This window comes from Schistocerca nitens, chromosome 3, assembly GCF_023898315.1.
Source record: "Schistocerca nitens isolate TAMUIC-IGC-003100 chromosome 3, iqSchNite1.1, whole genome shotgun sequence".
In the NCBI taxonomy this organism is placed as follows: domain Eukaryota; kingdom Metazoa; phylum Arthropoda; class Insecta; order Orthoptera; family Acrididae; genus Schistocerca; species Schistocerca nitens.
Window position 1 is genome coordinate 847,814,086 of NC_064616.1, and position 72,089 is coordinate 847,886,174.

Sequence of the window (72,089 nt, forward strand, 5' to 3'; positions counted from 1 at the left end):
TTCATTTATTAATAATTTTTATATTTAAAAATAATTTTTCAGTAGTAAATGAATAGGTAATTCCAACTTAGTGTAAAATCTTCCATGCTTAGAAAAAGATTAACTGTTCCAATATATGATAATTGTACTAATGTTTTTTAGTTGGTTTTCATTCCACGTTTTTAATACCAATTATTACATCAAAAGATAATAAGCTTTATTGTGATTGAGAAACAATAGAATATCCTGTGTGTCAATATAGTTTAAAAAGTTTATAAATTTGAAGAAAACCCAATATACACATTAATGCAGGTGATATTTATACAGAATTGTTATTGTAAGCGATGTAAAATTGTATATGGATATAGTAGATAGTATTGGAAGCTAATGAAAAAGCTATAGCTAAAGATGTTCCTAAAATTATTCCTTTTCAATTGATAAATATAAATTTTAATCTTGCTGATGGAATGTATGTAAAACACATTGATCATTTTCATAAGGAAACTAATATTATTGCTTCATTTAAACATAATGTAGAATTTGGTGGACCAATAATTTATAAACTAAATTATCCTGTAAATGTTCCTATTTTTAATACAATTCAAGATTAAGAAGTTATTATAACTGATGAATATAATAATTTAATTGACTTTAATGGTGCTAGTGTAACAGTTATTTTAAAAATATCATAATAAGTTTTTCCCTTTAAGAAATAAATCATTGCTAAAACAATCATGAATATAATTGAAAGTTATTAGTTTTGATAATTTGTTGTTAATGAAAACACTAAAAATAATTTAAATTTTCCTAACAAAGATATAGAAATTGAAATAAATATTGGTGATGGTTGGTTTCATCCAGGTCATGCACAATTATAGAATGAGTTTTAATATTATTGGAAATGATGGTACAGATTATCCCACTTACAATGGAAAATCAAATAAAAATTTTTTTGATAATTAAGTAACTAAATTGTTTGACTTTATAAAATTAAAAAACAAATAAAAATCATCTTGAACTGAAAATCCTTTTATTTCATCTACAGTATTACTACATTTAACTTCATCGATTACTGACAAAAGAAGACATATTTTTAATACCGGAAAAGTTATTTGGTATAAAAGAAGTACTTTATCCATTATCATTACTTTGTGGATTTTTTAAAGATTATAAAGAAATTATGTAAACTGAAGTTTTTAAATGTAGTTCATTTTCTGGAAGTGCAATTTTATGTTTGTTTGATAAAAATGATGCTATTGTTGAAATAAATGATACTCTTCCTAATGAAGGTGAAAGTATTATAGAATCAATGGAAATTCGAGTACTAGTTATTAAATATGAACCAAATTATGACTTGAACAATATGAAAATATTTTTAAAAATCCTACAATTCCTATTTTTTTAACTCCAAACAGAAGAAATTGCTGGATTACCTGGTAAAAATAGTTTTGAACTAGATACAACAAATTACTATAATTCTATAGAATTTGAAATGCCATATTTTGTTTTTGTTACACTTCAAACAAATCGAAAAAATAATCAATTAGTTGATTCATCATTATTTGATCATGTTAAACTACAGAATATATATATTGAAAAATATAAAAATGACGTTTTTCCTCAAGAAATGTGGAATATTAATCCACCAAATAATTTTCTAAAAGTGTATGATGCATTTTTAGATTTTAAAAGAATTACTTTAGTAAATCAGATATTGATATTAATCCATTTAGTTTTATAACTAATTATCCAATTTATGGAATCAATATGCCACATAAAAAGATGTTATAACTACACAAAAAACAAATATGAAACTTTGTTCAACTTTTAATGATTTAATTCCAAATGGTAACTTGCTTATATAATTCTGTATTTTAAAAAGAATCTCACTTATGATGCACAATATAGATTACTTACTGAAAATTTTTAATTATTAACATTTGCTTCTAAATAAATGAATGAAAAACTTTAAAAAATTATAAAATTGTTAACTTCTTGCTTATATAAATTTCTGAAACATTTTAAGAAAGATAGAAAAAATGAAAACTTATAGTAATCGGCTTGTTTCACAGTCATCCTTCCAATATTGAATTTTTTTCATAATGGTGTGGTGATGAGTGAAGGGACGTGAGTGTGATAAAGGATAGGGGAGGAGGAGGAATTGGTTATTTACCACGCTGGAGGCCCCAATTTTGTTCTTTCTTCAGTTATGTCTTACAATTTCAGTCATTGCACTTATACACCTTTTTTTGTAGTTTACCACTGCACTATTAGTCCGAATGTCGTGTTTTCTACTACAAATGTTGGGGGCATCTAGGTGTGCTAATGTGACTCCGTTGTAAATATGTTCTAATTTTAATTTTCTCTGCATTTTTACGTACTTTACATCAGATCTACAAAATTTTTTTAATTTTTTTCTTAAAACTCTCGAAAGAATTAAACTTTTAAAAGTTTTTTAAACGATTCTTTTAGTATATTATGATATCTATTACATGGGATCCTTTCCTTCTTATGTATTTCAACCGGGGATGCTGTTTGAATGCAGTGAGTCTGGATCAGACAATAAAGAAACAAATAACAGCTATTTTGCAGTTCATTTAATTTTCATTCATTGATATAAAGTAAACTGTCCATGAATTTATAGTGACAGGCGCATCTGCAATGGTTACTCACCAAAATCAAGTACAGCACTGCAATGGTGAGAGGCAAGGGGGCTCACCAATATCCAGGATCCTGATAGGAATGAAAAGCATTTAGATCCACGTCATCATTCCAGGATCACCCTGAACATAGTTTCTAACTGTATGTTGAAATGGCTAACCATATTGTACTCTACTGTCAAATTTCCAACACTGAAGTAAATTTCGAACTCAAATATCAACTGGTAGAACACTAAAGATCAAATTTTCATCATAAATGTAACGGTTCTTAATTGTAAAAGCAGGCAAACTAAATATTTGTCGATTACAGCGTTGTCTACAAAGAATATGGAAAACAATGGTATGAGTAAATCATCCATATTTTTTGGCATACGATTTGAGTATATAAGGAATGGGCGTGGCAGTTCCCATTTGAAAATACAAACTTGACACAGAACAGGTGGTTAGGAGGTGGCTTGTCGTTTTCCAGATATTTCGTCGTCTCATGTGAAAACCAACACCTGTATTAAGAGGTACATTGTCTCGAACAGCTCTTCTCTGATTTTCTTAAGATTCAGATAGACACAGGCTATGTGTATAAGTGCAGATATTTCTGGTGACGACTCAGAACAATGTACTTCATTTGCAGAGTATTAATTTTAGTTATCATAAGTGATTTGTTGTGTAGTACCTCCAAATAAGCATGGCACAAGCAAGTCATTAATGTTTATTTTATCCTGGGCAGCAGGTCAGATATTGAAGTGTGGACACATGACACATAATGGAGAGTCTATACTGACTGATGTAGTCCACTTTGGAGCACAGTTATGACTGAGCAGAAAACATCAGATAGTAAATTATGTGAAGTGTTTGTAGGAAGAGTGTTAGACGCAGAGAAAAAAAAACTAACGCACTGAAATTGGTACATACTAAGGTAAAAGTGAAAAAGAAAATGGGCATTGTAGACAAAACAGCAGAAAAGTCGGACCATTTGGCAACAGCAGCAAATAGCAGGGCCAGGGCTTGACGTCAGAGAGAAGACGCGGATCATTGATTCAGTAAATGCGAGATATTCGACGCTCATTCTGTATGTGATAAGGGTTACTTACTATATGACACCGATTATGGGCATGACTGAACGTTCAAACCGCAAAGACAGCACCTGGATGCCAATAAATATGTGGCACAGAGGCTCCAAAAGTCTAACAATGTGCTTGTAATGGCTCACTATCTATTATTCAGGTTAGTTAAGAACGGAAGACTAATTTTACCAACACCTTATTTATTTTCTAAAGCCGTTCATATTCGTCTTTTGTAACCTGAAATTATAACTTCGCACCTTTTGGAACACATGTTAGTCACAAAATTACCTTACCTTGTTGTCAAATAAGTAACACAACGTTTCTGGATCACCTAATTGTCAGAAAATGATAACTGTTGTCTATTAACTCTGTTACGGACTACTAGAAATGCCCACAGTTAAAAGCTTTCAGAGAAGTTTAAGCTCAGATGTTCGCATCCCGAACAGTGACTTAAGGGTAATTAGTGGGTTATAAGCTCAGTATATTTCGTTGAACACAAACCAGATTTCGTGGTAAAGAACGAAAACAATGAAACTCGTGATTCGCTGTATCTACCAATCGCTGGCCGATTTAAGCAAAATATTGTATCACAATGCTGGATTATATACCAACGAATCTCATCCGTCAAATGTGCTGAAATACACACATAAAAAATGTTTTGCATCACCTCGGTTACGAGAGTTCCGAACCTGTACAGAAAATTGGAATAGAGATCAACATAAACATAATTTCCGCCCTTTTTATTGCTTATGGAAACCACACATAGGATGTTGCATGATCATACAGCGAGACCTTCAGAGGTGGTGGTCCAGGCTGCCGTACACACCGGTAGCTCTAATACCCAGTAGTATGTCCTCTTGCACTGATGCTCGCCTGTATTCTTCGTGGCATACTATCCAAAAGTTCATCAAAGCAAAGTTGGTCCACATTGTCCCACTCCACAACAACGAATCGGCGTAGATCCCTCAGAGTGGTTGGTGGGTCACGTCTTCCATAAAAAGCCGTTTTCAATCTATCATAGCCATGCTCGATAGTGTTTATGTTTGGAGAACACGCTGGCCACTCAAGTAGAGCGATGTCGTTATCCTGAAGGAAGTCATACACAAGATGTGCACGATGGGGGTTCGAATTGTCGCCCATGAAGAGGAATGCCTCGCCAATATGCTGCCGATATGGTTGTACTATCGGTTGGAGAATGGCATTCAAGTATCTTACAGCCGTTACGGCGCCTTGCATGACCACCAGCGACGTACTTCGGCCCCAAATAATGCCACCCCAAAACAGCAGGCAACCTCCACCCTGCTGCACTCGCTGGACAGTGTCTCTAAGGCGTTCAGCCTGACTGGGTTGCCTCCAACCAAGTCTCCGACGATTGTACGGTTGAAGGCATATGCGACGCTCATTGCTGAAGGGAGCGTGAAGCCAATCCTGACTGGTCCATTCGGCATGTTGTTGGTTCTATCTGTACCGCGCTGCATGGTGTCGTGGTTGCAAAGATGGACCTCGCCATGAACGTCTGGAGTGAAGTTGCGCATCATGCAGCCTACTGCACACAGTTTGAGTCGTAACACGTCGTCCTGTGGCTGCACGAAAAGCGTTATTCAACATGGGGGTTCGAATTGTCGCCCATGAAGACGAATGCCTCGCCAATATGCTGCCGACATGTTTGCACTATCGGTCGGAGGATGGCATTCAAGTATCTTACAGCCGTTACGGCGCCTTGCATGACCACCAGCGACGTACTTCGGCCCCAAATAATGCCACCCCAAAACAGCAGGGAACCTCCAATCCATAATCCGTAAATAGGAGTCATACGGTGCAGTAGTAGCCCTTGGGCGGCTTGAACGTGTCATGTCATCGACAGTTCCCGTCTCTCTGTATCTCCTCCATGGCCGAACAACATCGCTTTGGATCACTCCGGGACGCCTGGACACTTCCCTTGTTGTGAGCCCTTCCTGGCACAAAGTAACAATGCGGACGCGATCGACCGCGGTATTGACCGACTAGGCATGGATGAACTACAGACAACACGAGCCGTGTACCTCCTTCCTGGTGGAATGACTGGAACTGATCGGCTGTCTGACCCCCTCCGTCTAGTAAGCGCTGCTCATGCATGGTTGTTTACATCTTTGGATGGGTTTAATGACATCTCTGAACAGTCAAAGTGTGTGTCTGTGATACAATACGCACAGTCAACGTCAATCTTCAGGAGTGCTGGGAAGCTGGGTGATGCAAAACTTTTTTTGATGTTTGTATTACTTCGCTTTCCAGTACCATCTTTATGTACGATTCAGTACAATTTAGACGCTATGGAATGCAGTTCCACAGACTTTTCTATGACAAAAATTTCTCCAATTTCTTCACGGGATTTACAATATTATTCAGGTTTCCATCATACACGGATTATGTCTTGTACGCAAATTCTGGAGCACTGCGAGTCGTGTGGATGACCCTGCGATTATTTATAAACAAATTAACAATAGACCAACCGCTCGTAAAAGGAACAGTGACGAGGGGAAGACGAGGAAGACGAAGACGATGTGGGCTGCCATCTGGAGATGGACAATTTTGGCAGCAGTGGAGGTAGTCGTGAGAGTCCTTTGAATAACAGCAGAACTTTAATTGATAGCAAAAAACATAATAAACATAGACAAAGAAACGAATACTCCACTGTATGTCATTATTCATGCCCTGAATTCAGTTCAAACTGTTGATATCTGATTAACTGTAAACTGCCCGTGGTGCTGATTGTGGATGGATCACTCTAACTGAGGTGTTTTAAAAGCTGTTTATTACTTATGTCGGACATTCCATATTGAATTGATGTTGCTTTCTCTTTTGCCATGCTGATGATGTCGAAAGCGTTTAAAATTTTTTTTTATTACACGGCCTCACCCCAACGTAAGCCTACCTTCAACGGCATGGGCTTCAACAAACATGTACCGTATGCTGATGAGCTGACTTACCATCTATGCGACATATCTGACACAATCATGAGTTTTTATGTCTCCAGCATTCACACGACAGCTATTAAGCGGTAGCAGCTTCTACTGTTTAAAGCTATACAAATTCACCTTGTAACACCAGTACATTCTGTATAAGTTCTCAGATAAATTTGTACACTTGTGTACCTGCATAGTCAGGATCCTTCGTTTTGCAAACATGTAATAATTATGTTAATTATTTTAGCGTTTTAAGAAGTTATATTGTAACTGAACATCTGGTTTTATATGTAATACTCTGTGAATGTAATAATTTGTAAAAACTCTGTATATTTTACTGGTCCACAAGTAGGAAAGCTAAATGTGAAACCTGTAGTAAACCCCGTCGCTACAGAAATAGTTTGGCAGGACTGGAAAAAGTGAACTTCTAGCGCAAGTCGCTTGATTCCTTTGTGACGAGTGACATTTTCTGACTGTGATACAGAGTGGTCAGCGGCAGCCTTAGTCAGCTGTTGTGATTAATTTGGATGTATAAGTCAAGGCAAGAAGAGCTTGCGGGCATCTAAATTAATCTCGGACGGAAAGTAAAGTGGGATACCGACCATGTTATCGTTATTTCCCATGTTTTGTTATATTTACGATGCCAAGAAGAGTTATCAGGGCGTGGCTAACATCAAGAACCATGGTTGCTTTGCCGTCAATTTGATAACCACTCTATTTTGCCACAAGCGCTACCACCTTCAGCAGAACTGTTATCTAAATATGTACATCTAATGGATCAGGTATTATGTAATGAATAATAACTTTTTGTGGAACTTCTAACTTACGTGTGCCCACCCGTGATTATCTCCAGTCACATTCCTACACAGGGTCCTTTCCAAGTGAATTAATTCTGAGTATCCTGTTTTTATTGAATAGGCAATTTTGGCATTAAAACATTTTGCAGTTTTTATTAACTTTGTGGAGTACGAAGTTTGGTTAGTTTTCTGAACAGTAGTAAATGATTTGCTCCACATAATTTTTCATATTAAAGCTTCCTAAATCGTGTTCATGCTGTTGCCAGTCAGACTTTGTTAGTAGATTCATATGCCCCTCTGCACTTGTTCATTATACTGCATAGTAGTTTTACCATTGGCAAGTGTTATTGTGAGACAGTGTGTTGCTGCATTTATTGGCCATTCCATGTTATGCATATGGGTTAGCTAACGTGTTGCTTGCTGGTTTTATTGTGATTTCCTTCCCCTGCCCCCTATGGCAGGGGAGCGCTGTCAGTGGCACAATCCGCCGCTCTTCGGCCGAGTGAAATGTCAACTAAAACAAGAATAAAATGCTACATATATAAGGTGATAAAAAAGGGGAACATAAAACAGAGTAAGGGGAGATAATGGAGGTAAAAATACACAGAAAGGGAGACGTTCATGGGGGGACAGATAAAAATGTCACCATAAAGTTAAAAAAACAGTCAGCAATTCTTAAAACACAAAGAAGACACTGAATACACATGCACAGGTTAAAAGTGGCCACAGTATTAAAAACACTCCAGAACAACACATTTAAAACCCACTTGGAGCACACATGGTGAAGTATAAAACTGCCGGGTGGGACCTGCCAAGGGAGAGGTCGGAGAGGATTGAAAAGGACGGGAGAGCTAGGGGCAGCAGGGGAGGCGGCACGATGAAGAGAGTAGGGGTGTCAGCAGGTACACGAAGAGGCAGGAAACTGGTGGGGCAGAAGAGGAAGAGGGAAGACAAGGCAGGAGGGAGTGCAGAGACACTGAAAGGGAGCACAAGAGGGGGGAGAGTAGGAGGGGGAAGCCGCTCAGGAGAAGGGAGGGGGAAGAGAGGGAGCCCTGAGGAGGAGGTAGGAAGATGGGGTTAGAGTTGGTAGGAAGGGTAGATGTCAGGGCAAAGCTCATCATTCGGGAGGGGTAGATGGTGGAAGTTGCATTGGGAAAGGAGGTGGAGGGTGTGGAGATGGAGAGAGGGTGGGACACAGCGGTAAAGGCGCGACAATGGTTTGAGGGTGGAGAGGAAGGGAGACACCAGGGGGTGAGGGGGATCAAGGCGGCCGACAATATATAGTGTGCTGATGTGTTCAAGGAGAAGAAGATGGTGGGGGAAGGGGATGAGGTCATAGAGGATGCACGTGGGGGACAGAAGGCGGATGCGGAAGGTGAGGTGGAGCACATGGCGTTCGAGGATTTGGAGGGCTTTATAGAATGAGGCTGGCATAACACAGGATGGAGCGGATCAAGGAATTGTAGGTGTGAAGGTTGGTGGAAGGATGGTGGATGGATGCAGACCCCACATCCGGCCGGACAGGAGTTTCAGGAGGCAGAGTCTGTTGTGAGCTTTGTTTTGATTGATAAGGAGATGGAGAGTCCAGGTGAGGTGGCGGTCGAGGGTGAGGCTAAGGTATTTGAGGGTAGGAGTGAGGTGGATAGGATGGTCATAAATGGTGAGGCAGAAATCATGGAGACAGAAGGAGCGGGTGGTGCGGCCTATGATAATCGCCTGGGTCTTGGATGGGTTGAAACGGAGGAACCACTGGTTGCACCAAGTGGTGAATTGGTCAAGGTGGGTTTGGAGGGTACGTTGGGACCAGTAAAGGGTAGGATAAAGTGCTAGGAAGGCGGTGTCATCAGAAAACTGGAGGAGATGATCAGGTGGGGGAGGTTTGGGCATATCAGCAGTGTACAGGAGATAGATGAGATGGGAAAGGACAGAGCCTTGGGGCAGGACAGCAGAGGGATAGAAAGTACGGGAGTTGGAATTGTGGATACTCCCATAGGAGGGACGATGGGAGAGGAAGGTAGCAACGAGATGGACAAACTAGATGGGGAGAGCATAGGTCTGGAGTTTGAAGAGGAGCCTGGGATGCCAGACATGGTCATAGGCGTTCTGGAGATCAAGGGAAACAAAAATAGCGGAGCAACGGTAGTTAAGTTGGAAGGAAAGAAGATTGGTAAGGTTAAGGAGCTGGTTGTCAGCAGAGAAGGAAGGCCGGAAGGAGGTGGTACCAGTTAAGATGGCAGTGAATACGGTGAGAGAAGATGGCCTCAAAGACCTTACTGAACACGGAGGTGAGGCAGATGGGTCAAGGACGGTGGGAACAGGGAGTAATCAAAATGGGGATTGTCAGGAATGGAGAAGACCTTGGAGAGGTGGGAAGCAAAATGGTGAGCCTTACTGAGGTTGTCGGGGAAGAGTCAATCATCATGGAGGATTGGGTAATGCGGGGTGGGATGGCTACCAGTAAGGCAGTGGAAGGCTAACCAGTACTTGGAGGAGTTGACAGGGAGGGTGGAGTTGAGGTGTGTGAATGTCTGGCGCCAGTCCCGGCGTTTCTTTGCTTTAAGGAGGTTCCGGATGTGTCGCTGTAATTGCCAGTGGCAGGTGAGTGTATCCCGGTCACGGGTGCGGAGGAAGGATCGGTATAGCCTGCGGGATTCATGCAGAAGGACGGCCTGTGGAGGAAGCATAGGGCAGAGAGTGTGGATGAGTTGGGTAGGGACATGAGCCTCCACAGCGTCAGTGATGGTCTTCTGAAGGAAGGAAGAGGCATGGGTGACGTCAGCAGGGTGGTGAAAGGTGAGGGGGTGGCGTTTGACCTGTAAAGCAATGGAATCCCGGTAGGCATTCCAATGGACAGACTTTGGAGAGGCAGCTGGGCAGGTGGCTGCAGGGGTGAGACAGGCAGAGGCGATGGTGAGAAGGACAGGGAGATGGTAAGTACCAATGGGATCAAGGACGTCAATGGCGATGCGACCAAGGAGGTTGGGGCGAGCAAGTATAACATTGAGGGTGGAGTTACTTTCAGGGCGGGTGTGCTGTGGGAGAGGAACAAGGTCACCATGGAGGATGGCAAGGAACTGATGCCACCGCTGAAGGGTGGCAGGGTCACGGCTGTGGATGTTGAGGTCAGCGGCGATCACATAGGTGGAGAAGGTACGGTCAACATGGGAAATGAAGTCAAAGGGGATAGGAGCTGTGGGGCAGATATAGATAGTGGCACAGGTGACGGTGAAGGAGGGAAAAAAGAGGCTGAGAAGAAGGTGTTCAGTCAGGTCATTGAGGAAGGGTTGTGGCCAGAGAGGGAGATGCTTGAGGTGGCCTATAGCGACACCCCCTTGGGCTAGTGGAAGGGGATTGTCGGTGTGGTGAAGGAGATAGGGGAGGTGCGGACATTATGGTGGGGTTGGAGGAAGGTTTCATTAAGGATGAAGGAGTCAACCTGGTGCTGGGATAGGGTATGAATGAAGAGGTATTTGTTTGCAGAGAGGGAGCGAATGTTAAGGTAGAGGAGACGATACTGTTGGCGTGCCAGGAGGTTGGAGGTGGGAAAGATGCGGGAACGGGAGAGAGGGACTTAAACGAGGGTGTCGAGGCGGGGTAAAGTATGCCTGGTTGTGGGAGTAGGTGGCATAGGTGTTTAAGTGGAAAACAGAGCGGGCGGCAAGGGAAACCTGCTGGAGTGTGTGGGGGCGCTGGAAGGTGTGGATGTTCTGCAGGACAATGGTGAGAAACCGGATGATGTCTTCTGCTGTAAGGGAAGGGCGGAGGGAATTGTTAGGGTGCATGGGCAGGTCGATGGGGCGGACGGGGACAGTGAGCTCAGGGTTGGTGGGAGGGGTTTTTGCTTTGCATTTGGAGGAAAAGGTGGGGTGAGTTTCGTTGCAGGTGTTGCAGGAAGGGGGGGATCTTGCTGGGGCAAGTTACTGTATAATATTGAGAGTAACTGAGGTAGAAGTGTATCAAGTGAGGTTAGTATTCTTAGGTGAAGTTTATTTTCGCTTTGCCATAAAATTTGTTACCGTGTTACTTAATTAGGCTGGCGACCCCCTATACAAGGTGGTCCATTGATCATGACCAGGCCAAATGTCTCACGAAATAAGCGTCAAACGAAAAAACTACAAAGAACGAAACTTGTCTAGCTTGAAGGGGGAAACCAGATGGCGCTATGGTTGGCCCGCTAGATGGCGTGCAGCCACAGGTCAAACAGATATCAACTGCGTTTTTTTTTAAATAGGAACCCCCATTTTTTATTACATATTCGTGTAGAATGTACAGAAATGTGAATGTTCTAGTTGGACCACTTATTTCGCTTTGTGACAAATGGCGCTGTAATAGTCACAAACATATGGGGGACAATTTTAGACGAACAGTTGGTAACAGGTAGGTTTCTTAAATTAAAATACAGAACGTAGGGTACGTTTGAACATTTTATTTCGGTTGTTCCAATGTGATACATCGATCACGATCAGGCTAAACCCTTCACAGAAGGTTAACATTATCGGCGATTGCCAATTTGGTAAGGACCGGTAATGTTACAACCTGAAGGATGACTATGGGAAAGGAAGTTGACTGTGAATTCGGAATTTTGGATTAAAATCAACCTGCTACGGTCGCAGGTTCGAATCCTGCCTCGGGCATCGATGTGTGTGATGTCCTTAGGTTAGTTAGGTTGAAGTAGTTCTAAGTTCTAGGGGACTTATGACCACAGATGTTGAGTCCCATAGTGCTCAGAGCCATTTGAACCATTTTAAATCAACCCATGTGATGGATGCAACCTCGGACCCAATAAATGCATGGTATTCAGGACAAACCAACAGCATCCTGACATACGTTACATACTTTTATGCTGTAGCTATTTCCAGTAAACATGATTCTTTTTTTCTTTTGCTTAAGAATCCGACGTTGGACACATGGATGTTACGACAGTTCAACATCGGACAAAATTTGAACTAGCGTCCTCTGTCTTCCGAGCTTCGTTCCATCTGCAATTCAAGCAAGTTTATTAAGAAGTCGTTGATAAATTTTAATTCAGAGACAAACATAGGAACGCACAGACGATTATAAACTCAAGAAAAGATCGTCCATGTCATGGGTGGGACTGGAACCCACGATCCCTGAAAAAGCGTCTCTGTGTTGACGAACGCGGACTCCACATGCTGGAGCCACACAGGTTTGCTGGCAGACTTAAACCGGCATGTCTGTCACCACTGCCGCTACTTTTGATAGCACATGTTTAGGCGTCAGCATAAGAGCGGCAAGCAAAAGTAACATCGCCGGTAATCAGTTTCAGTGGCTCAGTGGCTCAGTGGGAGCATTCAGTTCGAGATAGAGTCGTCGCTTTTAGTAATTCTGGCAGGAGGTATGACATGCCACCCACAACCACAAAGTGATGGTCGAAGATAATGTTGAAAAAAAAAAATAAAAAACGCGGCACTACCAGCGGAGTCCAGGGCTCAGGCAGGAAGAGACAGAGCACACAGCAGGAGGACACAGAACTTGTGCGTAAGAGCCGACAACTTCCCTTCCTAAACGCGAAACAGTTACGGCTAGAGACCAACTTTCCCGCCTCTAGTGACACAGTTCACTGAAGGCTGAAGGAAGCTGGACTGCAGCACGCAGATCCGCTGTAAAAAAATAACTCATCGAGGAAAATGTGTTACACCGACTGGCATTCGCAGAGTTCCATTTGAATGAGGCCTGGGAGAGCATAATTTTCACAGATCAGAAAGCGTTTTCCACGACAACGACGGCATGAGAATAATAAACCGCGAAGAATATGCAGCAACGACAAGAGGAAATGGCTCGCCAACGGTTTCTTGTTGGGTTTTGATTTCTGTGAAAGGCGCAGGAATACTTCATTGAATTGAGGGAATCCTTGATAGCAGGCAATGCGCCTGCATATTGAACAACGTGATGTTGTCTTCGATGCGAATGCTATATAGAGAACTGGAAGCATTCTATTTTCTTTACTTGTTTTTCTGTTCAGTTTCCTGTTAGCGAGAGCCAGTGGAAGTTCACTTGGTGACGGAAAAATGTTGAACACGAGATAAGAAAATATGAGTTAATTTACCACTATGTTACCCATTTAATTGAAATAAATTTCTTTTAATTGTAGGTTTTTAATATTATATTACCTTTACTTGCTCTCTGCCTACATATGTAATAAGGAATAAATCAAGAGGGCCTTTTTAAGGCTATTTTTCATTGTTTTAAATTCATGTATCTCTTTCCCTCTATTACTACCCGCTGGATCCCCATAAAATATGTAAAACATTGAGTGTGTGTGTGTGTGTGTGTGTGTGTGTGAGAGAGAGAGAGAGAGAGAGAGAGAGAGAGAATGGGAGGGGAGCTCATAACATCCATGGAGTCACATGACAGAGTGACTTTTTTCAGTAGCGTACAGCTGTTTAGGATCTATGGACGTTGGACGTGCTACGTCTCGAGTCCGTAAGGACTGAAAGGAGTCTTTGTGTTCCTGCGCCGAAGAGTACGGTTTCATCAGTGATTTCCGACGTCCGATGGCTTCTTTTGATTAAGTGCAGAGGTGTGAGACATTACAGTAGTAGCTACCCGTAGTGATAGCTAGTAGGCAGTTTTGTAGTTCACGGTAGAGACGTGTAATGTAGAGACTTAGAAGAATCTGGTGTATTAAAAAACAAGAAACCGCCAAATGGCGGGTCATGGCCCATCGAACATAGGCCGATGTGAGGTGGAGGTTACACCATTAAGTTAAGTAACAGTTTAGACTTTGTACATATGTACTGTTTGTGTTTTCCTTTTTTTCGTTTATAAATGTATAGCTATGGTGTTCTTTTAATCATTGACAAAGGTCTTCTTAGGCACTTCTGGGTTTTATTGTTCTGAAGAAGGTGTAGTTATCTACGCCGAAACCTAGGTAAACACTAGGTGCTTTTTTCGCAATCGAGGCGGGTTTACAGTTTTTTAATATATTAACCAACGATTGCTGACGCGGTGCGATGTTGAAGGTTCTTAGAAGCTGGTGTTCCTAATCGAAGGCAGCTAATCGTGAAAGTCACTAGCTGTTGATGGCTTCTTAAAGGAGAAAACGATTTATATTGATTTAGTGAGAACTGATGTGCTTGATTTACTGTGACTGATTTTTCTTGCTTTCTTGCTTTGAACATTGGTCTAAAGAACTTTTATTTTCTCAGAGTTTTGATGACGTAGAAGTATACTCAGATTTAATTGGAGACCGGTAGCGATGTATGTTTCCAGTTCAATATTAGGAATTTGGAACTTAACACAATGTAAACCGGATGTTACAGAGATATTAGTAGTATATACGTTGTAACCTATTAATCCTCGTCTCGTGGGTCAAGGCGAGACTGGTGAATTTTGTCTAAACTGTTTCTGTAACAATCAAATGTTGGAAGCTGATCAAGGTCCGTGAGATGCGAGAGTAAAGCATTTACGACGCTTACTGTGGGTTTGTTCGTCACTTGGGGACAAATAGATATAGCAGATATAACAAACGCAATTAACTTCCTTTGGTGTCCTAACGTTTATTTTGTTCCACTCTCACGTCATCCTACACTATTGATTTAGGGGTTTTAGACTTCTTAATGACTCTTTCAGTTTCCTCCTTGGCGATTCCGACAGTGGGATTGCTTTTATCGATATTTATTTGTTATTACCTTAAGTCATATTAACGAGATCCACAATTTCCGTTAAGCAAGAGCTGAAGAGCAATGGTATGAGACAGGCTGGTGTTCCGAGGACCTATCTCGAAGGCATCATTTTACCTTTACAATAGCCTCCTAGCGTTTTGACTGGTTAAAGACACGTCGCGTACTGTAAGAAACAATTTCGCTTATCTACCGTTAAGCAGGTCACCTACATCTCTCCCTCAGAGGTTTTAGCTGAAACAGGGGATGATATTTACATAACAAGACATCAGATAACGCCGAGGAACGTAATTCACGGGCCATCAACACGCTGGAGTTCTAGGTGGGTCGATCGTCAAAACTATTGTCCATCGGTTCCATGACAAGGTTTCAGTAGGCTACTGACGAAATTAAGTGTTTGAACTATTTATTAAATTGTGCAATGCCACTCTGTATTTAATCAAATCAAGTATTCACAAAAAATTTAAAATTTTTGCCTAAACAGAAAAACGCCGGTATTGATTCAGGCATTTAATATGTTTTTCACTTTCAGATCTGAAAGGTACTGAGTCAATGTTATGAGAAGCCTTACGATGCAGAAGTTTTCTTAAGATACCTTTCCCTGAAAATTTAAAGAAGAGAAAAAGTGCTAATGAAGTATAGTAGTCCACTGGTCAGCTGGCACCCATTGTCTCAGTTGGCAGTCACATTACCACTGACATAGCGAGTCACTGCTGTGCTCTCTGCTCTGTCATTGTCATAGTGACGGCTTATATAGATACTTTGCGACGTAAAAGTCGAGACTAGCTGTATTTTCTCCGTACAACGAACTTCGTGGATTCATAAATTAGATAACCCGATGTCCCACCTGAGATGAAAATCACTCACATTATTAAATGAAAACGAAATAAAACATGAAGTGAATTTAGGAGGATAATTCTGTGCGACTCCAGGAAGTAACGTGACGATGATGGAGCTGCCAAACATGTTACGCGATGGTGCCAAGTATACTAGCCACAGGAATAACACGTTTGCACGGTCGGTGGTTTCCATGAGCGGACTTAGACATGAGGAGTATAGCTCGTACTGCAAAATGACTTTTACCCTCATTTCTATAACTAGGATTAGGGACTAGAGCGTAGATACTAATAACACTCAGATGCATCAACTGCAAGCTCTAAATCATAAAACTATTGGTTTTTTCCTTTCTTAAGCGTACTGCAAACTGAAAAACACATTCACTTTTTAGGGCGTCTACAGTGGTTGTAGTGCAGGCATTATGCGTACTGAAAAGTCGTATGATCTTTATACACTTAAAAAGGGTATGTCTGGAGAACTCTTTCAAAGCCACTACCCGGAAATAGAGGATCACAAGTGAGAAGTCAGCAACAGAGCATTGATAGCAAAACGTGGACATCCACAGAGAAATTCCGTAAACTACAACTACTACAAACTTTCAAATCATTCAAGTGATGCCGTTACCGAGAAGGCACACTGCAGAGGCGTACATAAATGAAAGCAGAGAACGTAAAATAAACCCAGTACGCTGACAATATAGTCTTTAATATGTCATTCTGAAGTAAAACTGCCAATCAGCCTATAATAATCAGAACAACGAAAAGCAGCTTCACCCTAATAATGATTACAAAACAATCATTGCTGATGCTTGTTCATAAAAGCTAAAATCTTCAAATGAATAAGCTGTTCAGTTTTCACCACACTTATAACAGGAAGAGAGACGGAAACAGCAATAAGAGATTCGCCTATCAGAGAAAGGGGCACAGCTGCAAAGCAGTGCCTTGCAGCCAGTGCATTTCTTTCTTAATGTATTTCCTGATGGTTCCATATTAACGACTTCTCTAGGCCATCACGTTATGTATATGAGACTCGTGGAGCAGTAATTGCTAGACCAGGCTACTGCGTTGTGTGGGAAATTGCAAAATAAGGTCGCGCTCGCTGTTTGATCTGAATCGTTACAGCATTCAACATATCCGAGAACCGTCATTAAGCCCGTACATAAATGCATAACTGTAATAACGCCATCAAGGTAGCTTTTAAGCATATGTACTTTCGGCAGATATTAGGGCTCACCTTGTCTTTTTTAATTGAAAAAACTGGGCATGCAACTAGTGCAAAACCAGAACGTCCAATAGACATAAAAGCTAGCGACCTCCCAGGTGACATCATCGTTTACAAACATGAGAAAGCCATTGGGAAATCGAAAACATGAAACAGAAACATTCTTCGCTTATCCCGTCTATCATCCTACAATGTCATCCGAAATTACAGCAAAACACAAAAGGTGGTCAAACAAAATAATGTTAATTTCCCAGTTTAACGACCTCATAAAGAAAATCAACTCCCATCGATAGTTATTTGCTCTATCGGTCTCCATTTAACTCCGAACTAGAATACTGAAATGTAATCGAAACTCGAAGAAAAGAAAAATTCTCTGGACGAATGTTCAAAGCAAGAAAACAAGAAAAACCAGACAGTCACAGGAAATCAAGCATATCAGTTCTCAAGGAAACAATATAGTTCATTCTCCTTTTAAGAAACCGCAGACTGCTAGTGGTTTTCAGGGTGTGCTGACCTCGATTGACAACGTCAGGTTCTTCTAAGACTGTATTTTCCACGTCTCTACTTTGAACTGCAAAACTAACAACTAGCCATCACGTCTGGGAGCTACTGCAGTGATGTCTCACACCTCTGCAATTAATCAAAACAAGCTATCAGGAGACGGAAATTGTTGATGAACCTCTTTGCCTGGGTACATGGACATAAGGCTCTTTTCAGTCCTTCCGTACTCGACATGTAGCTTGTCCAATCTCCATAGATCCCAAATAGCTATCTGGAGAAAATTATATGTTCCTGAAATTACTCACTGTATCCTCCGACTCTCTGAACGTTAAGAGTGCCCCCACCCCCCTCTCTCCCACTTTCTCTCTCTCTCTCTCTCTGTGTGTGTTTGTGTGTGTGTGTGTGTGTGTGTTTGTGTGTGTGTGTGTGAGAGAGAGAGGAGAGAGGCAGAGAGAGAGAGAGAGAGAGAGAGAGACAGACATCAGACAGAGAGAGAGAGAGAGAGAGAGAGAGATACATAGACAGAGAGAGAGATAATTAGAAAGATAGAGAGACAGAGAGAGAGAGAGAGAGAGAGAGGGAGGGAGACTGACAGACAGACAAAGAGGGAGGGAGAGAGAGACAGAGGTACACAGAGAGAGAAAGAGGGAGGGAGAGAGAGATAGAGAGAGAGAGAGAGAGAGAGAGAGAGAGGGAGAGGAACTTATAGGTTAATCAATATTAGAAGAAATGTTTCACGTATTTTTGGAAGGATCCATCGGGTGACAATAGAGGGAAGAAAGTGATGAATTTGAAATAACGAAAAATAGCCTTAAAAAGGCCCTCTTGATTTATTCCTTTATTACGTACGAATGCGGTCTTACGTACAGGTGAATGATCTTCCCGTGGCGTGAATTTTCCTTCACTATATAGTATTTGCAGTGAATGCACCATCACGTTCTTCAATATGCAGGCGTACTGCCTGTTATCAAGGATTCCCACAGTACAATGGAGCATTCCTGCTCCTCTCGCAGAAATCCAATCCCAGCAGGAAACTGATAGCCAGGCACTTCTGCATATTCTTTGCGATGTCTTGTCCCTCGTGGCCGGTAAACAACTCTTGGGGCACCGTTGTCGTGAAAAATTCTTTCTGATTTGTGAAAATTATGTCTTCCCACGACGCATTCAGATGGAGCACTGCGAATGCCAGCCGGTAAAACACATTTTCCTTGCTGAGTTCGTCTTTTACAGTGGATCTGCGTGCGTGCAGTGCAGCTTTCTTCTGCCTTTGCCGAACTGTGTCACTGGAGCCGGGAGAGAGATTGTCTCTAGCCGCAACCGATTCGAGTTTTGGAAGGGAAACTGTCGACTCTTACGGACAAGCTATGTGTCCTACTGCTGTGTGCTTTGTCTCTTCCTGCCTGAGCCGGGAATTCTGCTGGTAGTGCCGTTTTCAACATTATCTTCCACCATATCTTTGTGGTTGTGGGTGGCACGTCATACCTCCTGCCAGAATCGCTAATCGAAAACTTGTCTTCTTCAGTCAAAGCGACGTCTTTATCTCGAATTGAACGCTCTCATTGGGGCCATTGCAACTGCCTGCCCTCAATGTTATTTCCGCTTGCTGCTCTTATGCTGACGCCTGGGGAAGAAGTTAACATGCTGCCGTCAAAAGGAGCGGCAGTGATGGTAGACTTGCCGCTTAAGTCTCCCAGTAAACCTTTGTGGCTCTAACATCTGGAGGCCGCGTAGACCAAGAGAGAGATGCATTTTCAAGGTTCGAATCCCACTCATGACATGGACGATTTTATCTTGGGTTTATGTTCCTCTATGCGTTCCTGTGTTTGTCCGTGAATTAATGAACAAATAATAGATAAATGTACTGTAAAGTTGCTGCCAATAGTTAGCGTCTATAGCATACATGTATCTAAGTCTAACACAGTACACATTAAAAGTCTCACCGAACGACCTTCGGCTGCAGATGAAACTAAGGCAAAAGGACGCAGGACGCTCGTTCACATGTGGTCCAATTTTGAACTATTGAAACATGCAAGCGCCCATTGCCGAGTTCTTAAGAAAAAGGAAAAAGAAACACGTGTAATGGAAACAGCTGCAGCAGACGTATATGTAATATATGTCAGGCTGTTGTTGGTTCGTTCTGAATACCATGTATTTATTGGGTCCAGAGATTGAGTCTAGTGATCCACTTCTGTCGTCCTGAGGTTCCATCTATCACATGGGTTGAAATTAGATGCACAGTTCCCAATATAAAGGCAACTTCTATTCGCATAGCCATCCTTCTGGTGAATTTCAAAATGGTTCAAATGGCTCTGAGCACTATGGGACTCAACATCTGTGGTCATAAGTCCCCTAGAACTTAGAACTACTTAAACCTAACTAACCTAAGGACATCACAAACATCCATTCCCGAGGCAGGATTCGAACCTGCGAACGTAGCAGTCGCGCGGTTCCTGACTGAGCGCCTAGAACCGCTAGACCACCGCGGCCGGCTCTGGTGAATTTGTACAGCTTTAACAATACACGTTACTTCTGCTTGATAGTCGTCGTGTGAATGCAGAAGGCCTAAATTCTCATGAATGGGCCAGATTTGTGACAAGCGTAGCTGGTAAATCAATTCATCTGCATACTATAGATGTTTGCTGAATCCTACGCAGATGAAGCTAAGCTTGCATTGAGTACAGGTAGTGTGGTCAAAGTAAGTGTCTTTAAAGGCCTTCGACATCATCAGTACGACAAAAGAGATAAATCAATATCGGATCAACTACTATGTCTGAGATAAGTAATAAACACCGTTTACAGCATCTCAGTTACAGTCATCCATCCACAATCGAGACAACGAGCATATTATACTTAATCAGAGGTCAACGGTTCGAGCTGAACCTAGCGCATGAATAATGACATCTAGTGGAATATTCCTTTGTTTATCTGTGCTTATTATGTTTGTTACCTGTAACTAGAGTTCCTCTATTGTTCAAAGGATTCTCACGACTTCTAGCACTGTTGCCATGATGGTCCATCAGAAGGCTGCAGCTCACATCAACATCGTCTGATTCATTTTCCCCTTCTCATTGTTTCTTTTTGGGGCAGTTGGTCTGTTGTTAATTTGTTTGTAAATAATCGCAGGGCCATCCACACGAAATGCAGTGGCCCATGACTTGCGATCAAGACGTAATCCGTATATGATAAAAACCTGAATAATGCTGTAAAAGCCGTGAAGAAATTGGGGAGTTTTTATGACATAGAAAAGTTTGTGGAACTTGGTTTCACAGCGTCAACAATGTAATCCAGCATTGTGATACAACATTTTGCTTATGTAGGCTAGCGACTGGAAGATACAGCGAATCACAAGTTTCACTGCTGTCATTCCTTACCTCGACGTTTGGTTTGCGTGCAACGAACTATAGCGAGATAAAACCCATTAACGGCACTTGTGTCACCACTCGAGATGCTAAAGTTTGAATTTAAACTTTTCTGAAAGCCTTTCATTGTCGGCATACCTTTTATCTAGTAGTCAGTAACAGACTTAATAGAGTCTAGTTAATATTTTCTTACAATTAGATGATACAGTAACGTTTCTTTAGTAATTTGATAATATTGTCCATTCATTAGAGCTTTAATGGTTGTATGTAGGCACACAAATACTCATTACATCCATACTCTTTCGCTCTTGGTCGAAGCATTCTGTCGTGAATTTATTGGGAAATTGTAACCACTGCTTTCAACAGTTAGTGATGGTAAGTATTAGGTGTAGCTGTACTAATATGTAACATTTCCTACGCTGAATTGGTAATGGTTTCATGTACCGTCCTATCTTTTAAGAATAACTCTGTTTATGTTGCTTTTGTGGTCGGATATTTTCTCTACCACAAGACTTTACATTTATGGTGACTTTAACTACTTGAACAAAACTATTTGAATTATAGCAAAGCCGATATGCAGTAAGGGAAGCTATTTCGTTTCTCTCACATTCGATTTCATAATATGGCTACATATTATCAGTAATGTCTTTCTTTCAAGTAAATTCGCACAAACAATAAAAAAATGGAAACATCTAGATTCTAACGCTGCACCTTCAGATTATCAGTCCACCCTTCTATTAACCTTTTTCCAAAGGAATCTTCCTGGCGCCCGGTGGGAGGGGTTAGGGCAAAGTGTGCAGGGCTCGCAACCCGAGGCCTGGCCACCAAGACTCGTTCCCTCCTCCCAGGAACCAAGGAAAACGTAGGGAACGTGGAGTAAAGCTAGAAAGAACATCAATGATTTATTACTTTATTCAGTGGGTTTTCCTTGTTTAAAAATATTATTAATACCAGGGAGAATAGTAGGAAACTGAAGTCGCGACGAGCAGGGAGCATCAAGTAGCGAGACTCGGCGAGACATCTTCGCATACCTTTTCGGAGAAGAACATTCAGATGACCAGAGAACAACATATTCTAAGAGTCGAAAAGGCGTGGATCAACTCCTCATTGCAGTGACATCCCTACTTTGGGGTGGGTTAAGAAAGACACTACAAAGGAAATTGGAGAAAAATTGTCTATATTTGGGCTGTGGAGAACTCCACAACGACGTTCATTAAGGAAGGGCCAAAAATTCAGGACATTATTTTCGCCGTCATCGAACAAGCAATGAGCTGAGCATCCACAATTCCACTTCATGTGGCTCGTCTTTATTTTTGGGGAGTATCCTGAGTCCAGAAAGAGGAGGAGATGAAGAAGCAACTGATGAGTCGTCATATGGGTAATTAATTCCAGGATTCATCGCACCAAGAACCAGATATTTATCGCTGATCCGCACACCAGATTATGCATGTCCGTGTCTAGAACATTACAAGCGCCACACAATGGGGTGTCTGCAAGGTGAATGCCATGAGGGCGTCACCGACATACTTGCGCCCCACTGACCGTAAAATACCATTCATACTGGATGTCAGTGGCAAGATAAGAAGCATACACGATCGCCAGACGGAATGGCTGTCGACGTGGGAATGCTTCCCTTCAACCACATTCGGTGGCATGTGCTGCTGACGAACCCCATATATCGCCTTCGTGGATGTCAAGCGCATTGGCAGTATCGCAGTACAGACGTAGCTCAGATCGAGGAAGAAACTGCGGAAGTTTGTTGGGTTGTTTTGGGGGAAAAGACCAAACTGCGAGGTCATCGGTCTCATCGGTTTAGGGAAGGACGGGGAAGGAAGTCGGCCGTGCCCTTGCAAAGGAACCATCCCGGCATTTGCTGCGGAAGTAAAAGAAAGGCTGTGCGACGTCCGAAAGCTGGATAGGGGTTAACAGGGAGTGTGGTGCAAGGGCCTCCAGCAACAGGCTGGTAAGCACGTAGGAAAACGGTGCCACAGCACCATCTGACAGCTGACGAGAAAGGGCTATCTCTCTGTCAGCGGCATGATACTAGATAGACTAAACCGCCCCTGCACCACGGGAGGGTGGGGGTCTCGTACCTTATCTTAAACCGCAAGCCATGGTAAACATAAGAGCCCAATGCCGCTGGCATGTGGTGGGCCATGGCCGGAGGAATATGAAGTGTCTATGCCATGTGCGAGATACGTGACACCAAATATACATCTACATATTGTGTCCATTGCAGAAGAGAGAGGGCTCGTAAACGATGATCTAGGAGTCCTGCTCATACTTGGGACAGTAGGTGCTGGCGGTTGAGGGCAGTCCTATACCACAAATCGCTTGCGAAATCGAGTCCTAAGCATCGGATAGTTTCAGCTACACGAAGTGGAGCAGCACTGGCTGCATGAGGCCCTGGACGTGTATCTTTGGCACTCGATTTGCGGACGTTAAGGCAGCTACCAGAAGCTTCACTGTGGGTGGTAACCGATACCAGTGACGTCTTGATCTCAGCACCACGATGAAGAACGATGATGAGATCGTCCACATAAGCGGCGGAGCTAAATACACGGCCGTCAAGAGACGGCCAGGACAGGTGTTTATGGAGGTTGCAGAGCAACGGTTCCATGGCGAAAGCATACAGTGGTGCAGAGAGCGGGCAGCCTCCTCGCACTGAACGGCGGATCAAGATGGGAGGGGTGAGACAGCCACTGTAGAGTACACAGGACGGAGTTCCACGTAGGAGACACATTACGACGTCGACTGTATTATCAGGGTATCCCATACTGAGGAGCGCGCTTTACAGTCACGTGCTTGGCTGAAGTCAAGAGCTGCCAAAAGTCCAGGCACACGACTAGCGTGAACAAGAACGATTATTTCCCGAAATTGACACAGGGCTGTGTGGATGTTATTGGCACATCCCAAACCAGATACCGGTCCGTCCGTTTAAGCCGAGCAGCCCACAGACGGGTAAAGATCTTCGTGTCACTGTTGAACAAAGTCAAGGGTCACTAATCGCATATCTGTGATGTACACAAAGGCTTGTGATTGGGAATTGTGAAACCGTCGAAGAAACCGTCTGGGATCTGTCCGAGAGGTGACATAAAGTCCCGACAAATTTCCGTCGACACCGACGAAATGTCCGATAAAATTCTAGTGGGAGGCTATCAGAGCCAGGCGACTTGCTCATAGAACCCGCCCGCGTAGCATTATGGACTTGCATTCCCAGGAATCGAGCCGAAGTAGAGTCGGGTGATGACTATAATGTTGTCAGGGTAGTTGACGCTGTTCATATTACAGCATATCATAATTTGCATGGAGGACAGACCTTATATCGCGTTGGGTGTCTAAGTGCCGCCCATCATCAGTCGTAAGAACATTAATCAAAGTCCTGTGACTGTGGTGCCATTCCGCTATCGCATGGTACACAGACGGTAGCTCCTGCGCTAACCGTCATGCATGCATGCTCTGGCAATAGCACCTTCAAGGTGACGTCGAGAGAGGGATGTGAGTTGTGCCTTGGCACGATTCATAGTCGCCTGACGCTATGGCGAATACAAAATCACTGTACATTCACGGAGAATAGTGAAATAGAACTCCTAGATTCGTCGCCGCTACGCTGTGACCTCCCTTCCATAACCAATCAAGGCTTTTCGGAGGGCAGACTTTGCAAAGAGAACCCACCATAACAAGACAGACTGATATGCATCACGGCGCTGACAACAAGCTCTCCACGTGATCACGATGGGCTGCCAGCAGTTAGGCGATTTAAGTTGGATTGTGTTTAGTTTCCACGGTGCCTGGCCGCGCCACACCGTTTGGCGGCACAGATTGATGGCACAGGTATATGTGTCATGGGCAGAGAACGCAACAAGCCAGACTTCAGCAGCCTATACCCCAGCAACAATGTCGTGGAAGATGAAGACGATCGAGCGACTGGAAGAATGGCTAGTGAAATGCGCAAAACCCTGGACGATCACTATGAACATACTCCCAAGAGACCACTAGGTTAAGGTGCTGGAGAATTACCGCTAGTGCCTCGCACAGAGAGTAGTTTGGGAATTTGTCTTCAGGCGCCTGTGTGAAGCTGAAGTCGCCTCCCATGATCATTGCATGTGCTGACCCAGGAAGAGAGGTGAGACTACCCCAGAGAAAAAACAGGAGCATTTGCGGTGGTGACTTGAATCAGATGGCGTACAGAGGTTGATGATCCTGACGCTGCTGAACATGAGAGTCATATCTCTGCCATCAAGGAGATATGCAACTGTATGAGCGAGGATACCGTCATGTAGGATGATCACCACACTACTAGCAATAGGAGAAGCATGCAAGACGTGTCACATAAAGCCATGGGCAGCACAAAAGATTGCAACATGCACTTCCTGAAGGAGGGCAACGTCAAAATCCGCAGCATACAGCATTTCATGGAGTAAAGCTAGTTCGTGGCATGCGCGAATGTTATTGTCATTGACTGTGACTATGCGACAAGTTTTAAAAGCTACCATCGCCAGGAGTACAGGCGATACAAATATGGTGGAAGCATGGGGAGGTCCCTGTTAGGCCCTCATGGAAGGCCACATCACTGTGATGCGGAGGGAGCCGACCCCACCAAGGGGGCTCCATCGCTCTGTACATTTCCAAAACGTCCATAGCAGCGACGTCGTCCCCCCAGGAGACAAACATCTAACAGGGCTGGTTCAGTGGAACACTATCAAAAGCGCGCCCACAGGTAGCGTCAGACACAGAAAGGGAAGCAACCGCATCAGACGCAGGTGGGGAGAGGTAGGTGCCTGTAGATGGTAGTTGACTGAAGACGGAGGCGGGGGGAGACGTCACGGTGTCCGGTGCCATTATCATGACGCCGCACAACGTCGACGCACAGCTCTTCATTTATGCATACAGTACTACTGAGGATCGAAAAATGAATTCCGAGAACATCTTGCGGCGGGAAGCGCATTGCGTCCCGTGTAAAACATTCTACTTCATACGCCTGAGTCGTTCATGGTCCAATGGAAAAGTTAATTTGGCCTGGTGGTAGGTAAACGCTATGATAGTGAATGAAGTCGGACTCAGACAAGCAACTACACAGAAGTAAACAAAGACGCACTCTCTCGCAAGCAGCACAACAGGCGAGACGCAAACAAGGCGTACTTGCCTCACCACGGCCGAAGCCACGAGGAACAGATGTCAGAGTAGTCTCTTTGTACTTGACTTCATATGTTCGAAGAACCTAATTTTATGGCTTTAATCATCGTTCCAAAACGTGCGAAGCTATAATTTCAAGTTGTGAGCGTCTTCAGAAAAAAAAAAAACAGTTGGCACAATTGGTCTTCCATTCTTAATTAGCCTAAATAGTAGATAGTGAACCCTTATAAGCACATTCATAGACGTTTTATTGCCTCTCTACAGCATATTTATTGGTATCCAGGTGCTGTTGCTGCGATTCGAACATTCAGTCAGTTCATAATTGGTGTTGGAAAGTAAGCAATCCTTATCACATCGGGCATAGGTGAATACAGAGTGTTCATAAAATGTCTCGCATTTACAGAATCAACAGCCCACTTCGTCTGCCGGCCGAAGTGGCCGCGCGGTTCTGGCGCTGCAGTCTGGAACCGCGAGACCGCTACGGTCGCGGGTTCGAATCCTGCCTCGGGCATGGATGTGTGTGTTGTCCTTAGGTTAGTTAGGTTTAACTAGTTCTAAGTTCTAGGGGACTAATGACCTCAGCAGTTGAGTCCCATAGTGCTCAGAGCCACTTCGTCTCTCTGACTTCACACCTGGGCCTATTTTATGCTGCTGTTATCAAATGGTCCGATTTTTCTGCCATTTTGTCTACAGTGGCCAGTTGTTAGTTGTTGAATGTACCAATGATCACAATATCTGTACCTATACCAATAAAAACCTGTGTATAGTGTGGTTAAAAACGCTCTGAAAAGACTGGAAGGGGTTGCAGGGTAGACTGTGCTGAGAAATGATTGTTGCGCCATTTCCTAGATAAGAAATGAAATAGGAGTAATCGCTAATGTCGATTTGCAGTAGGATTTTGGAACACATACTGTGTTCGAACATTATGAGTTACCTCGAAGAAAACGATTTGTTGACAAGCAGCCCCCACGGGTTCAGAAAACATCGTTCTTGTGAAACACCACCACTAGCTTTTTATTCTTACGAAGTAATGAGTGCTGTCGAGAGGGGATATCAAATTGACTCCATAGTTTTAAGTTCGCAGAAGTCTTTTGACACTGTTTCTCAAAGCGACATTTAATCAAATTGTGTATCTGCAAAGTATAGTCTCAATTGTGCGACTGGATTCGTGGTTTCCTGTCAGAAAGATTATCGAGTAAAACAGAAGTAATATCTGGCGTTGCCCAACGAAGTGTTATAGACTCTTTGCTGTTCCTGCTCTACACAAACGATTTAGGAGACAATCTGAGAGGCCCTCTTAGACTGTTTACAGATACTACTGTCATTTACCGTCTTGTAAAGTCATCAAATGATCAAAATCAATTGCAAAATCATTTAGGGTAGATCACTGTATTGTGCAAAAAGTGGCAATGGACTCTAAATAATGAAAAGTGTGAAGTTATCCACATGAGTACGAAAAGGAATCCGCTAAATTTCGGTTACACGATAAATCACACGAATCTAAAAGCTATAAATTCGACTAAATACTTAGGAGTTGAAATTATGAATAACTTAAATTTAAGCGATCACTTAGATAATATTGAGAGGAAAATAAACCGAAGACTGTGATTTATTGGCAGAAAATGCAACAGTTCTACTAAAGAAACATTGCGCTTCTCCGTCCTCTTGTGAAGTATTGCCGCGCGGTGTGGGATTTGCATCTGATAGGATTGATGGGGGATATACAAAAAGTTAAATAACGGGCAGCACATTTTGTATTACCGCGAAATAGGGGAGTGATTGGCATGGATATGATACACAAGTTGTGGTAGCAGTCAATAAAGCAAAGGCGTTTTTCGTGGCGGCAGAACCTTCTCATGAAATTTCATTCACCATATTTCTCCCCTGAGTGTGAAAAAATTTTGTTATTGCCCACCTGCTTAGGGAGAAATGATTATCATTCATCATAATAAAATAAGAGAAATCAGAGCTCACACGGAAATATTTACGTCTTCATTTTTCTCGCGCGCTGTTCAAGAGTGGAACGGTAGAGATGCAGCTTGACGGTGGTTCGATAAACCTTCTGCCATGCACTTCATTTTGAATTTCAGAGTACTCACGTAGATGTAGATTGGTTGCAAAGAGAAGAGGGAGCGGGTATAAAGTACGCAGGTGGTCTGTGTGTAAATTATGTTAGTTGACAGCCTTTTTACACCATAAATAATATCTTCGACTTTCGAGAGAAGGTTACATAATTTTTGCTACATACCTGGCGCCATATTTACACATCATTTAAAAATTGCATCTGATTTGTTGGAAAAAGTAGGGGGAGGGGGTATAAAGAACACAGTTCGTCTATTTTATCATTTTGGATTTTTAATATTTCACTATGGTGGGTTGGAGGCATGGGGAGAGGAGCTTTTAATTTTCTAATTAACACAGTTGGGGCCGCGCCGGGTAGCCGTGCGGTCTGAGGCGTCTGGTCACGGTTCGCGCGGCTCCCCTCGTCGGAAGTTCGAGTGCTCCCTCGGGCATGGGTGTGTGTGTTGTCCTTAGCGTAAGTTAGTTTAAGTTTGATTAAGTAATGTGTAAGCATAGGGACCGATGACCTCAGCAGTTAGGTCCCATAGTCCTTACCACAAATTTCCATTTCCTTCCCCTTTCTTGGATTTGTATCCTGTAGTTGTGCTGCCCTGTCACTCTGGTGATCGCCTCTCTGAATGATTTAATAATTCATCTATTCGATTTCTCAAGACACAATTGATAACCCTGGGTGTTGTCTGGCCTCAAACATCCTACTGGTATAATAGTCTGTGGTGCACTTACCTTCACTTGATCCCAGTTATTAGTGCTCTCCTGGACAGTTCACTCTGCCCTAGCAACTCCCGTTATTTTAGACTTGTTACACTGAAATGAAAAAGGTTTATCATCTATCTGGACTGATTTAAACGTGACGTTCACATTCTCAGTGATCTCCCTAAGTTTGGACTTAGCCCCACTAAATGATTTATTTACTAATACAAGAGGACCCTTTGCACTGATGCCTTTGACATATGAACTATTAGCTGAAGTAGTCTTGCATAAATACAATGTTATACACAGTCTCAAAACTATTGCTGTTTTTGCTTCCCTGAACTATGTGTTGATGCTGTAGTTCTGTTGGCTTCTCTTGTAGTTCCTTCTATAAGTATTGCTACCTCTGCTGGGCTCTCATACAACTTCTCTGGTCTGCTGGACAAGTTCACCACTTTTCCCTGGTTCCGGGTGTCCTCCTACTTCTTTAGAATGCCTCTATACAGCACACCCAACACAGCAGACACCAGAAATTATATATCGCGTTGTGGCGCAACAAAGATGTTGCCTATAGGATACCATCAGGACAATGACGACAATGTGGGCTGAGGTCTGCGAAAGTACCATTAATGTGGTGGAGGTGAAAAAGTCTCCTATGGTGCTTAGCACATGTGATTCTGGAATGGAGAGGAGAAATTGTTAGTCTCGCAGGAAGTGAATAAATGTGCAAACAATTAAGGATTCAATTTAAGAACTATTTATTTGTCAGCAGTTCAACATTATACAGGGAGGTGTCGTACACTGGCTTCATATCTTTCCAAAGCATTGAGTACACCCTACCACTCCATATGTTAGTCCTTTCCAACAACTCCTGTTTCCTGCGTTGTACTTTTCGATATCAGAGACATCTACATCTATATTTATAATCCGTTCCTGTTCCAGTCGCGTATGGTTCGCGGGAAGTACGACTGCCGGAAAGCCTCCGTGTGCGCTCGAATCTTTCTAATTTTACATTCGTTATCTCCTCGGGAGAGGGGGTAGCAATATATTCGATACCTCATCCAGAAACGCACCCTCTCGAAACCTGGACAGCAAGCTACACCGCGATGCAGAGCGCCTCTCTTGCAGAGTCTGCCTCTTGTTTGCTAAACATCTCCATAACGCTATCACGCTTACCAAATAACCCTGTGACGAAACGCGCCGCTCTTCCTTGGATCTTCTCTAACTCCTGTGTCAACCCGACCTGGTACGGATCCCACACTGATGAGCAATACTCAAGTATAGGTCGGACGAGTGTTTTGTAAGCCACCTCCTTTGTTGATGGCTCAAATGGCTCTGAGCACTATGGGACTTAACTTCTGAGGTCATCAGTCCCCTAGAACTTAGAACTACTTAAACCTAACTAACCTAAGGACATCACACACACCCATGCCCTGCGACCGTAGCGATCGCGCGGTTCCAAACTGTAACGCCTAGAATCGCTCGGCGACACCGGCCGGCCTTTATTGATGGACTACATTTTCTAAGGACTGTCCCAATGAATCTCAACCTGGCACCCGCCTTACCAACAATTAATTTCATATGATCATTCCACTTCAAATCGTTCCGTACGCATACTCCCAGATATTTTACGGAAGTAACTGCTACCAGTGTTTGTTCCGCTATCATATAATTCGTCTTGCAACTCATTCAGACAATGCACAATAAAATACTTTAGCCACAATGGAAGGTACGTCCCAGGCAACACTTATTTTTTCCTGTAATATAACACACAGAAAATACTGAATTGTACTTGGTGCAACTGTACGCATTTATTCACAACAGAAGATAAATGTGAATAGATTATATAATTTCAGAGCAGTTCTTGTTGTTTGCCATTCAACTGACGAGTGATCTGCTAGACTGTCACACGTCTATCCTTTGTTATAATCCGCATCAATCGTTAGCAAACATTGTCGCCAACACAGTTTTGTCTATTTGACGCTAGCGGCGGCGTTCTGAGTCGAATCGAGGCACACGTGATTCAATCATGACTGGGCGGCAAGTGAAAATTTCAATACCTGCGTGATTTCGGATTGTCCCATGCTTAGGCTGCAAATGATCTGATCACAACCAAATCTACATTTACGTCTACATATACACACCGCAAGCCACCATAGGGTGCATGGCGGAGGGTACCTAGTACCGCTACTAGTAATTCCCCTTCCTTTCCAACTCACAAATGGAATGAAAGAAAAACGACTGTCTTTACGCCTCTGTACGAACCCTAACTTCTATTATTTTGTCTTCGTGCTCCTTAAGCGAAATGTACATTGGCGGTAGTATAATCATTCTACAGTCAGTCGCAAATGTCGATTCTCAAAACGTTCTCAGTACTGTTTTGCGGAAAGAGCGTCCTTTTTCCTCCAGGGAGTCCCATTTGAGTTCACCAAGCATTTCCGTAATACTCCTGTGTTGATCGGACCTACTGGTGACAAATGTGGTAGCACACGTCTGAACTGCTTTGATGTCGTCCTTTAACCCAACCTGGTAGGGATCCAAAACACTCGAGTGGTACTCAAGAATGGGTGGCACAAATATTGTATACGCAGTCTGCGTTATGACTGAGATGCACTTTCCTAGAATCATCCAACTATACCGAAGCCGACCCTCCGCCTTACCTACTAGTGACCTTACGAGCTCGTTCCATTTGGTATTGCGTTGCAACATTGCTCCAAGGTTTTTAATCAGCGTGACTGTGTCAAGCAGCACACCACTAGTACTGTTTTCGAAAATTATCCTATACTTTTTCCTGCTCATCTACATTAAAGTATTTTTTTTTTTTACATTTAGAGCAAGCTGCCATTCATCACACCAAATAGGAAATCTGTACTCTTTTACAGTCACTCAACAACAACAACACTTTCCTGTACGCGACGACAACATTTAACAATACGGCAAGCAGTCGCAGATTACCGCTCATCCTATCTGTCAGCTCGCTTATGCATATAAAGCGCGAGAGTGCTGGGCACTGCTGACGATATCCTTCTCTCTCATAAGCACTCGCCGTACATGAAACGTACTGGGATCTATTACTTAAGAAGTCTTCAAGCCAGTCACATACACTATGTGATCAAAAGTATCCGGACACCTGGCTGAAAATGACTTACAAGTTCGTGGCGCCCTCCATCGGTAATGCTGGAATTCAATATTGTGTTGATCCACCATTAGCCTTTATGACGTCTTCCACTCTCGCAGGCATACGTTCAATTAGGTGCTGGAAGGTTTCTTGGGGAATGGCAGCCCATTCTTCACGGAGTGCTGCACTGAGGAGAGGTATCGATGTCGGTCTGTCGGTCAGTGAGACCTGGAACGTAGTCGGCGTTCTAAAACATCCCAAAGGTGTTCTGTAGGATTCAGGTCAAGTCTCTAATGCAGGACAGTCCATTACAGGGATGTTATTGTCGTGTAACCACTCCGCCATAGGTCGTGCACTATGTACAGGTGCTCGATCGTTTTGAAAGACGCAATCGCCATCCCCGAATTCTCTTCACCAGTAGAAAGGAAGAAGGCGCTTAAAACATCAATTTAGGTCTGTGCTCTGATAGTGTAACGCAAAAAAACAAGGGGTGCAAGCCCCTTCCATAAAAAAACACGACCACACCATAACACCACCGCCTCAGAATTTTACTGTTGGCACTACACACGCTAGCAGATGACGTTCACCGGGATTTCGCCATACCCAAACCCTGCCATCGGATAGCCACGTTGTGTACAGTGATTAATCACTCAGTACAACGTTTTTACACTCTTCAATCGTCCATTGTTTACGCTCCTTACATCAAGCGAGGCGTCGTTTGGCATTTACCGGCATGATGTGTGACTTATGAGCAGCCGCTCGACCATGAAATCCAAGTTTTCTCACCTCCCCCCTAACTGTCATAGTACGTACAGTGGATCCTGATGCAGTTTGGAATTCCTGTGTGATGGTCTGGATAGATGTCTGCCTATTACATATTACGACCATCTTCAACACTCGGCGGTCTCTGTCAGTCAACAGACGAGGTCGGCATGTACGCTTTTGTGCTGTATGTGTCCCTTCACGTATCCACTTCACTATCACATCGGAAACAATGGACCTAGAGGTGTTTAATATTGTGGAAATCTCGCGTACCGACGTATGACACAAGTGACACTCAATCATCTGACCACGTTCGACGTCCGTGTGTTCCACGGAGCGCCCCATTCTGCTCTCTCACGATGTCTATGACGCCTGAGGTCGCTGATATGGAGTACCTGGCAGTAGGTGACAGCACTATGTATGTAATATGAAAAACGTATGTTTTGGGGGGTGTCCGGATGCTTTTGATCTCATAGTGTATCAGGGAAAATATTCCGCACGCTCGAGTCTTCGTTAACAGTCCGCAATGAGACATTGTGTTGAACGCCTTCCGTAAATTTAGGAATATAGAATTTGCCTGTCGCCCTTCATCCGTGGTTCGCAGGATTTTTCCAAGAAAACAGCGAGCTGAGTTTCTTATGAGCGATGATTTGTCAATCCGTGAACAGAAGCTTCTCTCTCTCAAGGAATTTATTATATTCCAGTGCACTGACACTACACATTTTGCGAGTTCTGCGCATGACTGATAGTACGACGTTTGACGACATTTCATTCTCGTGACGCAGGAAACATTTCCTTCGACGTTATCAGTCTCTCTCTAAGATAGCAGCTATTTGTAGTTCCAGTGTTCACGGATGCCAAACAGTCTTTAAATTCGTAGAGATGCTTGTCTATCTAAATACTGTTGAAAGTCTCAATTTACTCGAGACTCGCGAGACTCTGAGACCCCGAAGCAGATTCATTAGCATTCCATTAATAATAAAGCGCACCAGGTTGAAACATACTGCATATTTAATGCGAGAGGAATCGATCAAAGCTGTAGTCTACGCTGAGAAGGGGCAGTGCGTCCCTAAAACAGTCCACTTACACGACGCTTCTGGATGTTTTCCTTTTTAAAATAATGTTCGAAGGATTTATTTTTTAACCGTTGGAAATTGTAGATGCGTTCAAATAAATGTAAAGAAGTTTAACATTTTTGCCGAGCAAGATGGCGCAACGGTGAGACTATGGACTCGTATTCAGGGGATGGCATTTAAACTCCTCATCCAGACCTAAAATTTAGGTTCTCATTGGTTTCCCTAAATCACTTAAAGGTCACGGCCGATTTCCTTACCTAACTTTCTCCAACCCGAGCATGAGCTTCACCTCTAAAGACCTCGTCGTAGACGTGATGTTGAATTCTAGGCTTCGTCTTCTTTTCTTATTATAGTATTTTTCACATCCTCTTGTCGTTTCCGAAAATGTAAAAAAGAAAGAGCTTCCTCATAAAGAACATGGTAAGAACAGCACAGTGCCTTACTGGAAATTATGCTATTGTTATTGGAAGTGGTATGCCCTTGATATCCTACGAACTGTGAACTGATTGATCCAGCAGCTTACACGGACACTTATTGTTGAACGTGTAATTCGAAACAGGAGCACAAATTCGTATTCTTGACGTACTCAAAAAAGTTGGAGATGAAAGAAACGGTAAATGACAGAAAAACCTAGGATCTATCAAGGATCGACAATTGAATATTTGAATTTGCTGTCTGACACTTAAAACTACTTTTCTTTTTCTTCTTTCTACACCTATGGTCCCCTTTTTTTCGGGCATCTGTACCTCCACTTCTAGCAGATTATTGTGCTCACCAAATTTTCACCTTCTTCGCCAAGAGTTTTGTTATTTTCATGATGGAATCATTAGTATTTCTCATACGAATTAATCCTAAAAGTTAGTATTCTTCTTAAACTGATACCGTACGTATAGAAATACAATAAAAAATAAAGTAATAAACCTGCTGTATCTTTTTTCCTTTACGTCTCTATTAATTTGAAATATCACTGAACGGATTTTTTAAATTTGATTACATGCATTATGGATCCTTTTATACATGATAAACTCTACTTTTAATTAGACGTAAATAAAATCAATAGAGGTGGAAAAATTCCCATTTTAATAAAAGTAATTGAGTGAATCTAAGATAAGATCGTAACAGAATGTAGAAACTGAAGTCTGTTATACGGAGATAGAGACACCACAGTATTAAAGCTAGGAGATTTAATTGTTTTTGTATGCACACTGAAGATAGAAAAATCCATCCAATACAAGGTTATTATAAATGATTGAAGCGATTTCACAGATTTGCTGTAGCTATGTTGTGTGGCATACTGCCATAGGAAAACTCAAGAAGTATTTCTCCATATGGGCCCCTGCTGATTCTCAAGAATTTATCAAGTCGATAATCAAATTCCTCCCACGCTCGGCGCAGCATGTCCCTATTCTATCTGTTTCAAAGCAGTATGGATGCGAATTCACAGTTATGACTAGTTTGTTGGTAGAGGAGGTGTAAACTCTGAATCTTTCATATGATCCCACACAAAAAATTCATCAACCCCACCACGACCGATCCATCGGTTTCTCAATTTCCTGATTAAGAATTCACAAACATCATGATGGAGGTGCTGTGGAGCACCATTCCGTTGGTAGATGAAGTCTACAATGTAGCAGCACGAGTCAGTTTTCCAGCCTGCCCAGATACACTTGTCCTATAACGGTATTTTTGTAGAATAAAAGTGGGACGTAAACTTTTAACCTTGAAACTGCATAGAACACACCAACTTTTGTTGAATCTCGAATGTGCTGCACAAAAGTGTGTGAATTCTCTGTCAGCCAGATTCGCACGTTGTACCTGTTCATTGTGCCTTTCACAAAAAATTTTGCTTCATCACTGAAGATGAGTTTCTCACAAAAACCATCCTTCCCCTTAACTGTGGCATTTGTGCCGAAAATTGAAAGTGCTTCACTTTGTTATCGGGAGTCAGGGCTCGTAGCAATCACAGGCGATAAGGGTTCAGCTTCAGTTGTTTCCTCAATATAGCCACTGTGAATTTATGAAATCGCTTCAGTCATCCTCAACGACTAACCCCTCTTCGAAGGCAAACTATGTTTCTCTGGCAATACATAAAAGTCCTACACGTGAGAAACTGGAAAATTTAATGCTAGGACTGATAACCTGTTAAATCGTTGTGAAATTAGCAGTTAAGAGCTTTCATAGCTTACAAAGCTTATTAACAATAATAGCAGGACTAGAACGGTGTTTATGAATCATATTTGACTTTAAAGTCTCAAGCATTATTCTACACTGAATTTGACTCTTGCCTCTAGCCTCTGAAGATACTTTTCGACCTTCATCTTTGAGCTTGTCCTTTGACCTTTAACCTTTCTTTGAGTTGTGACCTCATTCCACATCTACTGGGTAGTGTATCGACCGATCGATACTCCATTCACGTAAGAGGTCCTAGCGTTACGTGTGACATTTTTATGAATAATTTTCCTTTGGAAACAGAATCACGTATGTGAGAGATGAGTTTCCTTGCGTTTCTGATAAAATACATTTCATAATGGAGTACAAAATCTTCAGGTGATATATTATTTTCATTTGTGCAATGAATATTAACTCCTCTCCCTCTACATACCCCTGCTCTCGTTCCCAACGATGCTGACCCCCTCTTCCCCCACCTACCCTCCTAGCATATAAGAGTGTATCAGGTTTGCATTAAACCAGCAATTTTAGAAGTGCAGAGGTGTACATGCACGTTTTCTGAAGTCAGCAACAGTGCACACGTTTTTTAGTTTAAATAATACGAATCACAGCAGAGGACTCTGCAGAACAACGTAAATGAGATACAGTCAATTAAGGAACTACCTCTTTCGTTACTCTCTGTAAGGCCGAACAAACTCGCCTGATTGCTGCATCACACCCTCTGGCTGACTGCTTCACGTCTTTGACGGATCGCCCCTCCCTCTAAATAAATACACACACACACACACACATTACTCTTATTACACGTGTATTATTGGTTGAGGACCGACAGGAGTTAGAGGGTCCGAAGTGACCAATAGCATTAAAGACCTTGAGTGAGCTGCCACGTATAATGCGTTCGGAACTTGACATACACCAAATACTCAACAACTTTTCTCTCATGTGCATTTACCCCACCTAAAATATGGTTCGCATTTTCAACATTTCTAAACAGAACTTACAGCGCCAGTCAAGGAGGAAATAGCGTTTCGATCATCAGAAATTCTCCACAGCTGCAAGAAACATTTTAAGCAGTCTGATATGAAGCACACTGCTATTTTATTGGCAGACATGAAGGAGCTGTACATGTGATATGTAATTCAAACGGCCTGCAATTAAGTGGGTGTCTCCCTTATTTCTTATATCTTGGAATCATTCCCTTTCTTGATCCATTTGTCATCCTCGTGTCTATTTGTCTACTTCTCCCTAATTTACTTCATTTCTTCTTGATCGATTTGCTTGTTCCTGTCTCTCCTAACAATTACCAACACATATCTCTACATTTATAACTGAGTGATCATAAGTTTAGAATGGCATCCTCATTAAAAGTCCAAGCATCACCTCAGTAATTCAAAACTGATAATACACACTATTTGTGAAATCTTCATGTAGATATTATCGTATAATAATTTTGGAAACTCTGTATAATTTACCAGAAGCAGCGCAGGGCATTCTAACTCTTCTGTGTATTTGCTATCCAGTTGTTGTCTTCTACTGTAATAAATATAAAAACATATCAACCACTTCTACGAAATCATTGTTAGTTCCTACATTTTTTCATTAGGTTAATGACAGAATATTTCAGTCTACTTATAAGTGATTTACAGACCTACTTAAAAACTTTCTGGATTATGTCCTTTCAATCGTTCTTGAAGTTTACCTATTTCAGAAACAAAAAGTTCAATAATTTAAGTAAAAACTGATTAAGATATACTCCAGAAACGCGTAGTCACTACTTTTTTTTGTTAAACTATCTGAAATCGACGTCTGTGTCTAAAGAGAGTAGCTTTAGTGCTATGGAAACTCCTTGCATAACTTATTTTTCAATACTGAATTTCACAATAACCTGATGAAGTCAAATGGAAACTATATCACTGACGTACATATATATTCTTAAAATAGCAATACACTGATGAAAAAGTTGCAGTCAGTATGCGTGGGATAGCGACGAAAGTGCTCCTGCTTTCATACGAAATCGCATCCTACACCATGACTCCAGGTGGGGGTACAGTGTGCCTTGCACGCAGGCAAGTTGCTCGGAGGTCCTCGACTGGCTAACCAACACACGGCAACGAGACAGAACCAGCTTTCATCAGAAAACTGAACAGACCTCCACCCTGCCCTCCAACGAGATCTCGCTTCGCACCACTGAAGTCGCAAATGACGGTGTCCTCGAAGTAACCAATTTGTAACAGTTCGTCGCGTCACTGTGGTGCCAATTGGTGCTAAAATTGCTGCTGCAGATGCAGTAAGATACACCAGAGCCGCATTCTGAATACGATGGTCTTCTCTCTCGGTAGTGCCATGCAGCCCTCCGGAGCTCGGCCGTCTTACGACCTTACATCCCCGTGACCAACCCTACCAGCAATCACGTATAGTCGCTACATTCCTGCCAAATCTTTCTGCAGTATCACAAAAGGAAAGTCCAGCTTCTCGTAGCCCAATCGCATGACCTTGTTCAACTCAATGAGGTGTTGATAAGGGCGTCTTTGTTGCCTTAAGTACATTCTTGACTAACATCAACGCGCCACGTCGAGTCTCAAAAGTAACTAACTTTCACTACCGTTACAGCTTGTACTGAAAGCAAACCTGATTTTCCTCCTCACAGGGGCTACTGGAGCAACTCTTATGCGACTGGCACGAAATCTGAATGGACATCCTATTTCAGATGTAGAAACACGACTACAATTTTTCGTTTATGTAGCACAGTTACTTCTTGGTGTTGTGATTTTTTTGTCAGAGTATTATAAAGACCAAATTCCAAAAACAGAGAAAATATTCCGGACGACTCTTACGAGAGACACTCGGTATGTCACAAAAAAAGTAACACATTCTGTTACTACAGGTGATGGCGGTAATGATGATGTTCTGTACAGGAGGTCATCAGCACTATTATTCAACAATTTGGATACGAATGTTTTTTTTTTCTTTATGAGAAGTATGCATCAAAAAGCAAAATATAAAATGCAATTCTTAGCAACCCTACTACACCTGTTGAGACGTGGGACTTAGGGAAAGCAGGAAAGGTGTGGACGGGGCCTAACCAGTTACTGTTGACAGAATGAGATATTCACTCTGCAGCGGAATGTGCGCTGATATGAAACTTCTTGACAGATTAAAACTGTGTGCCGGACGGCGCACACTCCGCTGCAGAGTGAATATCTCATTCTGGGAACATCCCCCAGGCTGTGGCTAAGCCATGTCTCCGCAATATCCTTTCTTTCAGGAGTGCCAGTCTTGCAAGGTTCGCGGGAGAGCTTCTGTAAAGTTAGGAAGGTAGGAGACGAGGTACTGGCGGAAGTACAGCTGTGAGGACGGGGCGTGAGTCGTGCTTGGGTAGCTCAGTTGGTAGAGCATTTGCCTGTGAAAGGCAAAGGTCCCGAGTTCGAGTCTCGGTCCAACACACAGTTTTAATCTGCCAGGAAGTTTCAGTTACCGTTGGTTACACAGAAAACACATACACTTTATTAAAAAAAAAACAGATTTTCAACAATCATTTTTAAAAAGATTTTACTACACTGGTGGCTGAAAGCCTTATTAGAAAAATGGTAAGTTATTGTCGGCTGAAGGCCACAAACAATGTTACATAAAATAAACGGCTGAAGGCCTGATTAAGAAGGTTGAAAATTATTCGTTGGCTGAAGGTCAGAAGCAATTTCAAAAATACACAACGGCTGAAGGCCTGAATTACCAATAACGTGGACAATTACACGTTGAAAACTCAAAAAACCCTTTTAACAATCTTAATAACCGTAACAAGTTATAGTGACGGCTGAAGGCCTTATCAAGACAGAACTGAAACTATCTGTTGGCAAAAAGCCACAAGCAATGTTACAAACAATTAACGGCTGATGGCCAGCAGCAATTTCAGAATACACAACGGCTGAAGGCCTGAATTACAAGTGAGGAAGGCAGTTACACACTAACCAATACTAAGACATTTTCTTCTGACCAATCAAAACGGTAACAAGCTATAGTAACGGCTGAAGGCCTCATTAAGAAAAAATTGAAAATAATTTGTCGGCTGAATTCCACAAGCAGTATTACAAAGAATTAATGGCTGAAGGCCGGAATTACAAACGGGGAAGGCAATAACATGTTAAAACATTAGGGTAAATTTAAAACAATTATGACAGCTTGTCCAAATAAGACAGAGTGATCCACAGACAGTGCTCCCTGGATCGACCTGAGGAAGGTGAATACAGCTGTGTAAGCGGTGAGACAGGCAGCCAAGAGTTGTACTCACGTAACAGGATGGTAACTCACACTAGGGGTAGCTTAAGCTTCGACCGACCGACTAACCAATCGGCCTAACGTCCGATCACCGGTACAACGATGGAATATTTTTAGGCAAGGGTGAAGAGACGGACAGAACCATGTCTTCAGAAACACACCCAAGGCCGAAGGAAACACTAGAACCAAGGTAGACCTCGCAAAAACATATGCACAGTATAACTTAAGAGGCTGTCGAACTACACGCCGTGTCGAACAGCATCAATACGACGAGGAAAGGTACGCTGCCAGAAAAGTATGCTAACCTCCAGGGTAGGTGACTGGGGCACAAGGCAGAAGATACCGCTGGTTGCACTTCAGTAATCAGAATAATACTAAATCCAAACTAACATCAAGGAGTAGAAGGCGGCTAATAGCTTCCACCAACCTGACAGACTCCACTTGTTGCGGTTGGTCTCACCGACCCTAGGAGCAGCAACACACAAACAACAGCAATATCTCAAACAGTGGAGGTTTCAGTACTGAACACGGCTCACTCAGCTTCACACGTCCTGGGTTCGGTCGTCTGCTACAGCCCCTCGGTCCGACAGTGCGTGCACGCCACCAGCGGTCCCGGCCTGCCCTCGTACTGCGGACCTCCTCGCTGCTCCGTCCCAAGCCGAACTGCCTGACACACACGACGACCCAGAATCCTAGCCGTGACACCAAAGATAGTACGACAGTACTGGCTATCGATAACCGCTGCTGCTGCCACTCACGGACAAACAATACTAGCAACTCAGTGGCACCATTAACACAGAAGGAATCGAGACGCCACTACCGCTGTTACACGACGTCAAGCTATGAACGGAAAGAACGAGAGCCGCTCACGGCTCATCTCTTACAACAGATTCATTCGAAACACCCATGAGCTTCCTCAGATTTTAAGAACTCCGTGAGAAAGCTGTAATTTATCCTCATCATTGCTTTCAAACCTCGCAAATGGCCCATTATTATCAACTTAAAAAACCAGATTACTTCTTTCCTTTATCAAAATACAATACTTTTAAAGAGTTGACTGCCATTTTAGTGAATATCTCCTATACTGCTCAGAGTAGTGTGACAGGCTCACACTTTTTATGTCTTGTCCCTCCCCTTGTCTGAAGTAGAACAGTGTTGGTAGCCCTCTGATTAGATTAGATTAGATTCAGTTTCCGTTCCATAGACCCAAAAATGAGATGATTATCGTGGGTGTGAAACAAGTCAGAAAGTGTAACATAAAATACATAAAACATCAGAATATAATACTCACCACCCTGACCATTTGTCAGAAGACTGTCGAAATATGCGAATACATTACAGTATACTGGAACAGCTAATATTTACAGAATTAATACACTGTCAGGATCAATCATAGTTATATACTTTTATTAAATTTATCATGCATCTTGATTGATATGACCAAGTGCTGCCAAAACTGAAATCTAACATGAATTTTTACTTAAGCTGGTCTTACAGTCCCTTTAAGATATTCACCTATAGAGTAGAAGGAGTTGCCTATCAGAAAGTCTTTCGAACTCTGTTTAAATTGTGATTTATGTGAAACCATACTTTTAATTTTTGCTGGCACTTTATTGAAAATGTGTGTTCCTGAATATTCGACCCTTTTTTTCACCAACGTAAGTGATTTTATGTCTTCATGTAGACTGCTCTTATTCCTAGTATCGATACCATGTATTGACCTATTCGTTGGAAATAGAGAAATATTACTTGCAACAGATTTCATTTAGGAATAAATACATTGAGAAGCAGTGGTTAGAATACGTAGTGTCTGTTCTTTCGGACGTCTAGCTGGGCAATGGATCCATCTTCAGTACGGATGCACAAATACGTCCGACCTCCTGTGGGAATTTCAGAGTAGCGAACTTGGAGGAATTGAACAGGGACTGCGGATAGGTGGTGCTCGATGGGAATGTGAATCGGTCGTGAGGCGTGTTGAGATACTCCGCTCAGTTACAAGGACACTGCGACCCGGATGGCGCAATGGTTAATGCACCTGCCAAGTAAGTACGCCGGCACAGTAGCTCAGCGTGTTCGGTCAGAGAGCTGGTTGGCTTTTATAATAAAAAAACTGAGTGGAAGAATCAACAAACGAACTTGAACGGATGTCATGTGACGTCCGCAACGACCAAACACAACGATCAACAACGAAAAAAAATGAAAAAAAGAAGAATAAAAAAGTAAACAGGAGCCCACGGGTTCGAATCCCGGACAAGTACGCATTTTTACTCGTCGCCACTGATTCCGCGTAATGTCCCGATGCAGCTGACAGCAGTGATCCCCTCCCTTTCCTTTCTTCCGCTCTCCACCTTCACTTTATATATACAAGGTGTACAACTTTGCTTCCGCCGTTTGCCGATAGGTACCGACAACGGTAAGTAACGGTCGAAAGAAAAAGATCGAGAACGTCAGGCAGTTAGCTTGGACCTCGGTCAACATAACCTCATTCAAACATTAGTCGATTTGTGTCTGCATCAAAAGTTGTTCTTAATTGAAAATGTCAGTTTACGAGCCTAATTCTCGTCATTTGCGGTAGGTGTTACTGTTTTCTTTCAACACGAAGAAGACAGCGGCTGAGTCTCATCGAATGCTTTCAAGTACGTATGGTAAGGACGCTTTTAGTGAAAGAACGTGTCGTGAGTGGTTTCAACGCTTCAAGAACGGTGATTTTAACGCCGTAGACCGGCATAGTGGTGGAAGAGAGAATGTTTTCGAAGATGCAGAACTGAAGACATTGCTGAGAGAAGACTCGCGGCAAACTCAAGAAGAATTGGCACGATTAGTTAGAGTGGTACAGTAAGCCATTTCAAAACCTCTCAAGGCTATGGGCATGATTCATAAAGAAGGAACTTGGATCCCGTGTGAGCTGAAACCAAGAGGCGTTGAACGGTGTTTGTGAACAGTTGCTTCAGAGGCAAAAATGGAAGGATTTCTGCATCGCATTTTGACCGGGGACGAAAAATGGGTCCATTACGATAATGCTAAACGCAAAAAATCATGGGGATATCCCGACCGTGCTTTCACGTCGAACCCCAAACCGAATAATCGCGGCTCCAAGATCATGCTCTGCCTTTGGTGGGACCAGCTCAGCGTCGTGTACTATGAGGTGTTAAAACAAAGTGAAACAATCGCAGGTGCTCGTTATCGAACTCAGTTAATGGGTTTGAGCAGAGAATTAAAAGACAAACGGCCGCAATACAGCGAGAGGCGTGATAAAGTGATTTTGTAGCACGACAACACTCAACCCCACGTTGCAAAAGAGATTAAAACGTACTTGGAAACGTTAAAATGGGAAGTCCTACCCCAGCCGCCGTTTTCTCCAGACATTGCTCCCTCCGACTATCGCCTGTTTAGATCAATGGCGCATGGCCTGGCTGACCAACACTTCCGATCTCATTAAGAAGTCACAAATTGGATCGATTCGTGGATCGCTTCAAAAGATGAACAACTTTTTCGACACGGGATTCGTACACTTCCCGAAAGATGGGAGAAAATAGTGGCCAGCGGTGGAAAATACTTTGAATGATACATGTGTAACCAATTTGTTTCATTAAATCCTCAAATGTTGCTGAAAAACCGGCGGAAGCAAAGTTGTACACCTTGTAATGTATCACAGCTGTGGATTCTGCCTGGTGTTTGTTCTTTCTGATATGTCCGAAAGAACAGACACCATGCATTCACACACTTCCTTTTGGATTGTTTGCCAGGCGAGACGCGCCAGTTTTGTGCTCTCGTACAGACAAGTGATTTAGACCGAAATAAAACTTAATTTAATACCGATATCTAATTAAAGACATATGTTATTGTGAAACTTCCTGGCAGATTAAAACTGTGTGCCGGACCGAGACTCGAACTTGGGACCTTTGCCTTTCGCGGGCAAGTGCTCTACGTTATATTATTGTGTTTTTCAAGAAAATGAAAAGTTCATAAAGTAGGTTACAGTCGTATTTTTTATGTTTGGGCACATTAATCTTAAAGAATCTCATTTAATTGTTATTGATTCTTTTCAGTAAGTTAAATACAGAGTATCCCTCCATAGTTTTAATTCTTATATGCGAAACGCGGCCTAAATTTTAAGTCCTGGATCTAAACACTTTGCGTATAGTAGCTTTGTTTACATACAGTTGCGAGTAGGCCTAATTTTCATTGAAGTGTTTTCTTGTTTTTCGGTAATTTAACTGACTTATTCTCGCTAACGTATAATTTTGGCAATGAGTGAGAAGTGCCTGACTTGCGTAGAATTGTTAGCTCAGGGGTTTCGTGTGATGGATGCAGTAGTTTTGGGTGACTGTAGTGGAATGGGGATTCGGGAAGTGAAGTCATCAGTGGTTCTGCCAGTTACGTAGTAAAGATAGGAAGGAAGTAGAACACTAGGGGGGAGGGGGGGATTGGGGAATTGCTGTCCTGCAGGCTGAGTTAAATCAGGCTAGGAAACTTCAGGACAGCTGTAAGGTGTCAGGAAAATCCAACACCTTCCATGAAAACCCTGACATGATAGCAAATCCGACAGTATGTCACATAGCTCCGAATAAATCCTGACATTAAATTAACCAAAGTAACACGATCAACGAGTGAGCAAATGGAATACCACAGACTAACACAAGAACGCCTAAATGCATGCCATACCTTTCCACCGTGAAACAGACGCAGTTCCGATGGGAGAAACGAGAACAGAAGCAGAATCGTGTAGGCTAGGAGGCCCTACGATAAGGGACGGACACACACGTCGCCAGCAGACCGCCAAAACCTTCCCCCAGCCCATGTTAAAAGATAGAGCCCTCCAGAAGAACAGTGTAGATCTTACGATAACACTAAAAGGGCCATACCAGCTTCAACTTTTAGCGTGAGACTTTTTCGCGTCTCTGTTACGTTGAAAACTTTAAAAACATTGCCCCACCACGAAAAGTATAACGTTTCTCATTGGATAGACAGAATTTTGTAGGTGGAGCTTAAGGTTAACATTGAGACCCTGATTGGTCAGATGAAAACACAGCCAGATAGTTTTTTTAAACCAACTTCAGTAAATTGTAGTAAGGAGAAGTTAGGGGAGAGTTGCTTCCGAGACGGCGAGGTGTGGAGCTGCGCCGTCCGTCGCCCCCTGACGCTGCCTAACCAACGACAAGGTAATGAACGCACGCGATGCCGCATAACAGCGCATAAAGCTTCACTCAGAACTGCAGAAGTCTCATCTGTTACACCCCCTTTTTGCGTAATACTAGTGTCGATCGTCAATTAAAGCTCATGGTGTTCACATTTGCTACTTGAAGTAAAAATCTGAAACGCGATGATTTTTCTGTTATATAATTATTGAGAAGCCACATCAGCCACTGTAATTTACGACAAGTTAGATAAGTAATTAAAGATAATTGAGGGTCACTGTAGACCATTTTTGATAGTTTTCTCTTTTATGAAACTTAACTTAAATCTAGATTATAGATGTAATATGGCATAGGTCATCCTTCGATCCATTGTAGAACTTGGAAACCCATTCAGGGAATATTCGTTCACATTTTTGTTGAACGCAGTTGGTTTTTATCATCCTGTATTAAAATATTTCCTTTCATCAATAGCGCAATTCATAAACAATGTTTTGTGAGTAGAATAAAATTTCCAGTGGTAAACTTAACTGCTTTTTCGACGTTATTTTACCAGCTAACTAAAAATCGAAAAGCCTTGAACCCCTTCCACTAAATTTAGTTAGTATTAAGATTCTTTTACAGGGAGTGCACTGGAGCTGACGCTGAAATCATTAAGTATTTGATTATATCATCGCTAGTCTCACTGAACTCTTCTGAACTCTACATGTCATGTGTGGTCTGGCGTCTCCTTACCAGCAACAGGTCCCAGGTTCAAACTAGTCAATTCCCTAAAAAATACGCTCAGAGCGTCGTTGTGCGAAAGTGGCAGGGAGACATGACTTAGAACAAACAGACACCACGCAGAATGTTAGAGAATGGCGACCCTGCCAGGATGGTAAAGTACCATGATTGAAGGTCTACCACATGGCAAACTAGATCAGAAAAATATCCTGTTAAAAAATTTTCGTAATAAATTTTTTTTTGAAAAGCATAAATAGTTGAAAACATTAGCTGCAGCGATAGATAGTAAGAAAGTATTCAATAGAAAGTGAGACATTCTATCAGAGACAATAGCATAATTAAGTTATGAATTTTAATATTGTTAGAATTAAGTTTTCTCTCCAATGCAAGCGCACAGGTGGCGGATACATCGTTGACAAGTTGGTTCTGACCCAACAAGTAAGTGAATGGAATGTCAGTCTTGGGTATAATAACTGTCAAGTCGTGTGAGCAAAAAGTTTATGAAACGCGTGAGATCGTTTGAGCGCATGTTAACGCGAAGTAGGGCGCGTGAACTGCTTTTAAAACAGAAAATAAGGGAATCGGAAAGAATAGCAATGGCAGATCGAGACATTGAGCGAATTGAGGTAGAGACCCAGCATGAAGACGGACAGAGAATAGAGGACAGTACAACAGACGATGCAGTATCGCGAGAAATAGGACAGATAACGCAGCATAACGAGGATAATGTACGCCAAGGCATAGAAAACGTAGGTCAACATACGACAGAAGAGCAGGAAAGTAGAAAGACAGTCGATGAGGATTCTAACTTGCGTCTTGAATACGTAGTACCCATAGTACAAGTAATCAGAGCTCCCTCACCACAGAGTACAAGGAATGCGAGCAGAAACGTGTAACCGCACATTTCAATGCAATCGGTTGCGAACCAACACTTGGGCGAAAACACAGAGCGTAGGACTTTGGAAGAAAACGCAATAGGACCCACCAATCTGGCAGAATTATTACAACAAATTACGGAAACCACGACAAGGCAAAATAAAGAAATAGCGAACCAAATTCAAATTCAGAATGCAGAAACCACGAGACAAATGCGTGAGATTAAAGAACAAAACAAAAAAAATCAGTTACACCAAAGCCATATTGAAGACGAGGCAAAAGAATCTCGAGAAGTGATAGGAAACTTAATAACAGGTCACAATCAATTGAGAACAGACAATGACAAGGTACAAATGGACGTACAAACATTGCGTAATGACACTCAGGACGAGATCAAAACATTACGTAACAACACCTAGGGAGAAGTCAAGAAACAAGAGAAACAGATAAACGTAATTACTAGACAAGCAGCAGGTACAGCGCGTGAAATTGTTGAAAACAGTGTGTTACACAAACGTATCACAAAAGCAGCGCTGAAAAGATGTGATAACCGCATAGTCTAAGTAGAAGCGCAAACGAAGCAACAATTTCAGAAATTGCGAGCAGAGTTGTTGCACACCATTGAAGAGCGTAGTGAACAGGATCGAACAAGCACTGAGTCTGCAACCACATCCGTATCTGTAACAGCACCGTAAAAACACGCTCAGAGCGTCGTTGCGCGAACAAACAGACACCACGCATAATGTTAGACAGCTTAAGGAGGGAGATGGGTAGAGAGATGGGAAATGACAACAGGTAAAGAGAAGTCAACAAAGAGAAGAAAGTTTTTTAATTATGATTATGTAGTTCTCACGCCAGAGGTGTAAACCAATTTCTGCGTGACGAATTATGTGTAGAATACCAGGTCAACAATTTTTTTGAACCTAGTGATCGTCTGGGTTAGGTAACAGAGGATTTAGGTTCAATATGTAAAGACTTTACTAAGGAAAACACAATGGTTATTGTGGGTGGGCTGGACAACGGTATTTACAGAGATCCTGGGTACAATATAGGGTGTGTCCTGGTAAAGGTTACATCGGCGTCAAGACATACCACTATTAGCTTGCATCTATTCTGAGACGTCATTACCGACCTCACTCGAGGTCTTCTTTTAGAAGAGTTAATTTGGAGTTGGAACAGCTACTTATGTAGTGTACAGGGTCACATATTTTTGCCTTGGTTCTTGTTGAACCTCTCCGTTGATGGAATTATACTAGGCATGGCCTTCACCGCAACGGGCAAGGGAAAGGTAAACTGACTCACATAACAGCAGAAAACTTACGGAGAAAGGGGGATCGAGACAGTGTCATTAGTGGTAAGATACTACTTAATATAGGAATTGGACCAGAACATTTTTAGTACCGGAAGAACAGAAAGAAAAAAAGTTTTAAGAGAGGTTAGGATTGAAACAAACTTTCAATTTCAGAAAGTAACGAAACAAACTGTTTCAGCACAAACAGCTGTTGGTTAAAAATTTTCACCATTCAGCAGAAATGTTATTTCTATCCAGCTTTATCTGAGCCATGTCAAATGCCAACGATCTTTAGTGCGTGATATTCGAGAACTATGAAGTAAAATTAATAAACTACGTATCTGCACTGATGAATTAGAGTCATCCAGCCCAATTGAGATAATCTGCCTCTCTGAACATCATGTGACCACTGGTGTAGCTGTGTTAAGTGTTATAGGATTTAGGTTAACTTGTCACTTTTGTAGGGCAGAAATAGAGGGTGGAAGAGTTGTCACAATTATCAGGAATTTCCATACATTTAATAAAATACACATTCATAAATTTTGCTTAGAGCAGCATGTGAAAACATGTGCAACAGAAGTATAATTTCATAACAAATCAGACATAATAGTAAGTGTATATCGAGTACCAGCAGGTAATTTTAATCTGTTCAGAATTCGCTTGGAAGCTCTATTGGACTATTTAACAACAGAAAAGAAAAATAATAGCGGTTACTGGTGATTTTAACGTAGATTTTCTTGAAAACTCATTCAGTAAGAACTTATTTCAGTCAGTAGCATTGCTCATTCAATTTAATTCATACTTTTAACTTCTCATCTAGGACAGCTAAGGGCTACGAAGTACCCTGGACTTGGAACACTTCCGCAAGAAGCACACGAGCGTGCAGTTCCTCCTCTGTATTTAATAACACAATGAATTCAACACAAATGGTCTTCGTTGACCGTCCCAAACACGTATCAAACTATGTAACTAGTTCCTAACTGGGTAATAAGTTCACAACTAAGCAAATATATTTGGAATACAGGTATTGCTTGAGGAAACTACGCAATGAAAGCTTCTACAGTCAGAGTTAGTTTTCCACTAGTTTGACCGCCAAATGTTTAAGTCGACGCTCTCCTTGAGCAGAGCATATTGGAACACATTACCACGTAAGTTACGATCTGTACGGGTTCACAGTCTCCACTGCCTTGCCCAATGAGTCTGACAGAGTACCAGCAGACCCGCGAGCACGTTGCCGACGTCGCTTGGCGGCGAAGGCGGCGAGCGATGAAGGCAGCGTTGGATCTATAGCAGACTTCTTCTCTTGGCTGGCTTCGTTGTCACTGCCGTATCGGCGTTGGCGAGGCCCCAAATACTTTCACGGTGGAGGTACACGTCCTCCTGATTGGCTGCACGTGACACTGACGGATGAGGCAAAAGGTTCAGGGCAGGATAAACCTATCTTACTGGTTCACATGCCCTCTGTGCTTTGGTCCGATGTACGTGAAGGCCCTCTGCAGGTCGCGCTGGAAATGGGGGAGCCGGAACGTTGTGTAATCGCAGGGGTTGAGCTGGCCAACGGTGATGTGTTGCCATGTGGCTTCTGCGCTTGACGGCTTTTCCGACACGCCCTCCCAGACTGACAGAGGGTGTGACGTCAGACACCCTCTGTCCCATTGGAGAGAAGCGTCGAGGACGGCATTCCTAAGAAGCCAGTCGTCATGCTGGGTGCCTGGAACAGGAAACTGAGATAAATTTTCTGTCAGTGGAATAGTGCTACGTCGCGGTCAGACCCGATTGATGTGTTGCAACTGTGTGATCCAGCTGATGGGATAGTTTGCAACATTGCACGGCCAAGAATGTGGGAGACTGTAGCAGAGAGCTATTGGGGTTGACTGTGGGGAAAGCTCGTGGCCCACACTGAGTCCTGCAAGGAAAAGCTGTCTGAAGTAGGGTGGGTGGCCCTGCTGTTCTTGAGGGTAAAGGATGGAAAGAGAGGAGCGATGTGACCAACCGTATAAGTGTTCTGCCAGGATGGTCCCCTCCTGCAGAGTGGCCCGGTATATGTTATATACCAAAAAGTGAATAAGTGCGTCATCCAAGCAGAGATAAGGACACAGTTTTGCCATGTGGTTCTTGAATGTGTCGACAAACCGCTCGGTGTTGCCATTGGATGCTGGATGGAATGATGCCGTATCAATGAGAGAGATCCCATTCATGGCATAAAAGGAACAGAATTTAGGGGAGGTGAACTGAGGGTCGTCGTCTGTGACAATGGTTTCCGGAAGACCTTCTAAGGCAAAAACTTGTGTGAGACCTTGATCGTCTGCGTGATAGAGGTAGAGGTCATCTTAACTGCAAACGGAAACCACATGCTGGAATCAATGATCGTGAGCCTGGACGCATCAAGGAAGGGTCCCACACAATCTAGATGGATGTGGGAGCAAGATGTGGTCGTAGTGGGCCATGGGAATTATCGTCGAGCTTGGGCAGCTTGCTTGTTTTGGCACCTGGAGCGGGCAGTGATCATGTTGGTTATTGCAGTGTCCACGCCCCTCCAGCAGACGTGCTGCCATGCCAGCCACTTGGAGAGGACCACCCTCCCCCCATCCCTTTTCCAGTGGCCCCCATATGGAGAAGCTCGAAGACTAGCTTGCAGGGGACAAGCAGAACAACCATGCACGTCCAGCCATTGTCGACCTGGATGAGGATGACATCTTACAGTTCCTGTTGGCGCCTCCAGAACGCCTGGAGGTCGGGATGTGGCAGTGTCTTATGGTCGGAAGGCCAGCCCTGGTGGATGTAGTGGAGAATTCAGAGGACGATATCGAAGGCTGTGTGCTCTCTGACGAACCTGACATCCAGTGGAAGCTGGGCGACTGTCACTTCTGCCGCCACATTTATGTGGAAACACACCTTTGGATCTGCATCAAAGCCCAAGTTTTGTCCAGTGGGCAGCCTGGAAAGTAAGTCTGCACTAGCGTGTTTTGACCTCATATGTGTAGCTCGATAGAAAGAGGGCCCAGCATTGTAAGTGTCATGCTTTCTTGGTGGGGATGGGGGCTGTGGGCTGGAGCAGTGTAATCAACGGGTTACAGTCAGTGAGAAGGGTGAACTGTCTGTCGTCCGTAGATGTAGTCGTGATATATCTTAATTCTGAAGATGATCGCAAATCCTTCCTTCTCGATCCCAATGTAATCGCTCTGTGCAGCACTCAAGCTCTTGCTAACAAAATCAGTAGGTCGTTCTGTGCCGTCCACCACATGTGAGTGGACTGCCGCACACCGTAATCCAATGAATCAGTTGCCAAGATGTGAGAGGCTTGGCGAGGCTATGCGATCAGGCAGATGGGCTTCAGGAGTGTATGCCGTAGAGTGCGAAATGATGTGTCCATTATTGTGATTGACTCCACAGTATATTTTTGCGGAGCAGCTGGTGCAGAGGTTCGGCTAGTGCTGTGGTGAATGGAATAAATCGACTTTTATAACTGAGTTATCCAAGCACTGACTTTAATTGAGATTTATGTTTGGGTACAGCAGTCATTGAATAGCGTGTTGGTTGGTTGGTTCTCACAGGCACTCAAAGCCGAGGCTATCAGCGCTCTTTGTATAGTCTCTACATACTGATGTGTAGGGTGAATTCTGCAAACACTAAGCACATGTCCCAAGTATTCCACCTGTCAAACGAAGAGGGTACATTTGTCCTTGCTACAGCGCAACTGAACGCTGTCAAAAGGAGAAAAAGAGCATCCAAGTTGCGCGCACGGTCCTCAATAGACGTGCCAGCGACGAGGATATCATCTAGGTAATTAGCTGTACCAGCAACATCACGGACTAAATGTTCAAAATATTTTTGAAAAATGGCGGACGCGCACGCGATGCCAAATGGCAGCCGATTGTATTGAAACAACCCAAAAGGAGTGTTGATCACTAGCACTTCCCGAGAAGCTGCGTCCAGCGGCAGATGTAGATAGGCCTCCTGTCGGTCGATCTTGGCAAACACCTTACCATTACCGAGTTTGGTTAGGGTGTCATCCAATTTGGGGATGGGGTATAAGTCTATCACTGTCTGGGAATTAACTGTAGCACTAAAATTACCATAGACCCTGAGAGAACCGTTCGGTTTTTCCACATCACTATGGGATAGCTCATCTGCTTTTGGAAACAAGTGTTAGAATTCCCACATCTTTAAGCTGTTGCAGTTCCTGGTGGAGCCCGTCTCTTAGAGCAAATGGTATGGAACCGGCCTTGCAAAATTTTGGAAACGCAGAGGGCAAAAGAATAATGTGTACTTTGAAATTGTTTACTCCGCACGAAGGTCCCGAGAAGGCCAATGGATATTTTTCGAAAAGTTCCTCTGTGTAAGGGCCGACGTCCACAATATCAACGGTGGGGATAGGACTGAAGATCCGTAAGCCGAAGGCATGGAAAAGATCCAGGCCCAGAAGGGTACAAGCCCCAGAGTGGGATACGACCAACTTGTGAGCCATGAGTGTCTTGGATTCATACCATGGCACAAACGAGGTCATTCCTGAAACTATGGAAGGGGGGGGGGTGGTCAAAGTTTTGCGAGGAGGGTGCTCCCAGTTTCCAGTATGTAGACCAGTAGATAACTGTGATAGGGGAGTTGGCACCTATGTGCTGGTCCAACGATACTCTGTTAATGAGGCCAGAAATAGACATGAGATCCTTGGAAGGTGGAAGAATGAACTGTAGCATAGAGATATCAATGGGGCCGGCAGCATCTTCTGTCCACACCGAGTCAGGTGACTCAACCTGCGTCCAATCTACTTGCATCGCCTTGGAATGCTGGCAAACTTCCGCTTTGTGGCCTGCTTTTCCACAGGCGGCTCATGTTGCCTGCTTGTAGCGACAGTGCTGGAACTGGTGACTGACAAATCACTGGTTGCAGGAAGGGAGCTGTCGAGACCGAAGTGTCCCGGCATTACCTTATCCGACTTTCGGGAGGGGTGATAGGTAGAGGGAATGCCACTAGCGAGGCTGGAGGCAAACACTACGCGTGAATCCTGCAAATATGCAGAGGAGCGCAAGGGTTGCTCAAAGGCGCGAATGATATGGAGACCCGCTTCCAGAGATGGATCTTCGAGTTTCAAGAGATCGTGACATAACGTTTCGTCCGGGGAATGTACAAGGATTACGTCTTGCACGAGTGAAGAGGCGTAAGAGCGCTTACATTGTAGGTCAGCACAGTGGAAACAGCATTCCCTAGAGAGTATTGGAGGCACGCTGTTCACTCCCTCTACGACTCAGGAGCCAGTTTGTGAGAATTAAAAAAAAATATGGTGCACTACCGCTACGTGTATCTGGGAATCAAAGTAATAAAGCAGGCTAGACCGCAATGTAGCGTAAAGAAGTGAAGCTGCTGTAGCGGTTTATAAATTGATGGAGCATTGTTGGCTGGGAGGAAAGCACGTTCCTGTGCCTAACCCGTGATGTCATGCGCCAGAAAACGCTGATCCATTCGTGCATCGTAGCACAGCCAAGGTTCTACCAAACGATCGAATACCCGGGAAGGCGGTGGTGGCGGCCAGACGTTGCGGATGGAGGCGTCCAGTTGTGCTGACTGTCTGGCAACCTCTGACACTTATTCCACTAGTTTCACTACCAAATGTTTAAGGCCTCGCTCTCCTCGAGCAGAGCGCATTGGAACACACTAACATATAAGTTACGATCTGTACGAGTTCACGGTTTCTACAGTCCTACCCAGGGAGTCTGACAGAATGCCAGCAGAACCACGAACACCTTGCTGAGATCCCTTGGCGGCGAAGGTGGCGAACGGTCGAGGCGGCGCTGGATCTGCAGCTCTTGATTGGATGCATCATAACTGCCGTGATCGGCGCTGGCGCGGTCCTAAATACACGCACGGCAGAGGTACACTTTCACCTGATTGACTACACGTGACAATGGTGTATGAAGCAAAAGGTTCATGGCAGGAGTCACCTGTATCGCTGGTTTACACGCCCTCTGTGCTTCGTTCCGGTGTACGTGAAGGCCCTCTGCAGGTCGTGCTGAAAGTGGGTGAGCTGGAACGTTGTGTAGTCGCAGGGGCTGAGTTGGCAACCAAACCGACGGTGGTGTGTTGCCGTGTGGCGTCAGTGCTTAGTGGCTTTTACTACGCGCGAAGCTCAAAGACGGCCATTGATTATACACTACTGGCCATTAAAATTGCTACACCACGACGACGACGTGCTACAGACGCGAAATTTAACCGACAGGAAGAAGATGCTGTGATATGCAAATGATTAGCTTTTCAGAGCATTCACACAAGGTTGGCGCCGGTGGCGACACCTACAACGTGTTGACACGAGGAAAGTTTCCAACCGATTTCTCATACACAAACAGCAGTTGACCGGCGTTACCTGGTGAAACATTGTTGTGATGCCTCGTGTAAGGAGGAGAAATGCGTACCATCACGTTTCCGACTTTGGTAAAGGTCTGATTGTAGCCTAACGTGATTGCAGCAACGCGACATTGCTGCTCGCTTTGGTCGAGATCCAATGACTGTTAGCAGAGTATGGAATCGGTGGGTTCAGGAGGGTAATACGGAACGCCGTGCTGGATCCCAACGGCCTCATATCACTAGCAGTCGAGATGACAGGCATCTTATCCGCATAGCTGTAACGGATCGTGCAGCCACGTCTCGATCCCTGACTCAACAGATGGGGACGTTTGCAAGACAACAATCATCTGCAAGAACAGTTCGACAACGTTTGCAGCAGCATGGACTATCAGTTTGAAGACCATGGCTGCGCTTACTATTGACGCTGCATCACAGACAGGAGCGCCTGCGATGGTGTACTCAACGAAGAACCTGGCTGCACGAATGGCAAAACGTCATTTTTTCGGATGAATCCAGGTTCTGTTTACAGCAAAAAGATGGTTGCATCCCTGTTTGGCGACATCGCGGTGAACGCACATTGGAAGCCTGTATTCGTCATCGCCATACTAGCGTATCACCCGGCGTGATGGTATGGGGTGCCATTGGTTACAGGTCTCGGTCACCTCTTGTTCACATTGACGGCACTTTGAACAGTGGACGTTACATTTCAGATGTGTTACGACCCGTGGCTCTACCCTTCATTCGATCCCTGTGAAACCCTACATTTCAGCAGGATAATGCACGACCGCACGTTGCAGGTCCTGTACGGGCCTTTCTGGATACAGAAAATGTTCGACTGGTGCCCTGGCCAGCACGTTCTCCAGATCTCTCCTATATTGAAAACGTCTGGTCAATAGTGGCCGAGCAACTGGCTCGTCACAATACGCCAGTCACTACTCTTGATGAACTGTGGTATCGTGTTGAAGCTGCATGGGCAGCGGTACCTGTACACGCCATCCAACCTCTGTTTGACTCAATGTCCAGGCGTATCTTGGCCGTTATTACGGCAGGAGGTGGTTGTTCTGGGTACTGGTTTCTAAGGATCTATGCACCCAAATAGCGTGTAAATGTAATCACATGTCAGTTCTAGTATAATATATTTGTCCAATGAATACCCGTTTATCATCTGCGTTTCGTCTTGGTGTAGCAATTGTAATGGCCAGTATATAGAAATATCTAATGAACAAAATTATATTATAAAACCAACAGTAAGTAACCCCTCAAACCATGACAGGCAGTTCCTTTTGCGAAATGTTAGTACTGATCAGGACAAAGTCTACTAAATCTGAGTTCAAAGTGGGTAGTCAGTCGGGCAAAAAGTGATTGTTTTAGTAAACTAAGACATGAACTGGAGTGATGTGTAGAATGCTCATAGCATGAATGAGAGATACAACACTTTTGTTAATAATGTCCTTGACTTATTTGAAAACTGGTTTCCCCCAAAAGTAACCAAGATTACACAAAAATTAGAAAGCCATGGATTACTCAAGAAATAAAGGTGTCCTATAAGAGAAAAAGGAAACAATATCTATCATTCAGAAACAGCGCTGATGTAAATCGTATAAATCATTATAAAACAGACTGCAACGAAATATTCTATATAGTGATAGGGACACCAAAGCAAATTCATTGTCAGATAAGGATAGTCACACCAGATAACAAAATAAAAACAATATGAGATATATTTTCGAAATAGACTGGTAGAATCAGAGATGAAGTGGAGGACATAGCATTAAGAGTAAATGATCCACGGGTAACAGATGTGTGCAGTGTTGCTGAACTTTTCAATAAGCACTTCATAACTTTCATAGACAAGATGAAGTTGCCAGGTTCAGTAGATGCTGCCATGGGATATCTCACTCCAGTCACTACAAATAACTTCAGTAATATGAATATGACCCTCACAACACCAGTTGACGTAATGTCCGCCGTAAGATTCTTAAAATCAAAAAATTATAGTGGCTGTGATAATATATCAACAAAGTTGATTAAACAGTTCGCCTACGAGTTTAGTGGTATTTTATGTTCTTTGTGAACTAGTGTTTTATCAGTGCAGCATTTCCTGAAAAGTGAAAATACGTTGTAATTAAGCCACTGAATAAGAAATGAGATAAATAAGTACCATCAAACGTCTCTCCAATTTCACTTTCACCTGCATTCTCAAAAATTTTAGAACAGATAATGCACAATCATCTCCTTAAGCATCTGATCACAAATAAAATATTATTCAAGTCAAATTCGGGTTTCAAATGGTTCCTATATTGATAATATGGCTATTTACACAAACAGTGAGAATGTACTTAATTAATTAGACAATAAATTACAGGCTACTGGTATATTTTGTGAGCTGTCAAAGGCATTTGACTGTGTAAATGACAATATCCTTTTAAGTAAATTATTATATTACGGTGTAACACGAAAAGTGCATATTGGTTCAAACCCTATATCTTTGACAGAAAACAAAAGGTGTCGACAGGGCATCATGTAACTGGGAACCAATAACATATGGCGTCTCCCGAGGTTACATCTTAGGGCCCTTCCTTTTTTTGGTCTAGATTAATGACCTTTCATCAGTAACACTACCAGAAGCCAAGTTTCGTTTGTTTGCAGATGTATAGCCTTGGAAAGGTTGGCTAATGAAATTCCCATGGACATTAATAAATGGTTCCTAGCCAATTTCCTGTCATTAAACCTTGAAACAACGTGCTCACGTGCTCTATGCAGTTCAGAACTTGTAAAAGGTTTTTTACAAGCAATGTCTAAAATATGACGACAAGCAGATAGAAGAAGTTGAAAATGTTAAATTCTTGGGATTACAGCTTGATAATAAATTTAAGTGTGAGTAGCATACCTCAGAACTGCTGAAGCGCCTAACCAAACCTCTATTTCCTATGCGAATATTGTCAGACGTAGGTAGAGAACTATGCTTCCTCTCATTTCATAATGTCATAAGGGATTATTTTCTGTGTTAACTCATTTAGCCAGCCTAAAGTTTTCCGAGTTCAAAAACGTGCAATAAGAATTATTTGTTGTGTGAACTTAAGAACGTCCTGCAATGGACTGTTTAAGAAGCTGGTGATACTAAGTATTACTTCCCAATGTATAGTGGAGTCCAAATTAAAGCAAAAAACGGAAATTTTTCTAAATTGCGCTTATTTTGCCACAAAACACTATAAACAGTTGATACTAAACTAGAAACAATGTAAAGAATACAGAACGTAATCAACTGTAACATGCATAACTGATCCGCATACACATTCTGACAACTGATTAATGTACTCAGTATGGCGTGTGGCCACCTCTGGTACCAATACAGGCCTGACAACGATGGGGCATGCTGTGAATGATATCAATCTCATGTTGAAGAAATGGTGCCTATTCTTCCTGCTGAGCTGCTCACAAATCGTGGAGAGTGGTTGGTGGATTCTGATATGATGCAACCCATCCTCCGAGTGCATCCCAGAATGCTCTATGGGATTCAAATCGGGAGAGCGAGCAGGTCACCCTAGGCGAGCATTATTGACTGTCCATCAGTACAAAGTCTGGGCCCACAGCACCTCGCAACAACCGCACATTAGATCCCAAGATCGCCTCACGGTACCTAACAGCAGTTAAATCTTGCTGATTCACCCATACAATTTAATGGTGTTCGAGTGGTCAACACAATCACTGCCCACTCCATTAGGGATCCTCCTCGATATCGGTCTCTTTTCACAATGTTTCGGCCCGAAATCGTGTTCCACGTGCCCTCCAGATGCGAATCCGTTGATAATCACTCTGCAGACCAAATCGGGGCTAACATTTGAAAAGAACATTGGCCCACAGTTCGACTGTTCAGGCTGTATGTTGACGGCTCCACTCTAGACGTTCCCTTCTATGAAAACACGCCAAAGGTAAACAGACGGCAGGTCTACAACAATAAAGGCCACTCTGCTGTAGCCTTCTGTACACCGTTCACCTCGATACATCACGTCTAGGGGATGCTGCGAGGACAGATGCCTGTTGCAGTGCAGTACTATGGCGGTACCTTCGTGTCCTTGCAGACAAATAACGGTCCACTCTTTCTGACGTCACACGTGGTCGGCTCTGTCCTGGTCTTGGAGATACAGTCTGTATAAACTGTCATCTCATCCGAGAAACAACAGAACGATTCACATTATGCCATCGGGTGGCACCCGTTTGCGACTGTTCTGCTTTCACTCTTCCTATGGCCCTTACACAGCAGAGAGCCTGTAGGCGTCTTCTCTGTCCCATACTACCCCGCTTGATAGGTGCCATGTCGTGGATGTGGGACTAACCTGCAAACACTACCCCGCTTGATAGGTGCCATGACGTCATTGCTGGCCTTGTTGTTTGTTGATCGGAGTGTCGTCTAGCGTGCAGAACACGATCGTAACGACATCTATTGACAGTTTGATTATATTGTGAATTAGACACAGAACGGGGAAATCGCAGTTTGTTGCTTTAATTTCGGACACCAGTGTATTTATTCCTTAATGGTTATGGATGTGGGACTAACCTGCAAACACTACCTCGCTTGATAGGTGCCATGACGTCATTGCTGGCCTTGTTGTTTGTTGATCGGAGTGTCGTCTTGCGTGCAGAACACGATCGTAACGACATCTATTGACAGTTTGATTATATTGTGAATTAGACACAGGACGGGGAAATCGCAGTTTGTTGCTTTAATTTCGGACACCAGTGTATTTATTCCTTAATGATATCTGTCATTAAAAATATATCTTTTTTTCAAACCAACAGCTCAGTTCATGGACTTAATACTACAAATAAGAATAACTTTCACGAATGCTGAAAGTCACTTTGGTTCAGAGAGGTGTCCACTATTCAGCGATACACATTTTCAATAACATGCCAGCATCCACACAAGATTTAACTAATAACAAAGTTCAGTTTGAGAAGAGTCTAAAGGATTTACTGGTGGCCAACTCCTTTTACTCCACTGATGAATTTCGGAGCAGAACTGATTGATGTGTGTATGTTATTAATAATATCACATAATGTGAATACTGAGTACAACCTGACGTCCTTACAAATTTTGTGCAGTAATACGATCATTGTAAATAAGTGCTGTACAATACTTTTTATTTTATTTTTTATTTGATCACGCGTAGGTACAATAGCCTAAGAATTATCATATGTACCTTAACTAGTGAACATTTAATATTTACTGACAAGTTTTAAATCCTTTTAAATGTAAATATGGTGGTGCATCTGGTGGTACAAGGAAGGGGTTTTGTGTTACGAACTGCATTCCAGGGGTGTGTCCAACGGAGTTCGCGTCTGTTGCCGACTGAGAGGCCTTGTGGTTGCTATGAAAAGAAAATGCCTAAGGAAATTGCATCAAGTGTAGCCACTGTAGAAGAACGCTTATCTGCACTCTGCTTATTTAACTAAAGAACTTCTTCAAGCAGCCACTACCGCACTCATTCCTCTAATCTTCCACCTTCAAATGTTTACATTGCAGAATACGTTTGGCAGCTGTGTGATCATCGAATTACTTCGAGTGATGCAGAATTATCCTGCTAAATTCATTTGATATTCTCTTGTCATATCCAGTAAATAACCTGGGACACCGGATTATCACATTAATGACTGGTCTTCAGGAAATTCGTTCCGAACACAATCGACAATTAAACTCATGAATTATCTATGTTATCAATCACTACAGCAATGAGAGCATACTGCAGACAATACCAGCTCGCTAGCTAAGTGGTAACATGGCGGCTTTGTTAAGTGGAAGACGCGTTTAACCGTAGTTCCAAACTCACCGGCAAGCTAGACAATACTTAAGCTTCTTACTTCTCTTAATTTCTACACCTTAAATCTTCTCATAACACCGATTTTGTATCCTCATGATCAAAAGGTGAAAAATTTAAGAATGCGTGATATTGCACCCATGTTAAAAATTATATTTTTCTGATTATAATGACGTAAGTTTTCAGCTTTTTTTTTTTGAATAAACAGTTCTATTGATTTAGGTTTGTTAACTGTACTCTTCTGTATGAAATATATAAGTTTTCCTTGTAGTCCAGAAATACTTCTTGAGCAACACTCTGTAATTCATCATAGTAAGGTCAAAAGTGTGTAATATTTTGCTAATGTGTGACATTTTGAGCAGGCTAGAACTAAGGATACGTACTTTTTGCTAAGACAGACTTTCGTGGCAATGTTTTCATCGTAGGTTGTAAACAATTTGTATTTCATAGCTCTTCTCATTGGTTTATTGAACAGAACAACAGAACAAACAAATTTATCGTCAACAATATGTTCTCCCAGATGAACTAAAACAATTTGAGAATGCTCATGCAGTTTTTGAATTCCACGTCTTTAAAAAGCTAGTGGTTCAGAGACAAAAAATCGTTCACTCTCCCTCAAATTGTATTTCTGTCCAGAAAGTAATTTTCTTGATGGTTGTTCGGTAAGGTGCAAGAAAGGTAAACGCTTGAGGGCGGAATATTAGAGGAAGAAATGCGGCAGCGACAGCTTTCTAGCCATGCTCCTGGATAGGTTCTTTAGCGAAAGCAGAAGAATGCACACTGACGCTTTCATACAGTACAATTGATGCAGTTTCCTTAGTCTTTTCTCTTATATGGTCACTGCAAGACGTCTCTGCTGCTGGAAACAGATGGATACTGCGATGGACACATCCCTGCGGTGCAGTTAATAACATAAAACACCTTCTTAATGCCACTAGTTGCGTAACGCTACATTTTGTGAACTCACATTGGCCTTTGCATCAGATATTTTTTGTTAAGGTTAAGTATACTTTTCTTTTCATGAAGTTAAGACAATGTGGTTCAAATCCCTCGCAGTTCATCCTCATTTAAGTTTTCCGTTATTTCCTTAAACAGATCAAACCAAATGCTGGAATCGTTTCTTTGAAAGGACGCATTCGTTTTCCTCCCCTATCCTTCCGTATCCTAGTTTCTGCATCATCTCTAATAACCTTGTTGTTGACGGGAAGTTTAATCCTAAACATTTGTTCTTTTTTCCCTACATAAAAGTTAATGAAAGTATCTTACGACTGTTAAATTGTTGAATTTCATGTTGTTGTTGTTGATGTTGTTGTGGTCTTCAGTCCAGAGACTGGTCTGATGTAGTTCTCCATGCTACTCTATCCTGTGCAAGCTTCTTCATCTCCCAGTACTTACTGCAACCTACATCCTTCTGAATCTGCTTAGTGTATTCATCTCCTGGTCTCCATCTACGATTTTTACCCTCCACGCTGCCCTCCAATACCAAACTGGTGATCCCTTGATGCCTTAGAACATGTCCTACCAACCGATCCCTTCTTCTAGTCAAGTTGTGCCACAAACTTCTCTTCTCCCCAATCCTATTCAATACTTCCTCATCAGTAATGTGATCTACCCATCTAATCTTCAGCATTCTTCTGTAGCACCACATTTCGAAAGATTCTCTTCTCTTCTTGTCCAAACTATTTATTGTCCATGTTTTACTTCCATATATGGCTACACTCCATACAAATACTTTGAGAAACGACTTCCTGACACTTAAATCAATACTCGATGTTAACAAATTTCTCTTCTTCAAAAATGCTTTCCTTGCCATTTCCAGTCTACATTTTATATCCTCTCTACTTCGACCATCATCAGTTATTTTGCTCCCCAAATAACAAAACTCCTTTACTACTTTAAGTCTCTCATTTCCTAATCTAATTCCCTCAGCATCACCCAATTTAATTCGACTACATTCCATTATCCTCGTTTTGCTTTTGTTGATGTTCATCTTATGTCCTCCTTTCAAGACACTATCCATTCCGTTCAACTGCTCTTACAAGTCCTTTGCTGTCTCTGACAGAATTACAATGTCATCGGCGAACCTCAAAGTTTTTATTTCTTTTCCATGGATTTTAATACCTACTCCAAATTTTTCTTCTGTTTCCTTTATTGCTTGTTCAATATAGAGATTGAATAACATCGGGGAGAGGCTACAACCCTGTCTCACTCCCTTCCCAACCACTGCTTCCCTTTCATGTCCCTCGACTCTTATAACTGCCATCTGCTTTCTGTACAAATTGTAAATAGCTTTCCGCTCCCTGTATTTTACCCCTGCCACCATCAGAATTAGAAAGAGAGTATTCCAGTCAACATTGTCAAAAGCTTTCTCTAAGTCTACGAATGCTAGGAACGTAGGTTTGCCTTTCCTTAATCTAGCTTCTAAGATAAGTCGTAGGGTCAGTATTGCCTCACGTGTTCCGATATTTCTACGGAATCCAAACTGATCTTCCCCGAGGTCGGCTTCTACTAGTTTTTCCATTCGTCTGTAAAGAATTCGCGTTAGTATTTCGCAGCCGTGACTTATTAAACTGATAGTTTGGTAATTTTCACATCTGTCAATACCTACTTTCTGTGGTATTGGAATTGTTATATTCATCTTGAAGTCTGAGGGTATTTCGCCTGTCTTGTACATCTTGCTCACCAGATGTTAGAGTTATGTCAGGACTGGCTCTCCCAAGGCTGTCAGTAGTTCTAATGAAATGTTGTCTACTCCTGGAGCTTTGTTTCGACTCAGGTCTTTCAGTGCTCTGTCAAACTCTTCAAGCAGTATCATATCTCCCATTTCATCTTCATCTACATCCTCTTCCATTTCCATAATACTGTCCTCAAGTACATCGCCTTGTATAGACCCTCTATATACTCCTTCCACCTTTCTGCTTTCCCTTCTTTGCTTAGAACTGGGTTTCCATCTGAGCTCTTGATATTCATACAAGTGGTTCTCTTTTATCCAAAGGTCTCTTTAATTTTCCTGTAGGCAGTATCTATCTTACCCCTAGTGAGATAAGCCTCTACATCCTTACATTTGTCTTCTAGCCATCCCTGCTTAGCCATTTTGCACTTCCTGTCGATCTCATTTTTGAGACGTTTGTATTCCTTTTTGCCTGCTTCATTTACTGAATTTTTATATTTTCTCCTTTCATCAATTAAATTCAATATTTCTTCTGTTACCCAAGGATTTCTACTAGCCCTCGTCTTTTTACCTACTTGATCCTCTGCTGCCTTCACTACTTCATCCCTCAAAGCTACCCATTCTTCTTCAACTGTATTTCTTTCCCCCATTCCTGTCAATTGTTCCCTTACGCTCTCCCTGAAACTCTGTACAGCCTCTGGTTCTTTCAGTTTATCCAGGTCCCATCTCCTTAAATTCCCACCTTTTTGCAGTTTCTTCAGTTTTAATCTACAGTTCATAACCAATAGATTGTGGTCAGAGTCCACACCTGCCCCTGGAAATGTCTTACAATTTAAAACCTGGTTCCTAAATCTCTGTCTTACCATTATATAATCCATCTTAAACCTGTCAGTATCTCCAGGCTTCTTCCAGGTATACAATCTTCTTTTATGATTCTTGAACCAGGTGTTAGCTGTGATTAGGTTGTGCTCTGTGCAAAATTCTACCAGGCGGCTTCCTCTTTCGTTTCTTACCCCCAATCAAAATTCACCTACTAAGTTTCCTTCTCTCCGTTTTCCTACTGACGAATTCCAGTCACCCATGACTATTAAATTTCCGTCTCCCTTCACTATCTGAATAATTTCTTTTCTTTCATCATACATTTCTTCAATTTCTTCGTCATCTGCTGAGCTAGTTGGCATATAAACTTGTACTACTGTGGTAGGCGTGGGCTTCGTATCTATCTTGGCCACAATAATGCGTTCACTATGCTGTTTGTAGTAACTTACCCGCATTCCTATTTTCCTAGTCATTATTAAACCTACTCCTGCATTACCCCTATTTGATTTTGTGTTTATAACCCTGTAGCAACCTGACCAGAAGTCTTGTTCCTCCTGCCAACGAACTTCACTAATTCCCACTATATCTAACGTTAGACTATCCATTTCCCTTTTTAAAATTTATAACCTACCTGCCCGATTAAGGGATCTGACATTCCACGCTCCGATCCGTAGAACGCCAGTTTTCTTTCTCCTGATAACGACATCCTCTTGGGTAGTCCCCGCCCGGAGATCCGAATGGGGGACTATTTTACCTCCGGAATGTTTTACCCAAGAGGACGCCATCATTATTTAACTATACAGTAAAGCTGCATGCCCTCGGAAAAAATCACGGCCGTAGTTTCCCCTTGCTTTCAGCCGTTCGCAGTACCAGCACAGGAAGGCCATTTTGGTTAGTGTTACAAGGCCAGATCAGTCAATCATGCAGACTGTTGCCCCTGCAACTACTGAAAAGGCTGCTGCCCCTCTTCAGGAACCACACGTTTGTCTGGCCTCTCAACAGATACCCCTCCGTTGTGGTTGGACCTACTGTACGGCTATCTGTATCGCTGAGGGACGCAAGTCTCACCACCAAAGTCAAGGTCCATGGTTCATGAATTTCATAACGTAGCCAATAGTAGGGCGGACCATAGCAGTAAACCATAAAAACTTTCATCTTCCAAAAGGTGGTAAATGTTTCGTGTCGAAACGATCCTACTTGAACCGATAAAATCATTGTCTGACGTGATTTCTTCGATTCACTTACCCAATATATGGCACAAATGTTACCATCTCCTCCGGTGCCTACAAACCTGTCTTAAATTACAAGAGAACAAAAAGTCACACATGTCTGCCTTTTTTCGAATTTAACTGTCCATTATATAACGTTAAACAACCTTCCTCATAACCTTCAACTACGCCAAATTCAATAAGTCACCGCATGAACATCTCTAGAACCTCAAATAAAAACAAATATGCTTATTGCAGTAAGCAGGTTAATAAGCCAAATAGAATCGCCACAAACTTATGCACCAATCTACATTTTCCGTAGAATTTTGCTGCAGTTGTAGATTACATACTTTCATATTCTTCCCATCATATGATGCACAAGAATGTGTCACAAGTTCATGGCCTACGTACTTATATGAGAGGAAAAGCGGGTTTTAAAAACAGAGAAGATAGTGCTTGATATCTCGGCACTGAATTTACGTTGTGCTACATCTACCACTAGGCCATGCATACGTACAACACCACAGCACCTCAAATGGAAAACAAACATTCCTGCTGAAATTTCACATTCTGCCATGTTGAAAGTTTGTACACATAACTTTCATGACGTTTTATTTCCTTGATAAAAAAATAAAACCCGCAGTATGTGGGTAGGCGAGGCAGCTGATGATTATTAATGTGGAAAAACAAGGAAATATATGTTCTGAGTGTCGATGTGGGCCGGACGGTGACTGAGTCGGAAGTCATAAGGTGTAGAAACTCTGTTACCAGTAAGCTTTCTTACGCCAGAAATTTTATTTCATTAAAGACTCAATCATCATGTAATGTTACAGGACACTTATTCCTTATTATATTTGAACTTGAGATGTTGAAAATATTGGTGCTGCACTGGGATTATAACTCAGATCTCCCCTTTCACGGGATTTGACCCCTTCGGGACGACATAGTTCAAAAATTTCATCGTTTCGCTACGATTACAAACTCGTCAAGGTCTCCACGAAAACTGCGTGTTTCTGTTCGAATCTTTGGCCCAAACAAAATTTTTTTTCATGTCATTTAAAGCTGTAGTAGTTTGTGCACACTAAATCAGAGGTGAAAAATAATCACGATTTTGACATCTCTTCGTGCATTGTCAACAATAACGATTGGTGCCCGTGTCGACTACCAGTCAGACACAGAACGTTACATCACATCATTTCAAGTTGAAACATGCCTTTCTTAGATGCTGGCGAAAACCAAACAATAGTTAATGTTCTATCGCCTGAAGCTAACAGCCTGCCGCGGTGGTCTCGCGGTTCTAGGCGCGCAGTCCGGAACCGTGCGACTGCTACGGTCGCAGGTTCGAATCCTGCCTCGGGCATGGATGTGTGTGCTGTCCTTAGGTTAGTTAGGTTTAAGTAGTTCTAAGTTCTAGGGGACTTATGACCACAGCAGTTGAGTCCCATAGTGCTCAGAGCCATTTGAACCATTTTGAAGCTAACAATGATGCTACTGTGGGTTTGATTTCCAATCAGCACCAAAGTTTTAGTCACGTTATTTCCAGCTCAGACATCTCAATACTGCTGAAATAAACCGAAATTTAATCTTCATTCGCGGCTAGAAAATGACGGCAATAGGTTCGAATCCTGCTAAGGCAAACTTTTTCGTGTAGTCATTTCGGTTTGTTCTCTCACAACTGTTGAAAAAATTCGATTGTAACAATTTATTGTGCCTAGGTAACAATTCGATTAGTTTCTGTTTTCGATCCTTGTCCAACACAAACTTTTTCACGTCGTTTTAAATTTAAACATGCACACTTTGTTTCTTCTGATTGAAACCACAATTAGGATCTTTCGTTGATAGTTAGCAGGACCAATGGTTGCTGGGTTGGAGTGCTGTGCCCCGGTACAGTACAAAAATTTTCTTCATGTAATTTCAAGTTCATATTACTTTTTGAAATATCATTTATTGTAATAAATCTGAGTTTACAAGCGTTAAAGATGGTGTCATCTTGAGGCGTAGCGCCGTATAACGATCCTGCCTTGGAGGCGGTTAAGTGGGAGATGTGTCTCAGAGCTGGATAGTGACAGATGGTGACGTGAGACTGGACGCGCACGTAGTTTATGTATCAGCCGATAGAGGAAAATATTGGATAGGGTGAGTGTGATTTTAATTTCGATTATGCCCACTAGAGTGCACTAAATTAATAGAATGTTTTTCATAAACTGTTGTAGTACTTTCATAAAGTGTTATTATTTCTTTTGGTGTATGTAAAATGTTATAAATGTGTTTTAGCAGTATAAATGATGCGTGAGTGTGGTTTAAGGTTAATATGAAGATAATTGTTTTGTGGTGTCACTGCTAGACACCACACTTGCTAGGTGGTAGCTTAAATCGGCCGCGGTCCATTAGTACATGTCGGATCTTACTGCGCAACTGTTACACGTTCCTCGTTAGGGAAACGAGCCTGTGACCATTTGCACTGCGCTTCGTTGCATAACGTTGATGTTCTCTGTTAATCCGCGCACATTGAAGCAATATTCCATTAGAGGCCATGAACGTGTTTTGTGAGCCATCTCATTCTTAACCAAACAGCTTTTACCAAGAATCCTACCAATACGTCGTACCTTCTCATTTACTTTACCTACAACTTAGCCTAAGTGGTTATTTTATTTCTTATGCTGCCACAGACAAAGCGTTGTAGATAAACGGATATTAGTTCAGTGATGAGACAGGCAGCAGCCGCCGGCCAAGACAGAGCAGCAACAGGACATTAAACGATTCAGTGACTTTTATGTTTCCCCAACCAGGAGCGAATTATACAGTTTCATCTGTGTACTTTGCTAGTTTATTTTTTGAATTTCTGCGTGTTAATTTAATATGTACTAGTCACGGTTCTCGCGTTTTCGTTTGTGGCGGAAAGTAACCGATTTTGTGACATTTTACAAGTTTCTAACGAGGAGTGAATTATTTAATCTCACCTGTTTGTTTTGGTAGTTTAGTTTTTAACCTCTTCATGTTAATCTAATTTACTAAACTCAGTTCTCGCGTTTTCGTCAGTGCCTACGGCAGAAATTCGTAGTGTGTGCCGATAGTTGTTTGTCCAGCCGTGGGGATCCAACAGACGTCCAACATGACCCAAGAGACCGCAGAGCGGTCCGCACCAGTGGCCAGCCCAGTTACTCTCGCATTGAGTTTGACCCCCTCACCCGTGGTCGAGAGAGGGAAGTCACCTGGTGGCGTGTCAGGCTACAGAAGACTTCTTGGAGGGCCTGAACGAAAGGCCTTCCCGGTTAGTGTAACAAACGGTTTCCACGTGCTATCTGTGGCTGACAATATGCCTCAACCAGGTGCTGTCGCTTGTCCTGTTTCAGAAAAATCGTCTCAGCCTGCAAGATGTGGCCAGTCACAGGTCAGTGTGCTCCCTGCCGCCGTTGGATAAGCAGCTGCAGCAGCAAGTCGTATACTCCTAGCTCACTCATTTGTTACATAGTTTAATTCTTAACTTCTTTGCGTGTTTTTGGTACTTGCATTGTTTAATTCATAAATTTCGGGCGTATTATAGTATTTGAGAGTTGTAGCATCGCGTTTTAGTACCTGAATAGTGTAAAATCGCGTAGTCTCCTTCCGCCGCCGATCAGTGTGTCAGTAGTGCGCAAGTAGCAGCATTACTGCATTTACTAGGCAATCTTGTATTTTAATAACCGTTTAAATTTTTTGTCGATTTGTTTACGCTCTCTGTAGATTAGTTCAGACGTTCTTTGCACAACAGTTTTTAGCATGGATAGGAACTGCAACTGCTGTGTTCGGATGCAGGCTGAGTTGGCATCCCTTCGCTCCCAGCTTCAGGCAGTGTTGGCTTCGGTCACACAGCTTGAGACTGTTGCCAATGGGCATCACTGTGGGGGTCCGGATGGAGGTGTGTCGGGGACGGCCAGCTCGTCCCACACATCCCCCGATCGGACTACAACTGTGGTTGCCCGGGATACTGCCCGCATTGAGGCTGATCCCTCACCTGTGGTAGAGTGGGAGGTCGTCTCAAGGTGTGGCAGGGGCGAAAGACATTCCGGAGGGCTGAACGGAAGGCCTCTCCAGTTTGTCTGACGAACCGGTTTCAGGCTCTGTCTCAGGCTGATACTGATCTTCGGCCTGACATGGCTGCTTGTCCTGTTTCAGAGGTTGCCCCTCAGTCTGCAAGATGCGGGCGGTCGCAGAGGGTGGGCTTACTGGTAGTTGGGAGCTCCAACGTCAGGCGCGTAATGGGGCCCCTTAGGGATATGGCAGCAAGAGAGGGGAAGAAAACCAATGTGCACTCCGTGTGCATACCAGGGGGGAGTCATTCCAGATGTGGAAAGGGTTCTTCCGGATGCCATGAAGGGTACAGGGTGCACCCATCTGCAGGTGGTCGCTTATGTCGGCACCAATGATGTGTGTAGCTGTGGATCGGAGGAAATCCTCTCTGGCTTCCGGCGGCTATCTGATTTGGTGAAGACTGCCAGTCTCGCTAGCGGGATGAAAGCAGAGCGCACCATCTGCAGCATCGTCAACAGGACTGACTGCGGACCTTTGGTACAGAGCCGAGTGGAGGGTCTGAATCAGAGGCTGAGACGGTTCTGCAACCGTGTGGGCTGCAGATTCCTCGACTTGCGCCATAGGGTGGTGGGGTTTCGGGTTCCGCTGGATAGGTCAGGAGTCCACTACACGCAACAAGCGGCTACACGGGTAGCAGGGGTTGTGTGGCGTGGGCTGGGCGGTTTTTTTAGGTTAGATGGCCTTGGGCAAGTACAGAAAGGGCAACAGCCTCAACGGGTGCGGGGCAAAGTCAGGACATGCGGGGACCAAGCAGCAACCGGTATTGTAATTGTAAACTGTCGAAGCTGCGTTGGTAAAGTACCGGAACTTCAAGCGCTGATAGAAAGCACCGAAGCTGAAATCGTTATAGGTACAGAAAGCTGGCTGAAGCCAGAGATAAATTCTGCCGAAATTTTTACAAAGGTACAGACGGTGTTTAGAAAGGATAGATTGCATGCAACCGGTGGTGGAGTGTTCGTCGCTGTTAGTAGTAGTTTATCCTGTAGTGAAGTAGAAGTGGATAGTTCCTGTGAATTATTATGGGTGGAGGTTACACTCAACAACCGAGCTAGGTTAATAATTGGCTCCTTTTACCGACCTCCCGACTCAGCAGCATTAGTGGCAGGACAACCGAGAGAAAATTTGGAATACATTTCACATAAATTTTCTCAGCAAGTGGAGATTTCAATGTACCAGATATAGACTGGAACACTCAGATGTTTAGGACGGGTGGTAGGGACAGAGCATCGAGTGACATTATACAGAGTGCACTATCCGAAAATTACCTCGAGCAATTAAACAGAGAACCGACTCGTGGAGATAACATCTTGGACCTACTGATAACAAACAGACCCGAACTTTTCGACTCTGTATGTGCAGAACAGGGAATCAGTGATCATAAGGCCGTTGCAGCATCCCTGAATATGGAAGTTAATAGGAATATAAAAAAAGGAAAGAAGGTTTATCTGTTTAGCAAGAGTAATAGAAGGCAGATTTCAGACTACCTAACAGACCAAAACGAAAATTTCTGTTCCGACACTGACAATGTTGGGTGTTTATGGAAAAAGTTCAAGGCAATCGTAAAATGCGTTTTAGACAGGTACGTGCCTTGTAAAACTGTGAGGGACGGGAAAAACCCACCGTGGTACAACAACAAAGGAAACTACTGCGAAAGCAAAGAGAGCTTCACTCCAAGTTTAAACGCAGCCAAAACCTCTCAGACAAACAGAAGCTAAACGATGTCAAAGTTAGCGTAAGGAGGGCTATGCGTGAAGCGTTCAGTGAATAAGAAAGTAAAATTCTATGTACCGACTTGACAGAAAATCCTAGGAAGTTCTGGTCTTACGTTAAATCAGTAAGTGGCTCGAAACAGCATATCCAGACACTCCGGGATGATGATGGCATTGAAACAGAGGATGACACGCGTAAAGCTGAAATACTAAACACCTTTTTCCAAAGCTGTTTCACAGAGGAAGACCGCACTGCAGTTCCTTCTCTAAATCCTCGCACAAACGAAAAAATGTCTGACATCGAAATAAGTGTCCAAGGAATAGAAAAACAACTGGAATCACTCAACAGAGGAAAGTCCACTGGACTTGACGGGATACCAATTCGATTCTACACAGAGTACGCGAAAGAACTTGCCCCCCTTCTAACAGCCGTGTACCGCAAGTCTCTAGAGGAACGGAAGGTTCCAAATGATTGGAAAAGAGCACAGGTAGTCCCAGTCTTCAAGAAGGGTCGTCGAGCAGATGCGAAAGACTATAGACCTATATCTCTGACGTCGATCTGTTGTAGAATTTTAGAACATGTTTTTTGCTCGAGTATCATGTCGTTTTTGGAAACCCAGAATCTACTATGTAGGAATCAACATGGATTCCGGAAACAGCGATCGTGTGGGACCCAACTCGCTTTATTTGTTCATGAGACCCAGAAAATATTAGATACAGGCTCCCAGGTAGATGCTATTTTTCTTGACTTCCGGAAGGCGTTCGATACAGTTCCGCACTGTCGCCTGATAAACAAAGTAAGAGCCTACGAAATATAAGACCAGCTGTGTGGCTGGATTGAAGAGTTTTTAGCAAACAGAACACAGCATGTTGTTATCAATGGAGGGACGTCTACAGACGTTAAAATAACCTCCGGCGTGCCACAGGGGAGTGTTATGGGACCATTGCTTTTCACAATATGTATAAATGACCTAGTAGATAGTGTCGGAAGTTCCATGCGGCTTTTCGCGGATGATGCTGTAGTATACAGAGAAGTTGCAGCGTTAGAAAATTGTAGCGAAATGCAGGAAGATATGCAGCGGATAGGCACTTGGTGCAGGGAGTGGCAACTGACCCTTAACATAGA

The 72,089-nt window shown here is 42.9% G+C and overlaps 1 non-coding gene across 1 annotated transcript; it reads left to right on the plus strand.

Moving 5' to 3' along the window:
* The first annotated feature begins 39,402 nt into the window (after positions 1-39,402).
* Positions 39,403-39,477, plus strand: Trnah-gug (transfer RNA histidin (anticodon GUG)). Its single transcript has one exon. It is a non-coding gene; the product is annotated as a tRNA-His (tRNA).
* Positions 39,478-72,089: the final 32,612 nt, after the last annotated feature.